The 71,204-nt window shown below is 40.8% G+C and overlaps 5 protein-coding genes across 9 annotated transcripts in view; 2 read left to right on the top strand and 3 right to left on the bottom strand.

Moving 5' to 3' along the window:
* The window catches only part of gna13b (guanine nucleotide binding protein (G protein), alpha 13b), a 19,492-nt gene extending 9,964 nt beyond the window's left edge, over positions 1 to 9,528 (bottom strand). The window contains exon 1 of the mRNA XM_068596103.1: positions 9,239 to 9,528. Coding sequence (XP_068452204.1) covers positions 9,239 to 9,521 — 283 coding nt within the window. The 5' untranslated portion in view covers positions 9,522 to 9,528. The remainder of the gene's footprint in view (positions 1 to 9,238) is intronic.
* Positions 9,529 to 14,116: 4,588 nt separating this feature from the next.
* On the top strand, positions 14,117 to 41,045 carry rgs9a (regulator of G protein signaling 9a). Of its 3 annotated transcripts, none has more exons than XM_068596101.1 (20): positions 14,117 to 14,587; positions 18,765 to 18,976; positions 19,058 to 19,250; positions 22,235 to 22,305; positions 25,278 to 25,374; positions 27,801 to 27,851; positions 27,934 to 28,040; positions 29,730 to 29,781; positions 30,244 to 30,302; positions 31,507 to 31,583; positions 33,313 to 33,394; positions 33,531 to 33,593; positions 35,604 to 35,633; positions 36,099 to 36,160; positions 36,432 to 36,545; positions 37,276 to 37,391; positions 37,880 to 37,967; positions 38,489 to 38,627; positions 39,003 to 39,085; positions 39,841 to 41,045. In XM_068596101.1, the coding sequence occupies exons 4-20, from the start codon at positions 22,237 to 22,239 to the stop codon at positions 39,995 to 39,997; spliced, it is 1,446 nt and encodes a 481-aa protein (XP_068452202.1). In that variant the 5' UTR covers positions 14,117 to 14,587; positions 18,765 to 18,976; positions 19,058 to 19,250; positions 22,235 to 22,236; the 3' UTR covers positions 39,998 to 41,045. The 3 variants fall into 3 exon arrangements, with proteins under 3 accessions (XP_068452202.1, XP_068452201.1, XP_068452203.1); XM_068596100.1 differs by having other exon boundaries at positions 18,759 to 18,976; XM_068596102.1 differs by having other exon boundaries at positions 18,759 to 18,976; positions 19,058 to 19,294.
* Positions 41,046 to 43,903: 2,858 nt separating this feature from the next.
* cog1 (component of oligomeric golgi complex 1) lies at positions 43,904 to 54,853 on the bottom strand. The gene is made up of 15 exons (XM_068596158.1): positions 54,508 to 54,853; positions 53,798 to 54,045; positions 53,492 to 53,673; positions 53,091 to 53,267; positions 52,605 to 52,761; positions 51,184 to 51,394; positions 50,647 to 51,010; positions 49,686 to 50,140; positions 48,903 to 49,049; positions 48,660 to 48,821; positions 47,771 to 47,895; positions 47,395 to 47,503; positions 46,129 to 46,238; positions 45,178 to 45,259; positions 43,904 to 44,114 (listed from the first exon to the last, which is right to left on the bottom strand). Exons 1-15 carry the CDS (start codon positions 54,811 to 54,813, stop codon positions 43,977 to 43,979), a joined length of 2,973 nt encoding a protein of 990 aa, XP_068452259.1. The 5' UTR covers positions 54,814 to 54,853; the 3' UTR covers positions 43,904 to 43,976.
* A 2,959-nt stretch (positions 54,854 to 57,812) lies between these two features.
* smim22 (small integral membrane protein 22) lies at positions 57,813 to 62,391 on the top strand. 3 transcript variants are annotated; one of them, XM_068596156.1, is made up of 4 exons: positions 57,813 to 57,878; positions 59,663 to 59,798; positions 61,073 to 61,146; positions 62,002 to 62,391. In XM_068596156.1, the coding sequence occupies exons 2-4, from the start codon at positions 59,678 to 59,680 to the stop codon at positions 62,083 to 62,085; spliced, it is 279 nt and encodes a 92-aa protein (XP_068452257.1). In that variant the 5' UTR covers positions 57,813 to 57,878; positions 59,663 to 59,677; the 3' UTR covers positions 62,086 to 62,391. The 3 variants fall into 3 exon arrangements, with proteins under 3 accessions (XP_068452257.1, XP_068452258.1, XP_068452256.1); XM_068596157.1 differs by having other exon boundaries at positions 57,831 to 57,926; positions 61,073 to 61,140; XM_068596155.1 differs by having other exon boundaries at positions 57,831 to 57,926.
* Positions 62,392 to 62,899: 508 nt separating this feature from the next.
* rogdi (rogdi atypical leucine zipper) lies at positions 62,900 to 71,197 on the bottom strand. The gene is made up of 11 exons (XM_068596152.1): positions 71,017 to 71,197; positions 69,899 to 69,970; positions 69,499 to 69,581; positions 69,212 to 69,266; positions 69,026 to 69,106; positions 68,418 to 68,513; positions 68,213 to 68,311; positions 66,764 to 66,877; positions 66,628 to 66,677; positions 66,277 to 66,403; positions 62,900 to 65,585 (listed from the first exon to the last, which is right to left on the bottom strand). The coding sequence occupies exons 1-11, from the start codon at positions 71,089 to 71,091 to the stop codon at positions 65,544 to 65,546; spliced, it is 894 nt and encodes a 297-aa protein (XP_068452253.1). The 5' UTR covers positions 71,092 to 71,197; the 3' UTR covers positions 62,900 to 65,543.
* Between the last annotated feature and the right edge of the window lie 7 nt (positions 71,198 to 71,204).

Below are 71,204 nucleotides of genomic sequence, written 5' to 3'. Positions count from 1 at the left end.
AGTCTTCCAATGAAAAAAAAAAAAGAAATGCAGTTAACGCCATGATAAAATAATTAATGCTTTAATGGATTGCTGCGTTAACGCATTTATAATGAGTTAACATCCATCCATTTTCCGCCGCTTATCCGGGGTCGGGTCGCGGTGGCAGCACACCCAGCAGACCGACCCAGGCTTCCCTCTCACCCGCAACATGTTCCAGCTCGTTCTGGGGGACCCCGAGACGTTCCCAGGCCAGCTGGGAGATATAATCCCTCCAGCGTGTCCTGGGTCTTCCCCGGGGCCTCTTCCCAGTTGAACGTGCCTGGAAAACCTCTAATGTGAGGCGTCCAGGAGGCATCCGGATTAGATGCCGAACCACCTCAGCTGACTCGTTTCGATACGAAGGAGCAGTGGCTCGACTCCAAGCTCCCTCCTGATGTCCGAGCTCCTTACCCTATCTCTAAGGCTGAGCCCGGCCACCCTTCGGAGGAAGCTCATTTCGGCCGCTTGTATCCGCGACCTCGTTCTTTCGGTCACGACCCAGAGTTCGTGACCATAGGTGAGGGTTGGAACGTAGACCGACCAGTAAATGGAGAGCTTCGCCTTCCGACTCAGCTCCCTCTTCATCCAAGACGGACCGGTACAGCGCCTGTTTCACTGCTGCAGCCGCACCGATCCGCCTGTCGATCTCTCGCTCCACCTTACCCTCACTCGTGAACAAGACCCCGAGGTACTTGAACTGCTTCGCTTGGGGCAGGCATGTTGTCCCCACCTGAAGGGAGCAATCCACCGGTTTCCGGCAGAGAACCATGGCCTCAGATTTGGCGGCGCTAACCCTCATCCCTGCCGCTTCACACTCGGCTGCAAAACGCCCCAGCGAATGCTGGAGGTCACGGCTGGGCATGAGTTAACATGCCCAGCCCTAATTTTCTTTTGTAAATGTAATTATTTTAGTTTGATTCTGATGGCTAAATGAGAAAAAAGGAAAATAAATAACCCACTTGTCTTTTATTTTATGGACAAAATGATCAATTATTGAAGAAAATTTACTGATCGGGGAAATAACTTTTAATCTGATTAGACCTATTCTCTTAAAGAATTTTGAGCCCTGTCATGTTACTCACTATCTCATAAAGGCATGGTATCTCTGAGAAAAGCCCAGTGAGCAGCAGCCACCAGGGAAATACATCGAGGGGATTTTTCGACGCTGATCTCCATGACGTCATCATAAAACCACTGTGGGTTACAATAAAGAGGCATAATAGGAAGTGGGCTCTCCTATGCACCTCAGTTCACATCCTGGTCATACAGTTATGGTTTGACATCAGTGAGTGCTGAGGATGTAAATACTCCAGTTTTGAACCAAAACTAATCAACGACCTGAAACACTGAGTTCACACACAAATCAACACAGCTAACAAAAAGCTACAGGTCAGGTAAACCTAAAACTTGAAATTCCCTGAAGGGGCGTGATCTGTGATTGACTGTTGCCCTCTGGCCATGAAAAGCTGTTGTCTCGTCCTTTCAAAGAAGCATTCGTTGCTTCTGGCTACTTTACATTAAACTGATTATCTTATTGGTTGTGCTTTTAAAGGTCAGCAACCAACCAAAAGCATCAATGCCACAAGATTTTATCCCTACTTTTAGTGGGGGTTTTCATTGAATGGTAATTGGGCCTGTACTTGTATAGTGCTTTTCTCATCTTACGACTACTTAAAGAGCTTTAACACCACTTGTCATCATTCACCCATTAATAAACTGTTGATGGCACTGGCAGTGCCACCTGCCCATCAAGAGTAACTCATATTCACGCACACATACGCCGTAGGCACAGCTACTGGAGCAATTATGAGGTTAAGCGCAAGGACACATCGACATGAGCTCGTGGGGATCAAAAAACAATCCTTTGATTGAAGGACAACCCTGCTCACCACTGAACCACGGTTGCCCACACAACATGAACCTTTTTTCTTTTTTCTTTTACTCAGCTGCAACACAATAATCCATGTGTAACTTGTATGTCAATAGTGTGTTACACAGAGACTCCAGTGCTGCTTCCCCTGACTGTTAACACAACCACCCGATGGATATAGGTAACATTTATCCTGAAATGGCACTGGCTGCGTTTCCCAGATTCGATTGTTTTTAAGGACTTAAGAAGGCTCGAAAGAAGGTTTCGCTAAAAAGGAGAGCTAAGATACGAGTGTTTCCCAGATGCGTTCCTAACTGCCTTCTTAAGATCTCGTCAAAGAAGCTTCCTCAGATGCTCTTTGTGGGAGCTGTCCACCGCCGTGTTGCTGAAACTAAATCAATCGATGCCAAGTTAATCGATCACCCACCACTTTATCATCGCATAAATCACACACAACACGCCGTGGTCCCCACACACAGGTGCAAACATGCTACACGCGCACATGTGCGTGTGCCATCCACGACACCAATCACCCGGTTATTCCAGCCATGGCATGAAATTCACGGTGGACCTGGCGGACCTCGTCCCGTGTGGTGGGCATTCTGATGTGTGTCCGCATGGCGCAGGAAGATCGGTGTCACGACTGCCACACTCCGTGAAACCGATGCCTTGCTGAGGCCGGTGCCGTCCCCCACCACCTCCAGGAAGCTCCCCACTGCGTAAAATCGCAGGCTGAGGGCAACACTGCAGCGGGTTGGCCTCTGGATGTGTGGTGACACTAGTGTGACGAGGCGTTGGATCTCCACACGGGGAAGCCGGCGGACTTCAGCAACACCTTTAGACGTGGAGCCTCTCTTGATGAGGTTCCAGCCGAGTTCAGTTACACCTGTCAGTTTCCCTGATATCTGTGAAATACCACAGGGTTGTTGATGTTTTTATAGCTAACGTATATGCAGATGCCGAATGTGTGTAAAAACGTAATGAGTGATAGTAATGCGGATTCATTTTATTTATGTAGCTACAGGAACACAGGGAAAATTCTTTATTTTTATATCGTTATTTTTCTTTTCATGCTATTATTTTTCTTGCGTCAATGTCCGGCAGCTGTGGGCGCACATTCCTCATGACGCATGGTTTTAGTATTCCTTTGAATGTCAGATATAACTTTCCCTGACGCGGCTGCAGTGAGCGTTTAGTCGCTAAGAAGGCTGTTAAGAGTGGGTCAGACCGATCTTACGTTTGCTTCTTAGTAAAAGAGCGTCTTAAGCTAAGAACGACTCTGGGAAACACGTTGTTCTTTCACAGCGCTCCTAAGACGCTCCTAAGACGCTCTAAGACACTTCTAGCGCTTAAGAGCGTCTTAACGAATCTGGGAAACGCGGCCACTAACCGTTTCCTTTAGTTTAACCACGTCAAGCATCAGTCACTTCCCCCTGACTTCAGCTGAGCAAGCCTTTCCAGCCTTCCACTTCCCTGCCACCACCACAACCCCTCTGACATCATGGAAGCACAATAGAAGCATATTGGTATTGACACTCCGCAGAGCAAATCACCTCAGATTGGCACTGATGGACCCAATCACCCCTGGCGATTCTGCACAGCCGGAAAAATACAATTTGATGTATCTGATCGCCCGACACAGTGTCTTGCCAAGTGATGTCACATTGGGATTGCACTGTGGCAGAAATCAAGCTGGGTGCAACTGATTTCGACACCTGATTCTGCATTGTTGACTGATGAGACAAGAAAAAGCAGGTTACTAAGAGAAATTAGGTCATGGAGGATATGAAATACGTAATGGTTCTCATGCACTCCAGTAACTTAGATACCTTAAATCTACATTTACGTGTTCACTTCAACTGACCTTATTCTAAAATCTTATTCTATGTGTTTGACTGGAGTAGGATGCCGTCACAAGAGGCTCTGTGGTGAGAGCACACTTTACAAACAGACAAATGTTTAACTTATTTAGTATACTTAAGAGATATAAGAGTATATGCATGTTGTACTCAAACTTTGGAGTAATCCTTTTAACACAAGGATGCACCTAGGGCCGCAACAAATCGCTTTTTTAAAAAGTTGCCAATGAATTTCATTATTAATTCATTGTGTCGCGCGATTATTACGCCACTTAATAGGTCGCGGAGATGTTTGAGTATTGAACAAAACAATTGAGTGGAGCGGAGCGCAGCAGACAGGAGGTCCAGGAGCTTCTGCAGCCCGTTGTATCCTCGTATGTCACTGCATAGTCGCGTTGCGTGTACAATAACTTAACAGCTACGCTAACCGTTGTCGTTCGGTTAGCTCGCTAGCTAGTTGTTCATTCCCCGTGTTTGAGCCGTGCTGTTGGGTTGGATAACGTCTTCGTTTTAAAATACCGCGGAGGCTTCAAGAGAAGCAACGCGTAAACATCTCCTCTGAGGTGCAGAACACAGACCTGCGTTCAACAGTCTGATATAATGAGGCTTCATGCAGAGGAAGTGTTGCTGGGATTAGTAGTTCCATATCTAATTAATAACCTTTGTTTAGGTAAAGTGCAGTCCGTAAGTTATCTGTTGATACATTGAGTGGTTATTCCAAGAATTCTCATCTCTTGTTCTCTGAGTGTGTACGTCTGTGAGTGTGACTTTGTGTGTTTGTGAGTGTGCATCTCTGTGAATGTGTCTGTGAGTGTGCATCTCTGTGAATGTGTCTGTGAGTGTGCATGTGTGTAAGTGTGCATGTGTGAGTGAAGAGAACAAGTTCTGACGTTCAAACAAATCCTGTTAAGTTTTCGGATTTGTATTTCTTTATTTTTTATAAATTCTTTATTGTTAAGATTTATTGCACTGTACATTTGCGCTGTCATTTCTGTTTTTGTAATAAAAGGTTGCAAATTATGCTTTTAAAGTTTTATTTTTTTATCCGATTAATCGGAAAAAAAAATTGACCGATTAATCGATTATTAAAATAATTGTTAGTTGCAGCCCTCGATGCACCCGTTTCACGTCCACACACTAGCTCCATGCAACCTATAATTTATGAATAAAATGACTACCGTAATGATAATACATAGTAAAGACTACCTACAATGTTGTGTAAATAACATTTAAATGGACTGGTAATGTTCATATTGTTGCCTGTCCACAAGTTACACATACAACTATAACTGTAAGCCAGACAAAGTCAAACCAGAACCGCAGTCCTGTTTCCAGGTGGACTCACTGATTAGTCGCGTGTTATCACCCTGTGTGATCATTAACTACAATAAATAAGCTAATTCTGTTTTTTGTTTAAGTGGTCCCGTATGTGGTCTATAAACCATGGTGAAGGGAAATGTGATGGATGACACTGTTTCCAGATGAGCATCAAACTCTTTATGATGACTCAATATGTTCACACCAACAGACTTCCAGCTTGCAACTGACTCAAAGTACATTTCTAGGAGGAAATCATGTTGAATATGAATGTGCAATGTAAATATAGACATTTATGTATCAAACGCACCAAGATGAGCAACCATCAGAAGTCATCTGTCACTATCAAGTTCCTCACAGACATAATTAACTCAAATATAGGTCACCGACAGCAGCTGTGCAGTGCGATCAGCTATATTGACATTTTAAACCATTCAAAGATAAAGTCAAAAGCAAAACAAGGTTGCCATGTTTAAGTATTAAAGCCACAAATCAGTTACAATATATAAATCAGGTGCAAAAACACAAACTGTGACATCGAAACAGTTTTCCTTTTTAAATGTTCTTAGTAGGTTTGCAAAATTCCGGGAATGTTCAAAGTTGGAAACTTTCCACGGGAATTAACGGGAATAAACGGAAATATACGGGAATTAACTGGAAATTTTGGGGTAATTTAACTGTATTTACCTTGTCATAAGCAGACATGCATGCAAACATTTGTATACAACTTTTAAAAGTGACTTTTTTGACATTCCAAAAGCCGCGAATAATCAAGGTGATGGTGTACTTTTGTTTGGACATACATACGTCCGACTCTCACTGCTGTAAAAACTTTACTGTTTACAAATAATCGTGGTATTAAAATGATCATGGCTTCAGTTTACCAAGTAATCAATATGCTAATGACAAACCGTGTTGGAAAGTTCAATTTCTACATGAACTAGTTCAGTTCATAGTCCATAATTCAAAACTTTGGACTAATTTCACAGCTCCAAAAAATGAACTAGTTCAGTTATTTTTTTCAATATGTTGCGAGCTATAATTGAAATCTCTATTTGTCTGCAACACCACTCTTGGCCTCTACGCAACTCGGCGCTCTCTCACTTGCCAGGTATTGGGCTGAAACATTCAGACCGATGACTCTAATGACAAAACGTCAAAAACAACAGAATGTTTTATGTTTACGTTTATGTTTCTGCAGACGATGTTCCCAACCAGCTGCATTCAGGGTCGAGCTGAGCGAGGCGTGCAAACTCTTGTTCTCAACTACATTTAAGTTTCTTGTTATATGCTTTTGCAAAAAACTTAGGCACATTTCTTTTTTTCAAAATTCCCGGGCAAAAATTCCTGTGGAAACTTTCCGGAAATTTACTGGAAACTTTCCGCCCCTTTGCAACCCTAGTTCTTAAACAATTTGGATTTCTGATTTATTAAAAGCCTGTTAATTCCGAATCCCGATTGTAAATTCTGATATTCTTTCTAAGAACTATAATTTACACCAAGGCTAACATTTTTTTCACCACGTCCTGGAACTGTACCAAAAAATTATTTCAAAACATTATACTTTTACCTTGTAAATTGGCATCTATAGTGATTATTTGCATAAAACCCAGTTAAAATGTTCAGGAAAGAAATTAATTTAAATAAAATACTTGCTTTGATTATAACAAATCTCACCATTGGTAGTTTGAATGATGCATTATAAACTGCTTTGAGCAAGATTTAGGAAGTAAGACCAGTCATAATTCTCTAATATTTATTTCATATTGCCGGAAATAAATTAATCAAGTGAAAAAACAGCTAATTCATCGGTGCATCTGTATTCTAAACAGAAACAAATGTGTCTAAACTATATTACAAATGTGGCTGCTAAAGAAAATAATGATTGGCATCTCAACTGGACACTGGACCACTGGACATTGGAACTGCAGCTGAGCAGAGTCAAATTTTGTGTAAATTTGGTGTGTAAAAGACTAGTGTCACGGAACTTGTTATTACGTGATACATGCCCCAGGTCCAGTCACGCAGATAGCAACTGCTACTTTAACAACAATTGCATCTATGTTTCTTCAATCAATCTGGACTTTTAGACTTTACAACGACAGAGTTAATTTAATTGTTTGAATCAAGAGACAGAAACGATCCTTAGCAGCCACCTCTGGAATCTAAAACTACAAATAGGAATACTATTCACTCGACAGTTGTAGCTGCGATCGGCAATGTTGTCTTCACTTTATCGTCTCTCCTGTGTCTGTATGTATGTGTGGAGAGGGCCTACTCAGTAAAACACAAATGCAGAGGACATTAATGATGGTGTGAGATGTTAGCAGCAACGCTCATGACTCTGCAGCAGCTGTGTGCAGAATTGATTTAGAGTTGGAATGTCAATATTATGAATGAAGCTTCAACTGTATCCCAAACATTAAGTCAAGCAGAGATTTAAGTTTTAAAGCAGAACTATACATTAAATTATTTCTTGCACTGTACAGATAATTAATTACAGTGGTTGTTATTGGCATATTATTAATATTTTTTTTTTTAAATACGTGTGTAAAACCTTATTTTTTTTGCTTGTCTGTTTGGATTTGTAAGTTCAGAGAGTTGTCTTTACCCTTTCTAACCATGACCAATGGGCAAGACGCTGCACTAAAGAGTTCACAACTGCATAAAATGACAAATTTACTTGTTAGTAAGTTTTTATTGCAAACTAACACTTTCTAAAGTTACATTTTCACAATAAAAACTTTACTGGGATATATACCGTCTAAGCTGGGTGCGAGTATACATTTTGAACCACTTTCATGAGTTTTACACCGTTATGAGGATAGGAGAACAGCAGCAGGCCCTTACTTACACATAAAAAAGGTAAGCGATGGTGTTGGCTAGGAGCAGTGGGAAACTGTGACAGACAGGCCACTCATGCTCTCAAAGTCAATGTCTTAAGACAAACAATTATCACATCATACGTTTAGTCATTTCTAGGATTCCGCTCAATATTGGAAAAGCCAGCCACAACAATGTTGCAACGGCTGCATAACCACCAGATTTCCCCAGCCGAGCAAATTCATATCTGAAACATGACAACTAATCAGGGGAATCCTACTTTAAGTGTTCTCTGTCACAATCTAGGTTTACTTTGATAGTTTTCAGTTACTCTGACTCACTTGAAGGCAGCAGCTATAGTGTCTGTGTGTGGTTTCCAGCCACAATAACCCAGGTTGATAACAAAAGTGAACTGTCCCATAATGGAACATTTGTGTTACTGCAGAAAGCATTGCAAAACTTCCTTGGCTCATTAATGAAGCCAGTTAGAGTGTTGATGTAGTCGAGTTACAACATAGCTACACGTTTAGTGAAGTGATTCTGGAACTTTGAGAAGACAGCTGAAATGACTGTCTATCTGCACTGAACCACAACAGTCACAAAATGGCACATTCTTCATACTGTGCCCAAATAGGTTGATTTTTAACTATTTAGAGTAACCGCGAGACTTCGTTCTAGAAAAAGCAATGTTTACTAGGTCAGCACTAATCCGCAAAAACATATAACGTTGTATATCTTAAGAAAGATGACTTGCAAATGTCATATCAGACGTATTGATTGCTGTTGTCAGTGAGTCAACTTTGAGATGTGCAGTGGTTCAGTCCTGTTGTGGGTCAGTCAGACAGGCCTGTCCATTTCGTATTTGACGATAGGCAGGCGTTCAGTACCCATGCTCATTAGTCAAATGATGTTTGGGCCATGTTCCGCCATTTACGACAGCGATATATTTCGGTGACAACAGCAGCCACGAGAAAAAACACTCGGACAATGTCAGACTATCTTGTACATTCTGTGTGACACGAAAATAACCTCAAGAGAAAATTGATAGGCGTCAGGCTCTGAACAAACTCAAACAATGACCTCCACACCCTTACAGCACATCTCCTTCAGACCCACCGTGTGGACCAACACAAATAGCATGGGCGTTTCTTGGTGGCTGAGCCAGCTAACCACACTAGCTCCGCCGAACACCGAGAAGTGTCTCTCCACTCGGTTCAGCTGCAGCTAGCATGGCGACCAACTTCCCACTCTCTGTACTCTCCCCACTTTAACGTATGAGGCCGATACAAAGGTCAAAACGAGCCCACTTCTACAAGTGGAATACAATGACGTCTCCGTGTAAACTTACCTTTTATAACATTACTAAAAATCGTGGCTCTGAAGTCTTCTTTGGCCTTCTGATCGAAGTCCTGCCCATGGATAATGCGCATCTGCTTGAGGAAAGTAGACTTGCCGCTCTCGCCTGCCCCAAGTAATAATATCTTTACTAACCTCTTAACATAAGTTTTATCTCGATGGATACACTTATCTATCTCTTTAGATTTCCGCAACTGTTCTGCCTCGCTGCTTGTAAGGAGACAGTTAGGGAAACATACAGATAAAACGGAGCGGGACGGCAGGAAATCCGCCATCTTTGAAACAACTTCATCGATACAGACAGCAAGGAGGGTTGAGCCCGCAGCTCGCCACAGTCCGCTGCTGCATTCATGTGTCGTAGGAATCGACTCAACCTCAACTTCAACAGTGTAGTTTAACCACCACTGATACTGAACTGACAACAAGCTCCGTTTAATTTATTGTTGATCTCGGGAAATATGACCCGTGCAATGTTTCTAAACAAAATTAATGAATTTCTCCGGTGAACTGAATTCTTGCAGCACATATTGACAAACAGTGTAAAATAGTTAAGCGCCTTTACTCTAACAATAGGATTTAACAAATTACAGGTCTACATCTCCTGGAAAAATTATATTTTGTCGGTTATTTATATAATATAAAAACGATGTTACGCTTATCAAACAGTAGCCGAGTGAGATCCTTTGCTTCTGTCACGTTCATATTTGTTATCACATAACAGCATGCAAGTCTATGGTTGAAAGCATAAACTGTAAATAACAATGTTGTAAGGCGTGCCTTAAAAAATATTTCCGATATACTTGAACGCAGCAAAAGTGAGAGGTACAGTGCATTGACAGTGGTACAGTCGCGGGTGAGGCGCGACCAAGGTCCGTGTACGTTTTGTTCGTTTGTTTTATCGTTCATTCCAAAATACGGAAATACGGAAAAAACGGCCGTTTCTTCGTTTTCCGTTTCAAACCAAAAACGGGAAAACGGAAAACTACTTCCGTTTTCTCGTTTTTGGCGTCTGAAACCAAAAACGAGAAAAGAGAGACGATTATTTTCATGTCAAAATAAAAGCCAGTAATATGTATTATTATTTACGGTCTTTTAATTCTCATTTACAGTCTTATATGATGCAAACACATCGCAGAGTAATGTTAGAAGAAGATTAATTATTAAATATGAATAAATACACCTGGTTAAGTTAGCAACAGTAGAGACTACAGGCAGATTAATACATGTATATATGTGCACAGCAAGAATCAACTGTTCAATTAATCGCTGCATTTTTTTAATGCAACACAGTTCGTAATATAGTTTAATCAAGTAATTTGTGTGTGTAGAGTTGATCATATTTAATTGTTTTATCGTATTGTGCCGTTTCTTGAGTGAACACAGAGCAGAGCCTGTATGAGACCACAGTAACGGTTTACCTTTCTACCAGCAGGTGGCGCTATTTCATGTATTTACTTGTTATATGCGATCTTCTCTGTAGCTACTTGATGAGAAACCTTCAACTGAAAGTTGTTCTCTGAATACTACTGTTGTTGAGTCACACAATGTCATTTTAGGGCTTTTTCAGGCGGGAAGGTAGTTGTTTAAGCAGCAAATCTGTGGTCGGTTTGTCAAGAATCATCCGATTTAACCTTTTTAGTACGGAGCTTGTCGCCAGCGACATAAAGTCAAACGCAAAGTGGATGCAAAGCTAATTTGACCTTAACTCCTTATTACGCCATCGACGTAAATACAACTGATTCTGAACGCTAAGAAGGTCCATTACGGTAATGGTGAAAAAAAAACAAAAAAAACAGCGGCAAACTTGTCTGTGGGGGAGGGGTGGAAGTGAGCAGCTGTAGAATCAGGGGAGACACTTTGACTGGCGTTTCACTTCTTTGGAAATAATATGATGGCATTGTAAATAATAGTGTTATAGTTTATGAGAGTTCTGCCACTTGCTGGCCCACCTACACCCCTTAATAAAGGCCACTTTCATGTCCCCACAAACACACAGAAAGACAGTTGAAATGGACAGAAAGAAAGTTATTCTGGGAGGAAACAGTGCCTTTCTGGATGTGTGAGGAGTACAATAATGGGTCCTGTCTTCAGCTGGATGAAAACTGCTTCATGGAGATAAACAAATCTCAAAACGTTTGGACATGAACACATATGAAAGCCTATATAACATGGACACTCAATGTTTTGGGGAAACAAAACTGTTTGAGAAGATGTAAAATAGGTTAAATTTCATTCCGGTAATCTCAAAAGCTTCGCTCATGTTCATTTTCAATTGTTCAAAAGAGAAATATTATGGAAAGTCAACTACGTTTATTCTTATTAAACACGCATATAATTTACCTACCTGGTTGATTAATTTATTACAAATAAAAATCCTGCATTGAATGGTACAGAAGAGGTCAAAGGGCCAAGGTGAGAAGATATATAGTGTTGGTCAAAGGCTTTGGTCCAAATGCCATTGAGATACAACAAGTTTGACAAAATCTTACAAGAACACAAACGAGATGAATTGTCTCTCTGTACTTCTACCATGTTACCTGTCTTGTGACCCCTCAGAGTGACCTCTGGAGCTGTAGGGATGCAGACCATCATGTTGTTACTGTTACTGTCATCACCAACATATAACTTGATCTGTTTTGACTCTGCTGTCAGTGTCTCAGCACCTCTGACTAAATCACATCATCTTAACGTAGCACTTTGGTCTCCAGAAGGATTCAGCTCTGTGTTGTGTGTGAACACTGTTTGAAGAGTTGACTGTATGACTTATGTTATCAAACTGAAACATGGAGAGCACAGCTACTCTCACACTTCTAAGATGTCTCACATAGTTTATAGTAGTCAAATGATTCTTAGACGTTGTTGCCTGTTTACAGCCCTATGTCTATATTTCTGCATGTACATTTAGATAAGTCATATTCATTGAATGTGTCCACACCTAAAGCTGATTCTGATTATATAAATAATAATATATTAATTAAGGTAGTTTGCTGTTCCTGTGAAACTGAGCAACAAGGCCGTTGGGTTCCCCAGGTTACATGTCGGTTACTAAAACATTTACATCAGCCGGTCATATGACCTTGTTTAGCTCAGAGCAGCAGGTCATGACCGCAGAGCCACAGGTCATGACTTTGTTTAGCTGAGAACAGCAGGTCACAACCTCAGAGCAGGTCCTCACATTTTTATCTGAACCAATGACATCTGCACACTTCTAGATCAGCAAAGAAAGACAATCTTTGATATTTTTCTAATTCTGTATGTAAAAAACACAAGTTAAATACAGTACTCCCCAAAAAGCTCAGAAACCTTCAGAATTAGTGGTGGCTTTACGATTACATTCCTGTATTTGACTTGTGTTGCTGTATCTCAATTCTTCTGATTCTTCTGTCCAGTGTTATTGGATGGGAAATTCATTTTTATGAGACAGTGCCATGCTGGTTGGTCCAAAATGCAAAAGAGGAATGTTGCATTGTGTTCTGCCTCACATTTCCTTGTGTTGCATTCCAGACGCCAAGTGGTGCAGAGTGTAATTGCATCTTTGTTTAGCCCTCCTCTCTTGCCGTAGTTTGTTCCGATTCAGCTGAGAAGACATGCTGCAGCTATTTGTCTCACTTATTGTCTGGTAGACCTAAGTCTGTAAGTACGTCTGTATATGCATGTAAATATATTTTCCGATATATTCTCTGTCTGTTTACCGTTTCAGTTGTGTTGTGTGGATGCTAATCGCGATGCTAACTGTGATGCTAACCGCGATGCTAATCGCGATTAGCATTTTTATATTGACATGTCCCTTCTGCATTAATATGTTGACAACGTTAAAGTTAGCTTAAACTCTAATTAGTCCAGGAAGTCTGGTGTTAATGAATACTTGGCTTTTCCAGCATATTGATTGTATGTTTATTCTGAGCTTGGTATTCTTCTGTGCGTTTATGACACATCTGTAAGCTAATGTCATGTTCTGTTTCTACAGTTTTACAAAAACAAAGATTCAAGTAAAAACCCTAAATGCCAGCCTGGATTTCTGGTTCTTTATTTCCTGGATCTACTGTTAGCTATCTGCTAAGCCAACCTACAGAAGCAAGGGCAGAATACATTGGTTCCCAACCCAAGTCCAGCCTGACGGTCTGCATCCCTACAGCTGTCAATTCCAACTGTCCTGTATATTTGTGGGGACATGAAAATGGCCTTTATTAAGGGGTTTAGGTGGGCCGGCAAGTGGCAGAACTCTCATAAACTATAATACTATTATTTACAATGCCAACATATTATTTCCAAAGAAGTGAAATGCCAGTCAAAGTGTCTCCCCTGATTCTCTACAGCTGCTCACTTCCACCCCCACAGACATGTTTGTTGCTGTTTTTTTCCACCATTACCGTAATGGACCTTCTTAGCGTTCAGAATCAGTTGGATTTACGTCGATGGCGTAAGTAAATAGGGAGTTACGGTCAAATTAGCTTTGCGTCGAGTTTGCGTTTGACTTTATGTCGCTGGCGACAAGCTACGTATTGAAAAGGTTAAATCGGCTGATTCTTGACAAACAGTCCACAGATTTGCTGCTTAAACAACTAACTTCCCGCCTGAAAAAGTCCTAAAATGACATTGTGTGACTCAACAACAGTAGTATTCAGAGAACAACTTTCAGTTGAGTTTTCTCATCAAGTAGCTACAGAGAAGATCGCATATAACAAGTAAATACATGAAATAGCGCCACCTGCTGGTAGAAAGGTAAACCTTTACTGTGGTCTCATACAGGCTCTGCTCTGTGTTCACTCAAGAAACGGCACAATACGATAAAACAATTAAATATGATCAACTCTAAACACACAAGTTACTTGATTAAACTATATTACGAACTGTGTTGCATTAAAAAAAATGCAGCGATTAATTGAACAGTTGATTCTTGCTGTGTACGTATATACATGCATATTAAACTGCCTGTAGTCTCTACTGTTGCTAACTTAACCAGGTGTATTTATTCATATTTATTACTTTATGTTCTTCTAACGTTACTCTGCGATGTGTTTGCATCATATAAGACTGTAAATGAGAATTAAAAGACCATAAATAATAATACATATTACTGGCTTTTATTTTGACATGAAAATAATCGTCTCTCTTTTCTCGTTTTTGGTTTCAGACGCCAAAAACGAGAAAACGGAAGTAGTTTTCCGTTTTCCCGTTTTTGGTTTGAAACGGAAAACGAAGAAACGGCCGTTTTTCCGTATTTCCGTATTCTCGAATGAACGATAAAACAAATGAACAAAACGTACACGGACCGGAAACGAAGAGCTTTCCTCTCTCTGCTCCGTGGATAGAAAGGATTTCAGCTGGAGGACTTGTTCAGGTAAGAAGGACACGCACAGGAAGGACGTTTATCATTTTATAATGCTAATTTATTAGTCCGAATACTAATATTAATGTATTCTCGATAACCGTAATAATATTCAAATGAGAATGTAATAGTAATAATTAAAAAACACATTCAAATGTGTATATATATATATATATATATATATATATATATATATATATATATATATATATATATATATATATACATACATACATACATACATACATACATACATACACAGTTTCCTCTGCTTTGGACGCCATCTTGTTTTTTTGTGATTATTGTTTCCATGGGGATGGAATGCCCCGCCCACTTTGGCTTCAAAGGCACAACTCTTTCCTAAACTCCTTTGTACAACTGCTCCAAGCAATTCCTGACTCTTCGCTCATGCTTGCATGCAGTACGACAGGATCTACGTCTGAGAACACAAAAAGCAGATTTATTTTACTTTTCAAGACCAGCAAAGTGTTTCACTGCGAAGTCATTATTAATAGACCACGATCATCTTCATAAAGACGCCCCACAATCGTCTTTAAGAGGCGCGCCACAAGTATCTTTACGACATTTATATTGATATTTCCCCATCTTTGCTTCAAATGTATCAAGGGGATACCCAGAGACACGAGGCTCAGCCTCAAGATGGTCCAAAAAAAGAGGCACAGGTTGAAGTAAAAGAAATTTCTGCTCAAAATGAGATGAAGGATCTCAGGGCGCCGATCCCGGAGAAGGAAAAAGCAATCCTGGATCTTACCGAGAAGCTCAATCTTGAGATCAAGCTGCGGTCCGAGAGCGAGTCCAACGCAAAGGTTCTTTATTCAGAGAGGGAACATCTAAAGAACAAGGTTGAGGGCCTCGCCATCAACCTGGAAACTCAGACCAAGCTGGTCCGCGACAGCGGCGAGGCCTGGCACCTCCGATTCTCCGCTCTGGAGGAGAGCAACGAGAAAGAAAAGGCGTCTGGATGGAATCTCAGGGCGACGATCCAGGAGAAGGAAGAAGCAATACTGGATCTTACCGAGAAGCTAAATCTTGAGATCAAGCTGCGGTCCAAGAGCGAGTCCAACGCAAAGGTTCTTTATTCAGAGAGGGAATATCTAAAGAACAAGGTTGAGGGCCTCGCTATCAACCTGGAAGCTCAGACCAAGCTGGGCTGCGACAGCGGCGAGGCGTGGCAGTCCCGATTTTCCGCTCTGGAGGAGGAGAGCTACAATAAAGAAAAGGCGTCTGAATCGCATTTCAGGGCGACGATCCAGGAGAAGGAAGAAGCAATCCTGGATCTTACCGAGAAGCTAAATCTTGAGATCAAGCTGCGGTCCGAGAGCGAGTCCAACGCAAAGGCTCTTTATTCAGAGAGAGAATATCTAGAGGACGAGGTCAAGAGCCTCACCAACAACCTGGAAGTTCAGACCAATCTGGCCCGCTACTACGACAACGCCTGGCAGTCCCGATTTTCCGCTCTGGAGGAGGAGAGCCACAGTAAAGAAAAGGCATCTGAATTGAGCTTAAAGGCTCTTCTTACAGAGTGTCAAGATATGGAAAATAAGATCCAGAGCCTCTCCGAGGACTTAAAGGCTCAGACCAAGCTGGTCAGCGACAACGACAAGGCCTGGAAGGATAAAATTAGTACTCTGAAGCGGGAGCACGTGCTGAAAGAAAAGACTATCCGAACGGCTGCTCACGTGGAGCGCGAAGTTCTTTTGCAAAAGTTGAAGGAGCAGTCCTGCAAGATGCACTCGTTGCAAGTCAAATATCAGGGTGAACAAAATGACAATGAGGAAGAGTTCTGGAGGCTGAGGCGCCAGATAGTGAACCTGGAGGACATCTGCCTCAGGCAGAAGAAGAAAAACCTGGGCTTCTTTGGCCGGCGGATGGAGGACAGGGAGGTCGAGTTGGAGAGGATGAAGCGCAAGGTGCCGGCCAGGGAACCTTTCGACCCTCCTGCACCTGTCCACTGTCCTCCACCTGTCTACTGTCCTTCACCTGTCTACTGTCCTTCACCTGTCCAGTGTCCTCCGCCAGTCCAGTGTCCTCCGCCTGTCCAGTGTCCTTCACCTGTCGACCCTACTCCACCTGTCCAGTGTCCTCCGCCTGTCCAGTGTCCTTCACCTGTCGACCCTACTCCACCTGTCCACTGTCCTTCACCTGTCGACCCTACTCCACCTGTCCAGTGTCCTTCACCTGTCGACCCTACTCCACCTGTCCACTGTCCTTCACCTGTCGACCCTACTCCACCTGTCCAGTGTCCTTCACCTGTCGACCCTACTCCACCTGTCCACTGTCCTTCACCTGTCGACCCTACTCCACCTGTCCACTGTCCTTCACCTGTCGACCCTACTCCACCTGTCCAGTGTCCTTCACCTGTCGACCCTACTCCACCTGTCCAGTGTCCTTCACCTGTCGACCCTACTCCACCTGTCCAGTGTCCTCCGCCTGTCCAGTGTCCTTCACCTGTCGACCCTACTCCACCTGTCCGACCCTCCTACCTCTAGCTCCACCCCTAGTATCGCCAAGGCGCTCTGTCTTGTCCGGCTGCCGTAGCTGAGCCTGTTGCAGTAATGTGGTCCTGATGGGAGGAGCCTCCGTGATGGGAGCTCCTCCCATTAGGACCTGTGTTCATGTGTGTTCATTTGTGTGAACGTGTGTTCATATGTGTGTGTTCATGTGTGTGAACGTGTGTTCATATGTATGTGTAATTGTGTGTTCATGTGTGTGAACGTGTGTTCATGTATGTGAACGTGTGTTCATATGCGTGTTCATGTGTGTGAACGTGTGTTCATATGCGTGTTCATGTGTGTGAACGTGTGTTCATATGCGTGTTCATGTGTGTGTGTAAATGTGTGTTCATGTGTGTGAACGTGTGTTCATATGCGTGTTCATGTGTGTGTGTAAATGTGTGTTCATGTGTGTGAACGTGTGTTCATATGCGTGTTCATGTGTGTAAATGTGTGTTCATGTGTGTGAACGTGTGTTCATATGCGTGTTCATGTGTGTGTTTAAATGTGTGTTCATGTGTGTGAACGTGTGTTCATATGCGTGTTCATGTGTGTGTGTAAATGTGTGTTCATGTGTGTGAACGTGTGTTCATATGCGTGTTCATGTGTGTGTGTAAATGTGTGTTCATGTGTGTGAACGTGTGTTCATATGTGTGTTCATGTGTGTGTGTAAATGTGTGTTCATGTGTGTGAACGTGTGTTCATGTGTGTGTTCATGTGTGTGTGTAAATGTGTGTTCATGTGTGTGAACGTGTGTTCATATGTGTGTTCATATGTGTGTGTAAATGTGTGAACGTGTGTTCATATGTGTGTAAATGTGTGTTTATATGCGTGTTTGTGTGTGTTCATGTGTGTGTGTCTGTGTGTGTCTGTAAATAAACAAAAAAATCAAAACTCAATATGCTGTTTCCCGTGTGGTTTATTATTATTTAGCATTAAACAATAGTTGACATGACGATGACTATGAAGAAGAAGTTGTGTTTAAGTTGTGACTTTAACAACAAAACAATGTTCAAATGGTGTTTTAGCTTAACGAACGTTATTCTGTAATATTTATATTCTATAATACAAACAATATTGATAATTATTTCATTCTTAATAATTCTAATATTTAAATATTAGTAAACATGTTGTATATATACATATATTATATTATATATAATGTATAATATATATACATATATAATGTATAATATATACATACATATATACATGTATATATATACAAATATAATAATAATATATATATAATGAATAATATATATACATATATAATATAATATATATATATAATGTATAAATATATATATATACATATATTTATAAATATATATACATATATATACATAAATATACATATATATATATATAAATATATATACATACATATATATACATACATACATATATATATATATATAAATATATATATATATATATATACATATATACACATTTATATATATATATACATATATAATAATATATATAATGTATAATTATATATATATTATTATACATTTATATATATACGTACATACATATAAATATATATATAAATATATATATACATATATACATATGTATAAATCGATAGATACTGTCGATCTATCTCCCCCTCCCTCCCTCCCTCCCTCCCTCCCTCCATCGGTGATCACGTGCTCGTGGAGGTTTAGGCGTCGCTGCCGAAGTTCAAACTGACGCTGGTGCGACTGGAGCCGGAGCCCGGGCGGCAGCCGGAGCCGGTCTCTGCCGCGACCCGGCAGCCGTGGGGTCAAAGGAGGCCCGACGGCCTGGTGTACGTGCTGCACACATCGGAAACGACCGGGTTCCCGAAGATCGTGAGGGTGCCGCACAAGTGCATCCTCCCCAACATCCTGCACCTGAGGTGAGCGCCGCCGCCATCGGCCTCCGAGACGTCTCGCGCTCGTTTGTGTCGATGTGTGTTAGTGAACCGCTCGGCGCTCAGGTCTCTGTTCCAGATGAGCGAGGACGACGTGGTCCTCCTGGCCTCGCCCCTGACCTTCGACCCCTCGGTGGTGGACGTGTTCCTGGCCCTGTCCTCCGGCGCTCAGCTCCTTGTCATCCCGACCGCCGTCGAGAAGACGCCGAGCCGGCTGGCTGGGCTTCTGTTCAGGGTCAACCGGACCGCCGTCCTGCAGGCGAGTGACCTAGGACTAGGAACCTAGGACTAGGACTAGGATAAGTAAGATTGGACTAGTAATAGTAACATATGACGAGTAACCTTTGACTAGGAACCTATGACTAGGATTAGTAACCTAGGACTAGTAACAGTAACCTATAACGAGTAACCTATGACTTGGAACATAGGACTAGGATTAGTAACCTAAGGCAAATGAAAAAAAAGGTTAATTCATTAAATGTTGCAGCTCTAACATATAAATATAATAGAGAGTTTAAATCAATAAAAGAGTTTGGAAACTGGAAATATAGATTTAAGATTTTTTTGATCAAGTGTTTAAAAAGTGTATAAAGTTAATTGCATTTCCTCTTTTTTTTTTAAAAAAAAAAAAGCAAAACGTTTCTCTTGGCGTCAATTTTATTTATTTATTTATCAAATTTATTTATCTGGGTTTGTTTTTTCAACTTTATTTCACTTTCATGGGATGTTTATTAATGAGGAGACATTCAGACATGTTCCAGACTAAGATCTTCTTTGTTGTAAAGAGTTGTTTTAAACAATAAAAGCTCATGTTCCAGTCAGACATGATGATCCAGTGTTGTGTAATATAACGAGTCCGTTACAGAGCCACCAACTCTCACGCTTTCACCGCGTGACACTAGCTTTTTCATGTTTTCACACGCTCACACGCCACACAACCAATATCTCACAGCAAAAACCAAATCAGAGGCGCGGTCGTTACTTTTCAAACTCCCCGACGATAGATGGCGCTCTAGTTCTAGTCTTTGTCTGTTATAACCCAGCCTTACTTACGGCAAGTAAGAATTCTGATATCTCACAATCATGCTTTTGAAAGCTATAGTTAACCTACTTACTATGCCATAGTTAACTTACTATGCCATAATTGTGTGTTATAACTATGACTGCTATAATTATTATCTATTCGATTCAGTTCATATATATAACCCCAAATTACCCTTAGTGGGCTATATAATCTGTACACATACGACATCCACTATCCCGGGGCCTCACATCGGATCAGGAAAAACACAGTAAGTTGCATTGAAGAGAAATTAATTTGTCCAGAAGGAGAGAGAGAAGAGGAAAAATGAGCTCCGTGTATCCTTTGTCCCAGAGCACACTGAAAGTGGAAGCTGGTTCCATAGAAGAGGAGCTATAACTGAAGGCTCTGGCTCCCATCTTACTTTTTAAGACTCTAGAAATCACAAGTAGCTCTGCCTTCAATGAACACAGCTCTCTAGTGGGGTAATATGGTACTATAAGGTCTCTAGTGGGGTAATATGGTACTATAATCTCTCTAGTGAGGTATTATGGTATACTATAAGCTCTCTAGTGGGGTAATATGGTACTATGAGCACTCTAGTGGGGTAATATGGTAGTATAAGCTCTTTAGTGGGCTAGTTTGGTACAAACTCACTAGTGGGGTAATATTGTACTACAAACTCTATAGTGGGGTAATATTGTACTACAAACTCTATAGTGGGGTAATTTGGTACTATAAGATCTCTAGTGGGGTAATTTGATACTATAAGATATCTAGTGGGGTAATGTGGTACAGGCTCTCTTGTGGGGTAATAGTACTATAAGATGCATCACCAATTAAGGCTCTGTAGGTGAGGTGAAGGATTTAAAATGTGATTCTGGATTTTCGAGAAGCTAATATAATGTGATCTCTTTTCTTAGTTTTTGTTAAGCTGCAGCATTCTACCAATCAAATGAAGACATTTAAGAGACATATTAGAGCAGCCTGATAATAAGGAATTGCAGAAGTAACAAATGCATGAACTCTTGTGGGAGTTAAAGGAAAAGAGAACTCACAGATTATTTATGGTGCTGGATGCCAGGTCATACAGAAACTATATCATTAGATAATTGATTTCTAATCGTTTCTGGGCCTATTAAAATAATATCATAACATAAATAAAATAACTTCAGTTTGACATCAGATTCTAATACAAACCAGATTCTAAACAGTATCAAATACTTAGTTTTGTAACAGAATTATAGATTTAATTATGGAATTTTGTAAAGGAATACAATAACAAAAATGTTTTCATAATTTAAAGACAAAACATAATTATATAGGAATTGAATAGATCAACGTTTTCTAAATGAATAACATAATGAAATAATGACCATTTTACTTTTTTAATCAATTGTCTTTTTATATTGTATCCATTATGTGCAAAATAAGGTGCAGACTGAGCAAATTTTGAAGACCTTGCCCAAATTTTTTCTGTACTAAACCCTATATAACTATATTGTGGTTCACTTTATCAACGTCAGCCTTTGCAGAGAGAATGTTCACATATTGTCCTATGATTTTGATTAGAGTTGGACCTTAACAGCTGCATTTTTTTTAAAAATAATTAATTATTTTGAAAGTGCTTTTTTTAGGTGGACCTGAAACCGTTTTGTTTTTGCAGTATGTCATCTTCATTTATTTGTAACCAGTAACACATGTACTGATATTTACACATCTGAACAAAATCTCACATGCGTAGTCATTTATTATAACACCAAAATAATTCAAATAGCCCTGGTAGCAGAGATATACACTTTTTAGTTTGGGTATACAATTTTTGAGCAGAGGCCTTTAGGCCTCTGCTCAAAAATTCAAAAGGTTTTCAAAAGGTTTAATAAAACCAACCCTAATTCTTTGGTGATTGTATCACTCTTTATCTTCCATTCAGAGCTATTTGAACTACATGTTCAAGCTCTGACAAGAAGACTCTCTTTTCGCTGAAGGTAATTTAAGAACCACCCAGACAGGCTTTTCTCTCTAACTGTTGGGGATAGAGGCGTTCTCAGCTGATTAGATAAGTCCATCCTTCCCGTCTTACAATCCACACACAGGAGGAGTGTGTTCAAGTGAACTACATGCACACACTTCTTTGTCAGCAACTATAGATATTATAACTGGAATATTTCACATCAGGATTTTCTTTTTAAACATCTGATTTGGTCTTCATCCGTCTGCAGATATGACAATCAGAACAGTCCGTCCGAACCGAGGGCAACATTTCCATCCTCGCACACACTGCTTAAAAAAGGTGGGTGGATATCATCATCATCATGACCATCATCATCATTATCATGCTCATTATTGGTTTTATTTAGTATTTCATTTGTACGATTGTGTCCTCATTGTAATCAGAAATGTATCACTTTTATACATTACAGATATTGTATTTGTTTAAGATATTCTTGAAGTTGAGTTCAACTTAACATTTCTGGATTAAACTGAAGTTTGTTTTTATTGCATCTATATATATATATATATATATATATATATATATATATATATATATATATATATATATATATATATATATATATATATATATATATATATGTGTAGCACAGACACCAGACACTCTGGAAAAAACAAGCAAGAACAAAAAACATTTGCATGAGAATTAAACATGATTTGTTGGCCTACAGCAGAGCTGTGGCTTTTCTAGATCATCTATAATTCCATGTTAAAGCCAATTAGCTGCTCTGCTGCCAGGTGTCACTGCAGTTGACTATAATGTACAGTTCAACACCTGACTCACATGGTATGCTCCCTAATTTTAACTTCAAACTCACTGAGGCAAAAGAAGTATATTTGATTACAATAAGAAAGGGAGAAGACAAATGCAGAGCACTGCAAATTACATGTAAAATAAAAGATGAAAATTGTATTTTGTCCATTCCCTATACTGATTGAACCGCATTAAATTTGAGATGGTAAAATCTTAATCTTCAAAGTAGCTTGTAATCATTTGTGTTAAATAAATAAACTAGACGTATAAAAGTATAGAAGTATAGAAGTATAAATAAGCTAACATGTAAATACTTAATAAAGTGCCTCAGAGTGCCTCTTGGAGTTTTGGAATGATGTTTTACAATATGAAAGCATCCTTCTTCATAAATAAAAACTGCTCCACAAACCCAATCATTCACATGCAAGTACTTTGCATTAGCAATTTACGTTCACTGACAACATTGCCAGTAGTACTGTACAGGCACAGGTGTGGCGGATGAGGTGGTGGACGGATGTGTGTACAATAGTAAGTGTCTGCAAGTGTCTGACAAACTTTCAACTAAAAGAGAGAGCTCAGATGCACACAGTTTAACTCAGTTGAACTTAGATGCACACAGTTTGAACCTGGGCATTTTATTGGCTCTCTCAGTCCAGCCCTCGTGGGGTCAATCAAAAAAGAAAAAGAAATAAATAAGATGCACGGCATGAATGCAATTCAACGGTACTGCTTTTACTTTAAAGGCGTTTGACAGGCAGTGTTGCTAATGATGTGCTAGTGATAGCACGTATTGTTAGGCAGTTTCTGTCCTCAACAAGCAGCGGGTGCTGCCGCGAGCCCCTGTGCCTCACAAAGCGCTCACAGGCGGTCAGTCTTACATCAGCTTCATGCTGCAGTCCCCGCGTCCAGATTCAAAATTAATGATGATACTGATGTTAGTTCTCTTTGGATCTACCTACAGATGAGAACAAAAATTCTCAGTGATAAAGTTCAACAGATCTAGATCAGCTGTCCTTCACATCTCCACCTCATTCAACCAGACTTCAGTGCACTTGTTCAAGACAACACAGACTGTACTTATCTCACTAAATAAGAAAAACTGGACAACATCAAAAGCGCTTATTGCTTTTGTATAAAGTTAATCAATTGTTGGTCTTTAACGTACATCTTTAAGGTAAGCAACAAACTGAACATGGACAAAAGAAGGAGTGGCTTGTCCCTAACAGGGACCCTTACTACTGAACAAACTATTTATGTTGTTGCCTGATAAAAGACAAATGTTTCTTCTGTTAGCTGTTCAAAAAAAAGAAAACTGATTCATATACTGTTGTTAACTTGCTGTTGCTCTGAGAGAGCCTGTTATATTGTTCTCATGATATTAAAATAAAAGCGCACAATATACTAGTTTTTACTTCATTATTTAATTTGGCACATAATGCGATTGATCAGTTCAATTTGTTCAACTTTGCCCAGCCCTAGTAAAAAGTAATTACAAATAAGGCAATGGTAAACGTTTTATGTCTTGATTTAAAAGACACATATTTGGGGCAAACTTACAGTGTTCTTAAAGTGCATAAAAACCTCAGCTTCTGGTTCAGATCCTGGGGACGGGGAGCAAACCTGTTTCAGGTAATCAGTGTTCTTTGGCTTGAAACGCACAGCCCTCAAACCATCCTGGGCTTTGTAAATCAATTCTTTGATGTGCAGGAAGCCATTGCTTCCTGCACAAAGCTCTAAGATTTGGGATGATGTTATACTTCCTTATTTTTTAGTGCTGGATTTGGGGAGCAGTGATTAGTTTAGTTAGATACATTTCTGACCAATCGCTGATTTGTTCATTGCTCTTATTCAGTGACAGCGATGGTCCATAATCATCTAGGTTTATTGGTATGTAAATCTGCGTGCCGTCCACATAATTAAGGATTAGGAATAAGGATGTATTGTTAATTTGCAAGATGCGAGCTAGTTGGAGTATATCAATGTTGAATATAAGCGTCTTTGTGTATCGTGAAAAGAGCTGTATAAGTTGAAACTATTATTATTATTCTTATCATTATTATTATTATTAATATTATCATTATTATTATTATAAGTGGACCAAAAATGGAACCTTGGGGAACTCCATATATCATTGCTGTCGTTCAGGTTTGAAATCACCAATAGTAACAGTAATTGAGCAGCTTGCCCTTCAATCAGATGACCCGGGGTTCAATACCAGGCTCCGCTCGTCCATGTCGATGTGTCCTTGGCAAGATACTAAACCCCAAATTGATCCTGCAGGTGTGGAAATGTGTTTGTAAATGTTGGTTAGTTCTGAACAGGTGCCACCTTGCATGTATAGCTCTGTGTGAACAAGTGAATAATGAGCACTGTTGAAGCACTTTCAGTTGGCAGAAGACTAGAAAAGCGCTATACAAATACAGTCCATTTACCGTGTTTGTCTGGTAGCTCATGCTAATCATTTCCTGAATGGACCATGGACATCTTTTTACTTTCAGCTAGAGGCCATTGTGGTGGAGATGCAGGATCCAAAAAGTGGGGTCAAGGTCTCGGAGCAGAAACTCAACGTCACCACCATCCCACATGTCATCACTGGTGAGATAAGTTACAAACATTCACAAAGCTTGAGCAGGTTCCTAAGGCTCTGAAAATATAAAATAGTTTGAAGTTAATTTCTAATATATTTTTAAATAAAAATATTTGTCAAGTAATGATAGAATATATAGTATTACAATTTGCACGCCATATAGGGCGTTACAGCAAAATCCTGGCATGTATCTCAAAAGCAAGCTGTTGTTAAATATTTGTAATAATAATATTGATGATGCGGAGAAGAGTATTACCTGTCTGTACAGAGCTTCTTTAGCCTCCTTTAGTGTATAGTTTTGGTTTTCCAGCACCTAAACTCAAATAGCCGACACCAGCAAACAGTCTAATCAAGTCAATTGAATTCATACACTCCAGCCAAATATCACACATTTGCCTTAGGGGTCTGAGTATAGCATGCCTCACAATCCGTCTAAGACACTCTTCTTTAGTCTTGAAAATGCAACCAAAAGAAAAAGGTCAACAGGGGAAGGAAATGGATGAAGGGTTTATGTTTTAGAATGTTAGGCACAATAGTGATTAATTCCTGCATTACAAATATATATTCTTTGTTCTTTTGTTTTTTAATGTCAAAATGTTATGTTTTGATACATATTTGAATTACAGAATACTTTTATTCTATGCTTATTTACTATGGTCTTTTTTTTTATCAAGCTGTATTTGCTTGGAAGTTTACTTGTGACTTCACCTGATTCAAAATGCCACAAGAATAAAAAAGAACAAATAATGAATGAAAAAAAGAAGATAAATCTTCCAATGTTGCGTCCCTGGTCCCATTGGATTGGATGGTTTGTTATTTTTGAACTTCAATGGCCTAATTTACTGAACCCTTCTTTCTATCATTTCCTTGAAAGAAGACTGAAGATGGTTGAGCAGAACTGCAATAGATTCACAACACTTTGTCATCATTTTAAGCACATACCGGTAATGGCAGGCTGCTTTGCTGTCTAAGCTGCTAACACAGGCTAAATAAGGCGGCCCACAATTGGATGAGATCTGAACAGTGCTTTCGGGCCAAAGTGGCTTTTTAATCCATTCAAAGAAGAGCGAGGGAATGGACAGCTTGAATACATGTGATAAACCCCCCAGGTGAACGGAAGTAGTGTTGAAGTGCAAGCACCTGCTGTGAATAACAGTTGACACAATTAATGGCTGGTGCAGAAGCCACGGAGTGTGATTCCTCTCAAATGATTGTTACATTAATTTGTGTTGTCATCATGTGTCCTGGCTGATGCTGCCTGTTATTTTGTCCATCATCCCTACAGTTTTCTGTGGATGTTATGTCATGATAGTCACTTTGTTTGGAAACACATTATTGAGCTTAAATGACTCAGAGTCTCACATCATTATTGAATCATTTCACACACAACAAATACAATAATATTGCATGTAAAGTTTTTAGAAAATACAAAGTAACCCCCAAAAGGTTTTTTTGTTATTTTATTTTTTTTAATTGCAAAAGAAGAAGAAAATCTTTAGAGAGAGAAAGAGATCTTTTCAAACTTATATCATTCGATATTACCAAACCTAAATTATTCAGCACATTAATCATTAATTCCATTCCCCATGTTGTAGTCAATGGAACATGGCTGTGTACGCTGTGGGCAGCTGTCATGTTTTCTGAATTAGCTTTGTCCTTCTCATGCTCAAAATGCATATCTGAATATTTTTTTAATTTCAAGCACATGTTAATTAATTGTCAGAGTTACTATCATTAGAAGAACCATCTCATATCAAATGTTCTGGAACATAACATGGAATCTTTAGGGTGTCACACATTTTTAGCTGGTATATCTCATCAACATATTCAATTGATCGCCAAAAACGTTCCTCAGACAATTTATTGTAATGTCGGTGATCCTCTTTCTTTTCATCTAGCACCAGGTCAACATTTTAATGTGTCCAATATTGTGGTTTTTGAGCACATAGGACACATTCCTATCAGTCTCAGCTTGAGCTTTAGTTTAGTGCTAATTAGCTAATGTTAGCATGCTAACATGCTAAGGGCAGGTGGTTAGTGTTAGTGTTGTGAGCATGAAAGCGTACTTATTAGCATTTATTAAGTACATCTTAATAGCGTTAAAATACTGTCAATGTCAATTCAACAGTATGTTGTGAGATAGCATAAAATATGCACAACAGTTGCATATTATAATTGCAATTATAAGAATAATTTCAATAATTTCATATTGATATTATTTTTAATTAAAATATAAAGACACAACCAGGAAACAGAATAGTTACTTATAGTCAGATGGCTCTCCCTGGTAGCATTTTGTAGTTTTGACTGTATTAAAAAAAATTGTACTCACGGATAAATGCATTTATTGAAAGTCAATTTTGATAAAAGCGTCAGCTAAATGATATGTAATGTAGTTACTGTGCAGTGTTTCAGCTCTTTTCTGTTTCCACAGGGAAGGACATCTTTGCATGGATCACCAACAAGATGAAGACCACTCCAGAAGGTACAACATGGTACAAATCACAGATTTATTGCTAACATAAAACAAAACATATTCCCATCTTTTTTACCCGTCTGTGTTCCAGAGGTTCAGGCCTTTGGCACCATGTTAGTGGCCTACGGCTACATCTACCCCTTGCAGAACCACAAGAAGCTGGTGATGTGCAACGATACCAGCCTCTACCGCTTCCAGGTAAAACAAAATCCTTGTTACTTCTTTGCTGCCCATTGAATCATTGTTGCACTTTAACATCACAGGAAAACAGGATTTATTTAGATTTTTCTTCACTAAAAACAAAGACTCACTAATTGTGTCAAACAACCAAAATCACTTGTTCCTGCACACATCAACATAGTGAGCTCATAGAAGATATAGACTAGAAGGAGATTTTGGAGCGTGTGTGTGACGTGTTTCCTGTAAAAACATGTTTAGACAGAAAATAATCCTAAATAACATAACTAAGAAGACGCAGGATTCAAATGTTTAAACCTATATGATATTGTTAGTGAAAGGATCAGCCTATTTGAGTGGATTTTTAACTTGATTTTATGGCAATTATTTGTAAGTACTTTGTACACAACATTATGACAGTGTTTTAGTCGAACAAGAGCAGGAGGCAGGGAATTTGCTGGATATTAGTTTTAATTTATAACTTTATATCCCATCTATCAGGACTTCACATCATCAGCTCTTATCCTTTATTCAACCAACAAATCAGTTTGAGGGTGTTGAGAGATTAACCGGCAGGAGACGGTCCTAAGCAAGTTAGTAGATAGAGATGTTTTAATTGATCTCTGATTTTTCATAAAACTGTGTGAACTGACAATTTGAAAAGACAGTGTAGAATCCCTCAGTTTCACATAAAAGTAATAATTTAGAAAAATAATTTGGACATGGATTATTCTGAAATGGCCAATTCTGCATAATGAGTTGTATTATTGATTGTAATGCATTATGTGTAAACATCACTTGGTTAAGTCTGGGACTGATTTCTTCACTGTTGGATTGTTGAATCCGTGATAATACACCACAATGTATAACTTAATTACATTTTGGTTGAATAATAATAAGAAAGTTACAAAAGCTGTCAGACGAATGTAGTGAAGTGACAAATACAATGTAGAATAGAGTAGCATGAAATGTAAAGAATCAAGTACAAACCTTCAAATACTGGCTGGGATTATTACCATAATCAGAATAAAACCATAGAATAAAAGTGTAAACTGATTATTAGGGCTAGCAGAGACTTACAATAGAGCACTTTCAACATGAGTATGTTCAGTTTAAGCTTGGAAGGTAACTAACTACAAGACTAAACTTTAGCTACCGTGAGGTAGATAGCTAGCGTGAGCGGATCATAGGTGTATCAAGAAAAGAGGAAGACCCCTACTACTCTAGTTTTAGTTTGCATTAAAAAGCTAATGTCCATCAACAGCTGACAACAGGTGCGTCAACATGGTTGATTCAAGGCACCCTTCAGCATAAATAAAAAAATTGGGTCCAGTATTAGTCAGTCATCATAGTAAAGAAAAGATACGGGCGCTGGTATACTGTCGAAGTAAAGTGAACGCACCCACAACAAGGCAAGGATAATTTCATTGGTTAATATAACACCTGGAATTCCATTGGTTGGGGAATTTTGAAGGTTGCTGATCTGCTCCACTCTAGTATTGACCATAGGAGACAGCTGGTGATTAAGCCATCATTGGTACTCATCTACTAAGCATCGGTGATATTTGTGACTAGTGGTGCCTCCAATGAGCTTCCAAAGGATATTAGACAAAACTGACCCAAAAGAGATAAAAAGCCATCAGCAGTCATGTGGAAGAATGAGAGGCTGCTGATAGACTGATACTGTCTTTGTGATCCAAACCTTTTCAGACCCCGTACTTCTGGCCAACACAGAAATGGGTTGCAGAGGACTCTGACTATGGTGGGTACAGTATGTCATTGGGTGGGGCTTCTGATTAGAATGAGGAAATCAGGAGCTTCAGTGATTTCTTAGGTTGGAGGTTAGTGTGGAGTCACAATGCACATGGCTAAGACCTACTGGCATTGATGTAGAAGTAGCAACTTTTTTAATTAAAATTCAAAAGAATACTCAACATATGTGGATGTGGAGTATCCTTCAGCTCAACAAGACAAGTGTGAGGTGCTGAAATAAGAAGTCTAAGCTAGTCTTTCAGATAACAAAGTCTATTTTAACAGATCTAGGTTGTTTCTTATTTCTGCAGCCATGCTTAACATAACCTATTTGTGTCCTGAAACTGATACCGGTATTCTCTGAGTATTGGTATGATATTGCAAACAAGCCAATCTCCTCACTTTATACAACTGTTTATACTTTTGTAAGATGAGTGATTAGTAATGACTTAGTTTTTTTTTTTGACTGCAGCCATTTACCTGGCAAAGAGGAACATCCGCAAGAAAGGCATGCTAGAACCCTACGAACAGGTTTGTGTTAAGGCTCTAATGGTTGTGTCTGTCTCAAATGTGCTGCTTTCCGTCTATATAAAGCCAAAGGAAGTAAAGCCAAAGGCTTTGTGCTAAAGAGTTGATTTGTTTTCTACTGACACATAGTGGCTCTGGATGCGGCAACAAGCATTTAGCCATTAATTCTCTGATTTTTGAATTTCCTCCCAGCTCTGTGTTTATAGTTTAATAATCTGCAGAGAAATGTGGGACATTATGAGCATTATTGGACCTCTAGTCTTTAGTCTTTACTGTTATTTTGGGTGTATGCTATTATGTTTGCTCAGATGAGTTCATGAGTTGTGTTTTATCCTCAGCACAATGGAAATGTGGTCTTAAAAGAGGAAGTTATCTTATCTTTTTATTTTTTTATTTGATTATAGAAAATGCAGAACAGACCAAATCAAAATTCTTATCTCTTTATTATTTTATTCAATGTCATGATTTCAAGTATTTTAAAAGTTATTGGTTCATTGTAAATTATACATTTTGGACAATTAAAAAACATCTCATTGTCCCTAGTAGACTATAGTAAGCCAAATGACTCAATGTAATTAAGTCCAGTGATTGGGGAGAGCTGAGAGAGACAGATTCAAAGCATCAGAGGTTGAGATATGCTGCATGAGTCAGTCTCCATGTTAGATTCTGCATTTCCCATAATGCAAATATTAATTATATACCTCCCTCAACACCCAACTCTGTGGTCTGTTTTGTACACTCCTTGTTACATTTGCAATTGTTTTATACAAACAATTTAATTTAGAGTTCAATTAATCTAAGCTGCATGTCTTTGGACTGTGGGAGGAAGTCGGGGAACGAGTATAAATATATATATATATATATATATATATATATATATATATATATATATATATATATAATTAAATATATATATATATGTATATATATATATATATATATATATATATATATATATGTATATATATATATATATATAAATGGATTATCTGTGCAGACTGCTTATCTTCATGTGTAAAGTTGTTGATGCAATTCACATCAATATTTATTTCATGTTGACTCAACATAACATTTAAAGGATCCTTGTTTCTACTGGAACCTAGTCTCACTCATCTCCTTTAGTCCTTATTCTTACTGTCACATTATGTCAGTCTCCATGTACAGATGATCAGTAATTGATTCTACTCCATGTTTGTGTTTTAAACAGGCACGTTACAACCACTTCCATGATTGGCTGAACCACAAGTGGGACTTCATCGTGATGCAGGCCACTGAGCAGTACAAGTAGGTGAAACCATTACAGCTTCGACTCTTTCTGGGGGGACTTTCAATTTACTTGACAGTGAAGTAGGACACTGTCCGGCAGTTCAACTTTTAAATGAAAGATATTTGTGTATTCAATGATTCTGTATCAATGAGGATCAAGATTTATTTTTTCTATAACATGTTCGAGAGACTCTTTCAGCTGAATGTGCATAGATACCTGCAGGTTTTGGCATTTCACTGGTTAATAACACCACCACAACTCCAGACAGATGTATACGGGATCAGGTGTCGTATCAGGCTTGTTTTAAAAAAAATAATAATCTTTTCTTGATATTGGGATGTACACATACACATATGGACTTGTATCCAGGTCATTTCTTGAATACCTTGTCTCATTCACTGAGCAGAGGGTTTGCAGTGGAGATGTCTATGTGCGTTAGTAAAAAGTAGAAGATCACTGAGATCTCTTCTACCTGTTCCATGTCGTCTTCACTAATAAAAGCTTCAGCAGCACTACAGACAGTCCATGCTGACCAGTCAGAGTTCTTATCTCATATCCACCGAAGCCCTACGTGGCATTACATTTTGAGGAGGCCCACGTTAGCCAGTGTTGCCGACATGTGTAGCTCATCAGTATCTTCTAAGTACAAGACCAAAAAGGTTCAGAGATATTCTAAAACATTTTCAATACCAGTACCACTGCAGCAATAGTTCATACTATTACCTCATTTACTGAACACACACAAGAGAACAGAATTAAACTGGCAAAGTCAATATGTTAAAAAACAATATTATAAATCTGACAAAACATTTGTTGCAAACTTTCAGGACTTTGGGGTTTTTGAAACTCTGTGCTGTGTACACATATATGTACAACCCAGTGGCGGGCCGTCAGAGCCCGCTCAGCCTTCTCTGCTGGCCTGAACAGAATTACAAAGTTATAGCTATTTTATAATTGTATTTCAAAAATACACTACATGTATTGTAATATTTTTTCCCTATTAGCTAGTTTCCTCATTGCACAGCTGCTGTGTTCCTCAGTTGCTCTGCTTCCAGCCTGCTGGGCGGCGCGGCTACTGGTTAAGACGGCTCATCAAAGCACATTTCACCTCTGTTTCTCTATGGAATCGAGAGTGGGTTAAACTATATGGCAAGGCCTTCTAGCATTATGGCCCTGTGTTTTGGCAAAGGGCCGAGCGTGACCATTCACGTGTGCTGTGATTGGTCAGTGGTGTTGCAGCAGTAGGTGGCGGTAATGCACCTTTTGTTGAATTCCATCCACCCCAAAAAGAAAAAGAAGCTTCAAGCTAGAAGCTACAACCTATAACCTAGAATGTACCTAACTAACTGACTTGCTGGTGAATTTACTGATAACAGCTTTCCCACAGAGTGTTACTGGCATGTGGTGAGTGAGTGAACTGCTGGTTGTGTTACGGTTTTTATACGTGGCTCTGCACTGTTGTGGGGGGGCAAAGAGACCAGCTGATCGACTCCTCTGACGGTGATCTCATGTATAGAAGAGGCCTACGAGCCCACCACTGGTACCACCTAGCCTGATATGGAGACGAGTAGAGTCAGTTCAACTGACAAACAACACATTTTTACATCTCAATAAATGAGTTCCTCTTGACACTTTCCACTTCTCTTTCTTTGTGTTTGTGTGTGTGTGTGTGTGTGTGTGTGTGGGGGTGTGTGGGTGTGGGTGTGTGTGTGTGTGTGGGTGTGGGTGTGTGTGGGTGTGTGTTAGGGCTGGTAAGGAGAGGAAGAAGCCGGATCGTGTGGTTTTTGACTGCCAGGAGAGGGCATATTGGATAGTCAACAGGCCCCCGGTCAGTGAGAGTGTCTCTGTGTGAATATTTCATAATCCAAATAAATGAACAATAACTACATCTACTGTAGCAGCAGAAATATCTTATTATCATATGTCCTGTACATTCCTCATGAACCTGTCCTGTGCATGTCCAGTCTCGTACTCACAGCGCTATGGAGTGTGGTCCAGAACGTCTTATTGATCCCTCCGCAGATGAGGTAACAGGTCAGTACACTCACACACGCACAGACACACACACACACACACACACACGAGTACGCACGCATGCACGCACACACACACAAACACACACACACACACACACACACACACACACACACGCACACACAGTGACAGAGGGATTGAGGTCAGCTGGTCTTTTAAGAAACTTACTGGAGCTTAACATGGAGAGTGATGCTGCTGGAAGATCTCTCGACATACACTTAGGGTCCTCTCATAATCCTCCTTCTATTCCTTTCCTTTCACACTGATTCATACATGTTTTACCACATGCACACAAAACAGGTAACACAAAAAAAGCTATGCTTTGTTATTAATGGTGGGTGAAATTAGAAGTTGATTAATTAATTGATTTGATTCACATTTAGTAGGATACATTTCTGATGAATGTGTTTTGGTTGTCATGGCAACAAGCCCTGCTCTGGTCATCATCAGCTCCATAACGAGAGGTCATTCACCCTGCAGTGTCTCGGAGAAAGAAAACCCAAACCCGATGTATTGTCAAAGTGTCAAGGCATTTCTGTATTGCTGTTTTTGTGTTGCTAAGTTGACTTAAGGTTCTTATCAAATTCTTAGAAGCTGATGTTGAAGCTTCCCCTTTCTTTCCAAGGACTTCACTTGTAACGTGCCAGGACACAGAGTAGATTGTCGATCTGTTATCTGGATGTGACACACATTGTTATCAGCTGGGCCACTAATACCTCCTCGTAGACTGCAGTGCTGTGGCAGTATTGCTACCAGTACACAAGCTCATATTTGTTTTGATTGGTTTGTACAATAAAACAGAAAAACAACATCAGGCAGAAACATGAAATAATCTATTGAGTGTTCACACTCTTGTCCTTACGAGAGAGAATAGTCAGTTCTTGTCAGACATGATCAAGAGGAATAGTTTGGCTCATCTGACAGGACCTAAACCTATGTTTGACATTCTCCTGTAAAGAGAAACTAATTCATTCGTTGCATTTCTCTCTCTCTCTCTCTCTCTCTCTCTCTCTCTCTCTCTCTCTCTCTCTCCCGCGCTCTCTCTCCCGCTCTTCCTCTCTTTTCACAGATATCCTTACAATGATGAAGATAAGAGAGTAAAGGGTTAAAAAACTGAAATAGTAAACAGTTATTTCTCAGATTGTCATTATCATGTGTAAATGACAATCTCAAACTTGTGTCCATGTAGTTTTTAGTCAGTCTTCTCTCTGCAAGAAAAAGTATTGTTGTGACTGTATTGATTAATGGCAAATCAACCAAGCTGTCATTTGGTCTAAGTCCTGCAATAATTCACATATATATTGGTAATATGGGAGAAAATGCTTAGCATTTTGACTTCCAGCCTAAAACAGGCTTTAACAAAATAAAATAAATTCAAATGCAATCCTACATTTGTTTCGACCAGGTTTTAGTTTTACTGGAATTTGTATTCCAGTACAGCCAAGATCTTACAAATACCGAGTATATTTTCTGTGAAGCTGCTGCAAATTAATTGATCTTTGCTGCAATTCACACAGAAAACTCTGCAGTATCAAGTATCTTTTATCTTGGAGGGACTGTGTTTTCTTCTTTTCCACCTATAACAGTGATGGCTGTACTTTAGTGCAGTGGTTCTCAAATGGGAGTACGTGGACCCCTGGGGCTACGTAAAGGTATTCCAGGGGGTATGTAATTTAAAATGAGCATCTCTTCAAAAATCCTTTAAAGTAGTTATTTCATAAATATTCAATACAATATAAGTTTAAATTCATAAACTGAATTTGATATATTCTATATATCAGACACTGATGGCTCATCTTTTTAACCAAAAAATGCTTTCACAGGGGGTACATCATGGAAAAAAGATTGAGAACCACTGCTTTAGTGTAACAGCATGGACACCATTAGGATGTTACCCAGTGCTTAATCCTTTATTATAGCTACCTTTAAACATTGTGCTTCTCACAGTAATATTAGCCCAACAAACGGTTCCCATGGTAATATTATTTCTTCTTGTCTCTTAGAAAATCTCCTTTGACACATACAGACGCATGGTAAGTCATCGTAATAATTAATAAGCAATGCTGTTCAAATAATATGTCCATGATAAAATGGCGAATAGATAGCACACACATTTCCTCTAAGTAATGTTGATGTTTTTGTAGCTGTAAAGTCAGCTTAGTTTCAGTGAGCTAGACCTTTTCAGAGGGTTTTTCTTTTTTGCATTATACACTGCAATCACAAAATGTGTTTTTGCTAATAAGCTAAGTTTGTCAGTAAAAAATTATTATTGTGAATCCAAAGGTTTGGCAGCATGAATGTAGATCAAGCAAAACTTTTGGACTCACAAATATAACTTTTGCTCGGAAATCTATTTTTTGGTTAATTTCCACAGCTGTGACCCCAAAGATTGTCTAATGTCTAACTGCAGATTAGAAAGTGAATAGTTGGATATTATTTGATTTAAAATCACAATTTTATGAAAAAAATAATGTATTTGTTTTTCTCTGTCATTTTAGAACATCTTCTACCAACAAGCTATCATGAGGTCAAAGGTCAAATCGAGCGTGTCCCTTGGAGCGTAAGTTATTCTGGTTTCGTATTTGGCAACCTTTCAACAGGTTAAAATCCATTTGAAAGATTTTCTTCCTCCTAAAACTCATTTTGAAATAAGATGCAGCATTTCTCATAACTTTGTGTGCTCATTATATGATTATGATATATAATATGAGTATCTTGCCGGTCTATTTACAAGAACAGGATCTTGAGATTACTCGTTAAAACTTTAGCTAAACCAGTTTGGAAACACTGACATGGATTCTATTGGTCTCATGATAGTTCTGTTTCTGCAGACTGGCCAAGTACGTCACAACCTACAAGAACCACGACCCATTCCTGGCTCCCTGTCTACCCAGCAACCCCTGGCAAACAGACAATGATGCATACTGGACTTACAACATGAGACGGTGAGGGCTGCTGCAGATACTTAACGGTATCTCAATAATAAAAAAACCTCTTCAGACAATGAGAAAGACTTTAAAATTGTGAACCTCTATTTTAGTGGGGAACCTGATTTAGCAGCTCATTTTGTTCCCTCGCAATATCTCTCCTTACCTAGTAACCACCATCACCAAGAACATCGCCATCACTATGAACTCTCTCCGCTCCAACCATGACATGTACACTTAACGCTACACAAACAGGACTGTCAGAATCATAAAAACCCCTCCACTGGGCTTTTACCCCGGCTGCTATTTAGGAAAAGGTACCGGAGCAGACTTTAGCAACGGCTTCTTCCCTTAAATTCCTTAATACCCTGCTGCCCAAAGCTCAACATAACAAGCAAAGGGCCATAGATCCGGAACTCCTTGCAACAACATATCGGTCGTATCTTGCAGAAGCCACCTGACTACTGTTCATATCAATAGCATCATAGATCCAACCACGAATGCAACTGTAGCCCGACAAATTTCTCCTTGGAGATTAAGTACTTTTCATTTCATTCAACCATGTCCAACCATGTACAGCTGTATCAATTTGTGAAAGTTTGATTGTGTAAATTACACTTCTTTTCATTTTTATTATGCTCCATAGAGATGGGTCTGAATAGTGACTGTATCATATTCCAAACATGTTATGTCTGTAAAAGTGTAATGTGGATGCGTTCTAAAGGCACAGTCCCCTGTTTGTGTCCAGAGTTGACGTTCCCACTAAGATGCGAGTCGAGCGCTGGTCATTCAGCTTGTTCGAGCTGCTGAGCGACCTGCGAGGCCGAGACGACTTCAAGGTCTTCCTCAAGAAAGAGTTCAGCGGTATGTTACAAGTCTTTACCTGAAAGTAAAGCTAAGGCAGGTAATGGCCTGCAATGTAAAGTCATCATTGTGATATTTTTGCACATCCCATGTCAGAGATGTGATATTTTTTATTTCCTGTATGCAGAATACATGAATTTGAGGTATAAAAACAAGATCTCAAGACATGAAGCTCACACATGACATGTATTTGAATGCGCCACTTTCCACTTATTTCCTATGAGACAATAAGCAAAGTACATGGACAATCTGTTGGATATGCCATCCACAACTCCAAAAAATCAGATATGAGCAGTTGTTCAGCAGTACGTACCTTAAATTCCTTGAGCAATGTTGTTAAACAAAATTATTTAACAACTCAATCTTTTTGTGGCACATCTTGGGTTTAAAAAAACAGTAATAATATAATAAATCACTGGTCAAATGTACTTGTGTGTGTGTGTGTGTGTGTGTGTGTGTGTGTGTGTGTGTGTGTGTGTGTATCCTAGGGGAGAACTTGGCTTTTTGGGAGGCAGCTGAAGAACTGAAGTGGGGCACAGCATCTTCCATGTCATCAAAGGCTGAGACCATTTTCAAGTAAGAAAAGAAAAAAAAACTCTTTATCTGTATGTGCGTGTGTGTGCGTAACATCCTGTGTCAGATACTAAGAGAATGTATTGACTGCTTTACATTATCATTGACTGCTGGCTCCTTACTCTTCTTAGAAAGCTGGTAGCAAGTGACAATAGCAGCCTCAGTATCAAAAGGTGACCTGCAAGGCTAAAAACAGGTGATATTGGTGAGAAGAGGAGTCTGCAATGAGACTAAAAGACAAAACCCACTCAGCCATAGACTGCTGCCATCTGGCAGAGATACAGAGCCAAAGACTTTAAACTTTTATCTGGCTGTGAGATTCCTTAATTCATCTTCAACCCTCTACAAAGGACATACTTGTGTTTCCTTTTCTATTATCTATAGTAGCTGATTAATAAAATAACTTTTTTAGGGCCCTTAGTACTTCCATGTTTAAGCCGTTTTATATTTCAAAACGTAGTTAGAAGACTACCCCCAATCCCAATGTCAACCAAGATGTTGAACTGGAATGTGTGTGTGTTCAGGACCTTCCTAGCCCCCGGTGCCCCCCGCTGGATCAACATTGATGGCAGGACAATGGGTCTGACAGTGAAAGGCCTGGATCATCCTCACCGCTACGTGCTGGAAGCAGCCCAGACCCACGTGTTCCTGCTCATGAAGAAGGTGTGTTCTGGGTTTCTTACCAAGTACCTAATAATGTCTATAATGAATCTTTACCAATACAGGATGAATAGCTAATGTGGGGATCTACTGAGATCTCTTGTGTAAATACATTCCAAAAAATATATTTAGGTCACTTCGAAAGCGTTTGTCCACCTACAGAACAGCATAGTTGGAGGGAACAGGGATTATATTTGGACTGGGTCTACAGAAGTTACGAGATCAGACATTGTTCCTTTAAGTCGAGGCTATGACATTTAATACATTATTCATACCTTAATCTGTGATCCAAATGGAAACGTTTCAGATGGAATGCACTCTTGTGTTGTGAAGCTGAGGTCACCCTCAGTCTTGTGTTCCCTTTTTTTATTGTTACAGGATACTTTCTTCCGTTACCTCAAGTCACCAGTGTACAAAGACAGCCAGAAAAAGGCAATCAGCCCTGATCCTCACAACTTCAGGTTGGTAGGGTTCTCTTCTATACTTCTATTGACCACACACATTCAATATGTTCCTTTTGCACCATTTTTGCAATATATGGACAAAAGGGAATTAAAAATATGTGTATGAGTGTCCTTGTTGTGTCCCCAGCTAGATAATCACTGATACAAACCTAAGGTTTCATGCCAGATTAAAACACATTATAACCTAACAGCAGTGCCGTAACAGCAGACTAACAAGGTCAGACAGGTTGATTAGAAAATGCTGACAGGTTAAACAAGAATAGTTGCAGCTGGAACTAGAGAGCTAGCTTTATAATAACATGCATGTCAATAGAATTTGCCGCTTAGAAAGACATAAATCTCCAAACAGTTGAGCTCTGTGGAGCATCAAGAATAATGTGCACGGTGCTTGTTGAAAGAAAGGTTGCTGTTGAATTTGTCATCTTTCAAAGCTTTGAGCACCACAAATGAAATTCTATTTACCTCTATTTAATTGGTGTGGAGTCAAAATGTTTACCTGTAAACCCGGACACCTGATATAAACTGTACGTCTAGATATCAGAAAATACCTTCCATAGTTTGGAGGAACTAAACCTTTAACACTTTAAGGCTGCACAGTGAACATCAGGCATTATGGCCAGGTCTAGCCCGAAAATGAATCAGAACTTGTAAATGTCTGCCCACTAACTGAAAGCTACTGAAAAACTATCCTTCCCCACATAGAAGTGTTTTTTAATCATCTTGACTACATCATGGTTCTGTTTCCACCATAGTCCCGTCCAGCTGGAGCAAAATGCTCAGAACCGAAGCCTCGGCATCCATCCCATCATCCTCTGGCAGCAGGAGGAGGAGGAGAACGCCAAGGCGGCTGCTGCCTCCGCTCCTGTCGACGTCAAGGCCATGATGAGCAAAATAGACAGGAAGAAGTAGATATGTACATGTGGTTGTGTGCTCTACATGTAATGTCTTACGCAGTACTAGGGATGAAACCATATAGAAATGCAATTAAAAATGCTCCCAATAATAAGAATGACAATGATAAGAATTTCCAATATCGGCATAATGATGAATATCGCCACGAGTTAAGCTGATAAGTGAAAAATAGAGTCTGATTTAAACAATACAGGAAGTCACAATATGGCAATTGTACTTATTTATCCATCCTTTATTGATCCACGGGGACCTTATGATTTATAATTACCTTATTTACGATTGTTTGGTTGCTTTTCACAAAAAGAAACTCATACCTTTGATGCACTTGTTTCTTAACAAAGTGGAGGTAAAGAAAGTGATTCTAGTATGTTTTATTGCCATTTTAATTTTCATGATTATTGAGATAATGTTATGAATCAAAATGTTTTTCCTGGATAATTGTGACGCGATATGTTTCAAATTGTCTCATGCTTACAAACACAGGAACCCGTTCTCCTGTTAGAAGGTATACACTCTACAGAAGAATTAGCTTTGATCTTTAGTGTTATACCAATAAATGTTGTTCTGTTTTAGCAAATTATCAAATATGAAAAATGCAGAATTCTTTATGGAAGGCTTGCTAAACAGGCCTAGGGCCCCTGCGGCCCTATGTTTGAAATGACTCTTTACTTGTTTTGTTAGAAAGTCAATCAAATGACAAAAATATACAAAACAATTACAAATATACACATTAACAACAAACACGCAGAAGCAGAAAAAACTACAGACAAAAAAAGACCTCAAATGTAATGTGTGCATTACTTCAATACAATAAATACTAACATCAGCTGTTAAAAGAAAAAACTGATGAAACTTTTACGGTAGTTATATTTTTCCATACATACTACCCGTTCTCGTAGCGTGAGGAGATGCTGAATTGGAACCAGTAAGTCAAAATGCACCCTAAATGACGACAGTACATTGACGTAAAAGAGAGCTAAATTGTCTATGGAGGCGCTGCACACAATGCAAAAATGGTTACTTTCATGGTATACAATAAATGAGATCAAGCTAAACAGACTTTGTGTTGCTGTTTTGTGTGTGTGTGTGTGTGTGTGTGTGTGTGTGTGTGTGTGTGTGTGTGTGTGTGTGTGTGTGTCACAAACAAGGGACTTAAAACTAATTTTCTAATGTAGTTAAAAAAAACTGTACTGAGGCTGTTCATTGCAAGACATGATGATGGCCTCTAATCAACTGATTACTACCACCGGTGGAGGATGCATTGTAACAAAGGATACTAAATAATTTGGTAAAATAATTCAAATATTAAACTATGTGTGTCAAATAAAGCTGAAAAAAAGATTACAGTGAACTGTATCAGAACCACTGCAGCTAATGAAATCCATAAACTATGTGGGACTGTAGTGAGACTTCACCAATAACTTCCCATTAACTTTCAACAGAGCCTGCTTTACAGACTGGGGAACTGTAGTTTGGAAGATGTACCAAGCAGGAAGTGTCTGAACAAGATGCCATTGGTTGCATTATGGAAAGTATGGGATTGAACATTTTTGGAACTTAACGGGAAAAACACGACAATTAGGGTTTATACCTTTGCTGCTTTGACTTTAACCATTCTATGTTCTCTGTTGCTATACCACGTGAAGGTCAAAGGTTCTTTAACACATTCATGTGTTGCTACCTCATGTATACTTTGTTCCTCAGGACAATTGGTTGTGCACATCTCTAGAGATCAATGCTACATTTTGCAAGATAAGCCTATGAACAGCATATTGGATAATAAATCAGATATGTAGCATATACTGAACAAGCTAGCAGTGCAAGCAGCTCTGTGAGGCTGTACTGAGGCATAGCAGCTAGCTCTTCGAGCTAATGCTAACATATTAAGGTCTCGGGATAACACGACCCGGATAGGTCTACTGGTGGAAATCTCTTTGCTCCACGTCCAAATCCACAGTACGCAAACTAGTATGAGAACAACGCTTGTAGGAGACAAATGGGATCAAACTATATTACTTAATATGTACACTGGGTGGCGCTGTTCTATGTTCCTGGAATTATCTATATATTGTTGAATGATCGAGGAAATTATGAAAGTAAAAAAGTGTAATCATTAAAAACGTATAACTATTTTATTGTACAACCATTTAGATTTTTTATGTATAAACATTTAGATTTTGTATGTATAACCATTCTATTTTTATATATAACCATTATCTTTTTAACCATTGAAGGAATATATGTACTGTTTGGTCTTTATTTCAAGTAAAGTTTGTGATTAGACCATATAAAATGCATAGGATGCTGTAAGTTGCTATGTTTTATAATATTTTCTATATTATTGGTAATTGTAAAAAGCTCTCCTGTGTAATAATAGCAGCCAGTGTGACCATATTAGGCAATACACCCTCAGTTGACCTTAGAGGCAAGAACTAGGACTGGCCCTTGAAGAAAAGGAGGAGGGGTTAAGTGTGTCTGTGAGGTACAAGAGGTGATGCACAGAGGACAAAGACAACTTTCACCAGACCACAGTCTGGAGGAACTTTCAGCAGATCTCAGGCTGATTAGAAATTTTACCAGATTCAAAGAAAACTAGACTTAATATGCAACTTTACTAGAAGAGGAGAAAAATCAGCTATCAGGAGAAGAGAGCCTAGCAGTCTACAGCAGGACCACAAAAGAGAGAAATAGTGTTTTTACCAGCTCTGAACTTAGTTTTTTTTTCTTATTATTATTTTTATGTTGTTCTTATTACTTTAGACACCAAGCACTGTTTCAATGAGTTGAAATTGTTCTAGGTGATTAAAGCTGAAATAAAAAATCTCAGCCTTACGATTGAGTAAGTGACTGACACCAAACAAAGTTCTGGTTCTTTAGAACAATTAAAGCTCTTTCCCTGTCCACCAACTGTGAGATACAGAAGTGACGACTGAATCTACCAAAGAGACTTAAGGTAAGTATCTTTGGGTAAAAACTGTGCAGTGTTAGTATAATGATGAGATGGTGTCAAACAGGCAAAGAGAAGGTGTAGACGATGTACACACTCGCTATACGGGTTAAGACAAGTTACAGCCCACTGTGGGGACTTGACAGCATAGAACTGTAAAACACCCTCGCCAAAACCTATAACTTAACTCGAAATAATCAAAAATCCTAACACTTTAGCACGGGGTGAGATAAAAGACCGAAGACATTATACTCATATCGGATGATGAAAGTGAAATTTAAAAAATTTCTCCTTTTCATTTCATGAGGATTGTTATTTCCTCTGGGATCACTGAGATAATAGTTAACGGAGTGCCACCGTGTTATGAGATGAGGTCTTGCCTTCCTTCCTCCCCTCCAGCCCCCAACCTCTCCTCTTCCCCTGGCAAGATCTCCGATCACGCTACAATATGCAATTAGAACATGATTGAGGGCAGGTGTTGGCCCCCGGAAAGGGAACAGGGTTTTGACCGGGTTTGACCGCTTGCACGGTACAGTTATGCTTCGAGCAACAAAATGTTAATTATCGTCATCCAGGGGCCATGTTAATGTTCCGCCACTGCATAAGAGAATAAACTCATCTTATTCATTACAACATGTCCGTCGATCATTGAACTGAGTCAACGGAACGCAAGGGAATTGAGGCAGAGCAGGAGCATGTCAGCCAGATCAATCCAGAGGGAAAAGCACCGCCGTAGCCCAGGTATTGGACGGGGCTCCTTTAACAACACTGTTCGCCTTACTGCTGCTTGTTTAAGTATATCATGAACCTAAGAGCACAAGCATTGAAAACACTCCGGACTAGTTAAGTGCTTGCTTGTTGGCATTTATGAATTACACTTCCCTAATTTCCATAAATGCACGATTTGCATCAGTTGATCAAGTTAATTAATTCACTCAAGGAACGGAAAGGCAAAGTTATTTTTACGGTACATTTTAATTTTTACAAAGTTTCTACAAGGTCAAATAAAAAGTTGTGAGCAAAAAAGGGTTATTTGGCCATGCTAGACAGCCAGCTGAGTTTGAATAAAGACGGAGCAGCTGTGTCTTCGTCCTGATCAGCCAGCTGTCTGAACAGGCTGCCCGGCCGGAAGCTGTCCTCACTGCCTGCTACGGAGGATGGAGGTGCCTGTAGGAGGAAGGAGAAGATGTCATGTTGTCCTGTTGAGAACTTACAACTCCATTGTCCCCAGGTTTACCATGGTCAATGACAAATAGTCCTGATCCAAGACTATCGAGGTCTCCTGGGATGTGGACATTTTGGTCACTCTAAGACCCATATAATTCTTTAGGGATTAGTAAAGACAGTGATAGAAATATTTGGAGCATTTGACAGGAAAACAGTATACCAGAATGGCATAGGTAGTTCCTGCTATGGTGTTCGATGCTAACACGTCAGTATTTCAGGTGTCGACTGACATTAGTGGATCCAAAAGATCCGATAGCCAAAGGTTAAATAAAATGAAATGATCCAGGCATACATAAAAAGCTATCACTCAGACATGATAAATATTTGTTCCCATCTGTGAACCCCGTACAGAGATTAGACGTGGTTAGCCTAGCTTAGCATAAAGAATGAAAGCATCTGACATTGGTGGCCAATCAGCTTCTACTAGCTCCAAAGCCAACTGATGTTATCATGTGACTGTTGGTAAGACAGCAAGTGACGAATAAAGACTTTCCCAAAATGTTAGTGTGTTGTGTCCGGGTGTTTAGTAAGAAAGCTTCAAAAGACAGTTTTGAACAAATCCCAACTTTAGCTGCAAAGAGACATCTGCTTTTTCTATTTCTGCTGACACAAACTTCACTAAATTTATGCATGAATCTGAAGATGGGATTGGTCCATTTAAAAACACATAAGAATACGTCTCTGCTGCCCCATGACATTATGCAGTATATAGTCTGATCCTGAGCTACATTATGAGCCAAAACAGAGAGTAGGAGATTAGTGAGAAACATCTTAATCCCGTCACACTGCAAATGCACCAAAGGTAAACCAAGGCACTACTGAAAATACAACACACACAACGAACTTGCCTGGGTGTCTTGGACTCAAAAACTCTGGGTGGGCAGAAGGTGTAACAGAACAAAACAAGAAACACAGAAATGAAGACAAACTGTGGAATCAGCATATGAAACAACACTGAGCTCAGTCCGAGCTTGAGGTATCTGATCCCAGCTCTGTTACTCACCAGCTGGTGAGCAGCATCAGAACTCCGGGTGACTGTCTTGGACTTACGCACATTGGACATGCTGAGAGGCAGCAACCCGAACCTGCAGAGGGCAGAACATTGAACAACAATTATTCAACTACAGATATACATAACTGTTAGACAGAGGGAAGAACAGTGTCCTCTTCCCGGTTAACACTAGTAAAACTGGGTATTAGATTTTTCGTAAAGTCGAAGCTGGAAACAGAGCTGGTTTTCTGACAGAGTATACATGATATGCGGGTAACATTTGAGGAGTTTTTGTTATGTATAAATGTTTCAGTAGAAAAGTTAAGTGGGAACTGAAAAATGTATTTTGGTGTACGAGCTGACGTCCACATATCACCCAGCCCTCGAGTGATTCATGGCTCTCACCAACAGTCATACAACTCTTGGATATATTGGTATATTCACCTGTATGTATGGAGTTTTAGAAATAAATATGAAATTTACACACATTATGAACAAATATGCACTTCGCTCGTGCTTAATAATTTGTATGTATTTATACGTTTTTGCGATGTTCCACATATCATTGTATCGGAAGTGAAATTAGCCACAGAATATGAAGACAATGTTATTTGAATCTCAGCTACATCCAGACACATTTGTACTAAAAACTAGTAAAAAAAAAGGTGCTTATGGATCTGTTAGGTTTCTCTCATTAAGCTCTGGTACTGTATCAGTAATGGCCGAGGCCTTCATGGTGGTACACTAAGATCAGCTGTGAATAACTCCGGCTAATTCTGGTTGCAGTTACAGGTTGGGAACATTAGGCAGACATTCAAAACTAGAATGTGTAGAGCTGGTCCAGAGGACACTATCCCAATTTGTCCAGGTACATTTTCTGGTCGTCTTCTCAGTGACAGCGTGGTTGTTAATGCTAAGGATGTCCCTATGATATGTTCTACAGAGAACTTCGGATTCACTGACCTGATCTGGCTGTTGGCCAGTGGCAGGATGTTGTAAGGCTCCTGGGAGTTCACACTGCTGCTACGCAAGGCAAACTGCTTCTCTGAGCCCGTCAGCAGCCCCAGCAGCACCTGAGACACAGCGACACATGAACCTTTGGACAACGTTGGTCCGCAAAGCAGCCCCATTTATGATGTTTGCTGTTACATCTAGACAATGTGGACAACAGAGGCATTATGTCCCTCATCTCTGGGGTCAAAGCTGGTTCTATCTATCCATCCATCCATCCATCCATCCATCCATCTATCTATAAAAAACTTTATTAATCCCCAGAGGGAAAACTAATTTGTCACCATGGACAACAGACTCATACAGACAAGGTTCACAGTGCACAACAGACAAAGAACACATTACAAGAACAAACACCAGGAAATTTCGTATGAAACAAGACAACAAGACACACAACCGACATAAAAGATGCTAAATTTAAATCTAAAAACCACAACTAAATGTGTTCGTTAAAGAAAATCGAACTGCTGCCGGGACAAAGACCTTCTGAGTCGTTCAGTCGAACACTTTGGCATCCTGAATCGCTCACAAAATGAATTTCTGAGTTCTTTAAAAACACAGTGTAGTGGATGGCTTTCAGAGGAAACAATTGATTTTAACTTGACCTTTGATCTCTTTTCTAGAGTGACCGCTAGTGAGTCCAGGGGAAGGCCAATCACTGAGCCAGCCTTTGTGATCATCTTATTGATCCTGTTTTTATCATCCACAGTCATGCCCCCCTCTAGCAGAGCACAACATAGAAGAGGACATGAGCTAAGATACGCTGGTAAAACACATAAATAAGCTTTCTGCTGATGTCAACGGATCTGAGCTTCCTCAAGAAGAAAAGTCTTGACTAAGCCTTTTTAAATACAGCATCAGTGTTCTTTTTCCAGTTAAATTTACTGTCCAGATGGACCCGAGGTATTTATATGACTGAACAATTTCTATTTGTTGACCTGTAATTATCACTGGGGAGACCTCCTCCTTCTTCTTCTTTCTGAAGTCGAGGACCAACTCTTCGGTCTTTCCTTTATTTAGTTTTAAGAAATTTTCATCACACTAGCTGACAAAAGATTCAACATCCCGTTTATAGGCCAGGTCATTGCCTCGGGTCAGAAGACCAACCAATGCAGTGTCATCTGAGAACTTTTAAATGTTACAGGACACACAGCTCTGCCTGTAGTCAGTATACATCATCAAGCTACAACTACACTGTGTTGTTGGGGCAGAAAGTACCGAGGTCCGCTGGGACAGGCGGTTCAGGTTAGTGGTGAGCGGAGGTGTGAACACGTCCAGGTCAAACGGGTCGATGTAGCCCTCTAGCCAATCACAGACCTCGTGGAATCTGGAAAACACACAACAAAATGCTTACAGCTTTCAGAGTCTTTTTTTTTTTTTTTATACATTTCATGGAAATGTTTTTTGAATTGCTTTTGTCCTCCAACTAACTTGAGTTCTTACTAGGGAGAGCACAAATATCTCTGGAATTCAAGCCAAAGTTATATCGATCATATATTGAGAGAATTACCAGCTGGAACCTCAGATTCTTTGCATGTGTGGAAACTGACTGAAGACTCCAGAAATACACCGCCCTTCTCCAAACTTCAATTACCTAGGGTCTTGGTGGGATCGGGAGCTCTTTCCTTCTTCCACTCGGCTGCCCAGTGTGGTGTTGAGGTAACGAAGGTCAAACAACAGCTGTAAGGCCCTGTTCTGAGTCATGGGAAATGCACCCTCCTGGATGGAGGAACAGAAACAAACAGAGCAGAGCGACTCAGTGAATGATAAGAACATGCACTTCCCTCCACAATCCTCTTTCAATCAGGAGCCATATTGGACCAGAACCCCTCCTTTAGACACATAAATTCTGAAAACAATTTACACAACAGTATGGTTCTCTGATCACCTGAAAAGGTAAACAACAAGGTTATCCACTATTTCACACCATTTTTTTTTAGTTTATGTTACTGGGTAGACACTTGTTTACATGTCCGAGATATTTTATGTTGAGCCCGCTATCCATTGAGCAGCAGCAAACTTTAGTAGCATAGTCGGTGTAACACAGGAATCTGAAAGCTACTGCGAGGAACTTTCCTTTTCTGGACTGTCAGACACCAAATGAAAGTTCCTTGTTGTAATTCTTACTAAATAACTTAATGTGTGTCCTCATGTATCCTTATTTCAATGGTATGTACAATGAAAATGTAACATGCATGAGGTCAACAAACTCTAGGAGGACTAAATAAACAAGTAAACTGTTATTTCCAACAGTTAGCGAGGACGATTGTGTGATACGATCATAACCTTATTATTTAGTCAACTGCTGGTCTGGTCGTGAACAAACATGCTTACTCCTACCCAGAGGTTATAGAAGACCAAATCATCTCATTACACCCAAAAGCAGCCATCTAAAAGGTAACGAGACAAAAGTTACACCTGTCTGTGTGTGTGTGTGTGTGTGTGTGTGTGTGTGTGTGTGTGTGTGTGTGTGTGTGTATTACCCTGCTGGGGGACTGCTGCGTGAGGCTGTGGTAGTGGTGCAGGACCTGAGCCAAACAGGTCTGCAGCAGCTCCTGCAGGGTGGGCCGGGGCACAGCGTGGCCCCCCACCCTGTTCACCGCCACACACAGCTGGAATAGCAGCGACTGCACGAACCACGATGGCTGTGGAGGAGGCAAGCTTCACATCAGGCCACTGAAAATTAATCGGAAATTATTGGGCTCCCGAAGGTCCCGCTGGCTGACCTGGACTGGAAGACGGATTTTGGATGTGACACTGCTCCCCGACTCTGCTTCTTCTTGAATCTCCAGGTCCTCCCAGTTTGTTGCTGTTGTAAGGATGGCACCGGCAGAATCAGCATGCAGCGCTGTTGCGAACTTATCCAGCAGATCCTGTAAGAATAGCACACAGTCATTCTCCTGTTTGCTCTGGTTTGGTCACAGACTCCTCTGAACATCTGTCACTCAACAGCATTGTGTCCTGTCAAATCAAAACTGTGAGCTAAAGACTCCACAAGCCTCTGGACAGCTGAGTTTGTCACGACAGGAAACCCCTTTCACATTAAACATTTGATCCAATGTTAATATATTTATGTTGATCAGTGCAGCTGTAACTTTTACTCAATTCCCCAAATTCCATTTTTACAGTCGCATTACAGTCACATAATCACACCAGCGACATGACTATTGGTGAAATAAAGGCTAAGAGAAAATGTTGAGAGCTCCTGAAGTGGGTAGCCAAAATGTTATATAGTGATTTAAGTAGACGTCAGACATTTTTTTAGTTCTGCTGCCAAGTGACTAAAATAATCAAAGGGGAAGAAAACACCTGTTTCTGTTTGAAGATGGTATCTGGTGATGGATGACAAAGATGCCATTATCCTTCGCTGTAAGATACAGTTACTACAAAAAGCTCGTAAATGAGTCATTTGGAACGGTTCCAAATCATTTCACCTACTGTTTACAAACCCGGCTAACAAAAAAAAACACACACACATAAATACATCTAAATGTCTGACAGTGTCTAACTTTGGAGAGGGCGGAGCTCCAGATGCGGTACGCCTCCATGCTGCAAACCAGGAGCTCCTCCTTCAGACCTGCCCACTTGGCCTGGACCGGGCTGACTTCCGTAGTTGTCCTGGATTTGCCCAACTTCTTGCCCTGTCTGGGGATCCCTTTTGCTGTGGCCTCAGAACGCCTCTGTTTTCCCAAGATGCAATGCTTCAGGTTAGGGCAGAGTTCACCAATGGACTGGCACAGCCTGGCCATGAAAAGGACTGAACTGAGGCAGGCGGGGCTGGGGTCAGGTGAGGTTGATGCCAGTTCAGAGCGGATGGAAGACAGGATATGGCGGACACAGGCCATGCAGCCTCCACGTAAAGCGTCCTCCACTGCTGGCGAGTCCGTGAAGCGGTTAAAAGAGGATGCTGATGAACTCTCACTGGGATCAGTGGAGGGGACTGGGACTGAGCTGGAGTCAGGCCCTACAGCGCACAGCATAAAAGATGAATATTAGCCCTATTTAGTATGTGATAACACTGGCTGTGTCTGTGTACTGTATGCTACATGGCTGGACACGAACGAGAGTCTAAAGCCCTGCTAGCAGCTTTGTTAGGCCACACAAACACACACACACACACACACACACACACACACACACACACACACAGTTAGGCTTTGAGCTAAATGTTAACATGCTGATGTTTATGTGTATAATGTTACTATCTTTAGTTTGTTGTACTAACTAGCACTAAACACAAAGTCCAGCTGAGGCTTATGGCAATGTGATTGATTTTGTAAAAATCTTGTGAAATCAAGTATTGGAAAAATAAATGTTTTGATTTGAGGATTACCAAAATTATTAGAATTAAGTAGTCAAGTATGATCCTAGATTGGGACTGTCAACTCAATCCCTGTCCTAATATCTGTCTGAACAAAACACTGACCTAAACAGACTAGCACACAGTGGCTAAGTTTGAACTTGCATCACCTGTGTCTTGGGAGGGAAGGTAGTACTGCAGGTCATCCAGTCTGGCCTTGAGCTTAGCATCCAGAGAGGCGCAGAAGTTTTGAACGCAGGGTGTCAGGGCCTGGGTTTTCATGGCCAGGCTACTTCTCTGGTGCTGCTGCCCCCGCTGCGTCACGCTGACCCAGCCTGCATCGCTCAGCAGGTCCCCCGGAGATTCCGACCACAGGAAGGATGCTACATCTACCTCGTACTGGGACCCGCGGCCTGAGCCGTGGTTGGTAGCTGAAGAAGTATGGATGGTCTGACCCTCAAGATCCCTTACAGCTGAGGTGAGGAGCTGGACAGAGCTCGTTGAGATGGCTTCAGTTTCTTCTTTAGTGATGGCCTTGGGAAATGGGAGGATGGAGTCATTGAAATTTTACCATGTCAAATTTGATTGCATCAGCTGTCACTACTGCAAGATTCAACATGACACAACATTTCAAGGAATGATGAATCCACACAGATGCTGAAAACCACTAACAGCTTTAAAAATTGTGAAGCTAGAAAAGCACTAACCTGCAGGCGCTGAAGGAAGAGTTGTTGCAGGAAGTCATCCCAAACAGCCAGTGGGCGCTCCAGCAGCCGCTGACACACAGTGCTCCAGTGCTGACTGATGGACTCGGTAGACAGGAGGTCCCATACAGAGTCTCTAATGGCTGCCAACCCCTTCAGGCTCTTCACATAGACCAGAAGGCTGCTCACGCCACGACAGATGTCCTCCTTACACCTGAGAGTCCAGGAAACATTCAAAAGTTATTGATTGGATATCAATACATAATCAATTATAGTTTGACTGATTAAAGGCTATAGTCATTTTGCAGCGGACATAGGTCTGTATTATATTTGAATTTTGCTTGAGTTTAGCTTAGCCTTTGACACAGTGGACCATAATATCTTAATCAGCATGTTAGCATCTGGATTGGTTCACCTCTCATTTGTCAAACAGGTCCTTCACTGTAATGGTCAGCAATGCCTTGTCGTCTTATACTCCTTTATTCTGTGGGGTGCCCCAAGGTTCCATCTTAGGTCCCCTCATAATCCCATAAACTTGGGAAATCATGCGTGTGTTAATGAGAATCGTAAATAGGCATAGTCAACGACTTCACAATACCATATAAGGCTAAGCATCTCGCCCCTTATGTCCGGAAGTGGTTATTCATAACAAGGGTACTAAAGAATTAAAACTTTGGAGATTTTAGTCCTGCTTTCTGAAATACACATCTCCATCACCATTAAAGGAACTACAGCGCAGTAAATCAGCAGCTTCAGGTTCCTAAGGGTTCACATCAATGAGGACCAGGCCTGGACCCACGACAGCGACACTATCACAAAGACAGCGAGGCAATGGCCCTTCCTCTGCAGGTTGAGGTGGATCAACATGGACTGCGGGACACTGTATCACCGCCCGGCACTGTAGGGAAATAAATCTGTGACAAATACCAAATTTACGACAAGATCGGCCCGAAACTGACCCGCAAACTGACCTGCAAGTTAGATAAAATAAAACGCTTGTTTAAACATTATGATTTTTATGCAGGACCCTCAGAAACTTATGGGTTTCTGTCCGGGTGGCGTAATTCCCGAGCCACATGCTGAAGCACAGCATGCGACAAACTTTGACGGAAAGAAACACTGAACTCAACCAGATCTGACAAAAGCCGCCACTACTCACTTTACCACAGCCAAATGGGAATGAGCAAAGATGTTACCATCCTGCTGCCTGCTGAGAGACACAGACCGGCTCAAGCCAAGCAATCATGTCAATCTGCACCACTATTTTATGGATACATTTTAAACCTTGAAAATCCACAAGCAGTCACTGTGTTTGTGTATTATAACAGTTAGACGTGCATGTCAAACTTTAAAAAACACCAGCCAAAAGGAAACAAAACAAATGTGATGGAAGATGAGCAGTGTCTCGATTGGTTGGAGCTTACGTATCGATCCACTGCTGCAGGGTGTCTCGGAGCTGCTCTCTCTGGATTGGCTGAGCCAGGGTGCGAAGGGCGGGCTGGAACTCAGTGATGGAGGGAGGCAGGTATTTGAACCAGCTGCCTGTACTTGTCTCTTCCTGCAACACCCTCCTGTCTTTAGCTGAGGAGAGATGGGATAGATGGCATCACATTTTCTTAATCATGGATATTTGTGCTTCAAGCCATACATTGACGAATCCTGAGTCTGACTTTGGACTTTCTTACTTGACGCTTAATGCTTTGAAGATATACTGTATCTAAACCCTTTTTTCTCAGTCAAAATGGAACATACATTTGTCATATACGCAACCAAATGGGTTTAGCCTTTCTACAGACGTATAGATAAATATCCACACACCTGCTTTGAAATCAAACAATTTTTTGTAGCTTATGAATAATAATTCTCAGGAGAGAAATCACTCAAAGTGTCCTGACATCCCAGATGTTTACCTGCGTATGTGGTAGAGGTGACATTCTCCAGTGTAGAAAAGAGCATGCCACAGCTCAGGGCTCCCTCCCCCGGCCTGGGGCCTCCCTCTGGGGGCAGGTAGAAGACGGCATAGGCCTGGAACAGAGTGGTGACCAGCAGCTCCACCAGACTGCACACCTGGGCCTTGATCCCTGCACCTGGACAAAATACACATTTATATGACCGTACACACGCTTCTGACATGTCACTTTTGCTTTACTTATCATCTTTACAAAATAATCATACCACAAACAACAGTTCCTGCTCTGCTTCACAGTAAAATCATTTAAGCAATACTTGCTTCATGTCTTGTGAATGTGTTATGAAACACTGAGATATTAAAATACATATAAGTTGGCATGTGTTACAAATGGTAGCATACCATGCTGTGGTTGGTTGAGCAACTGATGGATAGAGGCCTTCCGGGCCAGCAAGAAGTCAGCCAGGGCCTGGCGTGGTGAGCTGTCCTCTAGCAGCATGGTGGACACCAGGGCCTCAGCGATGGCCTGGTCCGACACGGCGCGGCCCCGCAGCAAAGACCTGCTGTCCAGGAGAATGGTGGACCTGCAGGAGGACAGACTAGTTACTGACCTATGACCTAACTAGTGCATGTGGATCTAACACTAATTACTTTAAATCTGAGGCCTTGGATTGTTTCATTAGAATCTCAAACTAAAACATCCAGTACCTGAAGTGTCCCGTGGTGGCTACCTGCCGGACTAAAATGGGAAAGCGGGCCAGGACTGGGCTGTAAAGGCCCCCTGAAGCAGCCTCCAGCTGCAGCAGACTGTGCAGGTGGCAACAAAGCAGGTAGAGCTGGGTGGCCTGGAGGTACTGCGATGCCTCCATGGCGCTCCAGATGCGCTCTGGGATCTCTAAGAGGAGCTTGATCTGGGAGGCCATGGTGTAAAACTTCTCCTGCCACTGCCTCTGATCCTACGACAGGATGACACAGACAAGCATTGCATATTAGACTTTGGATATGTGTATGTAGATATTTTATTTGAGAAAATCCAGAAAGCCAGTATTGTGATTAGTGCTTTAGATGTGTAAGGTCACATAGTCAAGAACCATCCTAAACTTCCATTACATCCTTTATAGAGACACATTTCAGCAAACATATTATCGTGTAATGATCACTGTGTCAGCAATAATACACATAGAAGATGTGTTTGGGCTGATCAGATAATTCCAGCAACACCTTATTTGAATCTTCTCGTGTGTTCTGTCGAAGAGAAAGGGTTTTCAGAGAGGGTTTTCAGAGTTTTCAGGGGGGTTTTCGCCCCCACCACATGGTTTTGGGAGGGGGGGGGGTGTTTGCATACAACGCATATGATATTGAATGACCACATTTTGAAATGCAGTTTGGCGTTCATCGCGCTGACGCAGCTACATCACCTCCTGTCTGCAGCTGCCGGCGCTGGGTCTGCCTTGCTTCAGCTTGTGGCAGTACTGGTGCATGTCCTGGATTGACAGGACGACGCTCTCGGAGCACTGCCTCATCTCTCCGATGGTGTCGGCGGCATCGATCAGGTCCCGGTAGCGCTCCCCCACCATCTGCCTCAGCTCCTCTTTCTTCTGCTCGATCTCCCCGCGGACTTTGCGCTCGACCCGGCGGATCTCCGCGGTGTTGTAGCGCTCGAAGAGAGCTGCCGGGTCCTTAATCTCCGAGACCCGGAGAGTTAGTGCTGGATCCTCGGCCATCGCACCTCCAAAACAACTTCAGCTGCTCCAGGAAGTGTCTCCCGGAAGACCGGGGGAAGTACCCTTCCTGCCTCCACGTAGGCGAAAAAATGTGACGCCAACTTATTGGTCAATGAAGCTGTCCGTCAGAGAACATTTCCGTTTAGGGGAGGGCCGCTGGGCCAATAGGCCCGTTCGTTACCCAGGCGGCCCTGCGCGAGGCGGTGACAAAAAACTGCGATCAAGTCGGACAGGTTTCAGCTGCCTTCAAAGGATACACAGGAAGTCACAGAATAATATATATAAATATATATATATATATATATATATATATATATATATATATATATATATATATATATATATATATATATATATATATATATATATAATTTTAAATATATATTTATGGAGAAATGTGCATGTAGCTGCATCCCTTGTTATTTTTTTTATGTCTGCCTGTGAAATATTCAATTCAGTTTATTTTGTACAGCCCCAAATCACAAATACAAGATTTTGCTTTACAATCTCTACACATAACATCCCTGTCCCAGGACCTCACATCGGATCAGGAAAAACTCCCCAAATAAAGATAGTAAAAACCCTTTAACAGGAAAATGTGGAAAAAAAAACCTGAGGGAGAGCAACAGAGGAGGATCCCTCTCTCCGGGTGGACAGAAGCAATAGATGTCATGTGACCACAATAAACAACGTAACAGAGTTACAGCACATTACATAAGAAAAAAAATATATTATTCATATAATAAATAGTAGTCATGGACCACAGTCCATGTCAAGAAGAGGTAGAGAGGAGGAGCATCAGCAGGGCCAAGGTGACCGAGGCAGGACCAGTTCCAGACAGCCACGGTCCATGGAAACTTGAGACAAGGAAGCAGCCAACCAGTCACATTTAGTTATAACAAAACCGCTGCAGTGCACAAACAAGACATTGCAGCACAGCAGCGACAGCGACAGCAGTGCACATTGGCGCGGGGAGAGGTCGTGGGTAGAGGCTGCAGGTAGAGCTACCAGCACCCCCAGGTGCAGCAGCAACAACAGCGCTGTGGCTTGTTTATGATTAAATATGACTGTAAATGTATAAAACAGTAACATAATCAGCATTTCACTTACCAGGCGCACATAACCCCCTATGCGGAAGAGGTCATCAGTAAATCCTGAGATTCTAGGTTCTCGGTTTGAGACGGTAGCTTCACTGACCAATCACAGCGCATGTTAATGGTCACACGGGCCTTGTGACCAATCACACGTCTAGGGTCTCGAGAAGGCGGTTTCATGTATTTTAATCAGGCTAATCTTACATATCTCAGAGAAGTGAAATGTGATTGTAACATTATTGCTGTTAACCAGGTCTTAAGAAGCCATAACAGAGGCCTGAAGGGGCAGAGGAACAGATGAAGGCAGCTGTGCAATGAGAAAATAAGCTAATAGAGAAAAATATTTATATTACATAGTGTATTTGTTAAAAACAATTACATTATAAAATAGTTATAACTTTTTTTTCAATTATAACATAGCTATACATTTCCTGCCTCCTGAGATTGCCCTTCTCTCTCTCCTTCTGGATGAATTAATGTCTCTTCAATACACATTAATCTACTTCTTCATGGAGTCTTTGTGCTTTCTTTCCATCTTCTTTATCATTGTTATTGTTTGTTGCATTGCAATTAGTATTTACAATACCATTACTATCATTACTTTACTATCATTATCATTCTTTTATATCTACTGTTGCTGTTATTTTTGGTAGCTGCAACATTTTCATCACTACTACTACTGCTCTCATTATATAAATCATTCCTGTCATATTCATTGAATGTGCTGTAACGCACGTTTAAAGAGTGAACAAAGTTACCCAACAATACATAATGTTTATAATTGCTTTCACCTGCACAGCGTGCTACATTTAAATACACCTTACATGTTGATGAATGAGTATTACTAATCCAATCATATAAAATGTTTTAAATGAGCCAATCTGCATGATAAGTACTTATTTTACAGTTACCGTACTCAACCTGAGTTTCTTTACACTATTCAATAATTCTTTGAGGTAAACAATTTGCAAATTCACAGACCAGAGGAAACATATTTCCACTTATGGCGACACGTAATTAGTTATGAGATATGTTTATTATTATCACCGGTTATGAAATGGGTAACTGATACATGTTTGTAATATTAGGTCATGCATGAAGTGCAATATTATATTACAAAATACATTTATAAGTCACAACCAAAGCTATTTGAGACTTTTTCCGTTACATAATTATGACTGATGAAATTCAGAGGATGTGTCAGTAAATCTAAAAGCATAACTTACTCTGAGTGAATCAAAAATAAACCAAAATCAAAAAGCCACTGATGCACCGTAGGTGTGTAATTTACGCAGCTAAGAAGAATGCAGGGTCCATGCGGGAGTTCCGGTTTTACTGATGTTTTATTGTAACTTAAAACAATAAAACAAAAGAACAAAATAACCCCCCATGCTGCCTACCCCGTCCTGATCTCTCGTTGTTGCTGTTACTGCTGTCTTTGCTGCTGCTATCGCGGCTGCTATTGCTGTTGTCTTTGCTGTTACTGCTGACTTTGCTGCTGCTGTCGCTGCTCGTAAAAAAAATCATAGGCCTGCCCAGGTGCATGACGGTCCTGTACCTGTCTACTCCTTTTTATACACTAGCGGGCCACAGCATCACCCAATTAACACATTGAAAGACAAGTAAACTATCAAAGAAAAAACTATCATAATACATCAACTAAATCTAACCTAAACAAACAAGCAATTACACAATATTACTTGTGAATGAAAATAAACGTATAATATGAGTAAATAGCTCCTACAATGAGTATTTATATTTGTAACAGAACCTCTCCTTTTTTTGATTACGTTAAGTGGCTAAATGATCTTTTACACAGCGTGAAGGATCACGGCTCGCCTGTTGGAATGGAGCTGCGCGCTGTGCGGGCTCTTCATCACCTTCAGTTCCATGAGGAGGAGGAAGCACACACACACTGCTGGACGGAGGCGGTCTGACTCCAGCCACGCGCTGCGTCAGCGGGACTGACAGGTGAGTAGACTTTCGGACCGGGAAGAAAATAAACGAGTCACGCGACAGGTAAGAAAGCAGCTGTATATTTGCATCTAAATAACTCACGAATGCTTTTAGACTCATTGTACTGGGAAATATTGTTCGTTTTGTCAAATTTCATCTTTAAAAGCTTCCGTAGAATGAAGTACTAAACTATAACGTCTAGTGAGTCCGCCTAGCAACATAATGCAGTGATGTATTGGAGTGATTGGAGCATCAGACTGTTGGACATCCAGCTGTCTTCTATGTTGATACTGCCCTCATTACTGATCTCTGGGCCCTATTCCTCGTACCTGGCATACTGAGTTAGCGGGCTAATTTTCAGGATAAGATGACGTAGGTCAGGCTTTTCGGTTCCTCGAAGCAAGTTTAGAAAAATCACCATAGCAACAAAGACAAAAAATGTAAAGCTACACCCGCGCAGGCTAACTGAAATTCACGAGATAAGCTGGCCACCCCAGCCGACAAAAACGTCATGTCCCTTCCTTAGAGATCCAATTGAGGAAGGAGCAATAATAATTAGAGTAGCGATTCATTGGGAGAGAGTTCTTCCAGATAGTTGAGATCCGTTCTAACATTGTGATGACTTCCAGTACGAACGCGATTCTGCCGACAGAACTAATTTATTTACAGTGATGAGGCACTTCAACTTAGCCATTTTCCCAACACTGACACATTTACTTATATATTACATACATTTTGCAATGCTTATGTGACTCTCTAGCTCAGGGGTGTCAAACTCATTTTAGTGAAGGGGCCACATGCTGCCCATTTTGATCTCAAGTGGGCCAGACCCGTAAAATCACAGCATAATAAGCATAAATAACGACAATAGTTCTCCATGTTTGAATCATTGGTGAAGGTTTTTGGCTAATAAACCCTATTTTTAATGTATTTCAACAATTAACTAGAAACATAAAGACCAAAAATTCAGACATCGGCCCTCTGTTTATCTGTCTGGCTCTGCTCTGCAGATTCCCTCCCTTTGTGACACGTTTGTGACGCCACGTTTGTGACGCCACTTTCATGATGTGATCCATGTTCAACGACTTCCAACACAATAATATCAATACTCACATCAATTGTGACTGTGGATCAATGGTTTGCATGTCTATCTTATAATAAGAGGATCAGAGGTTTGAATCCCAGCTCTGCTAAGTTTGATTTAAAAAAAAAAAACTGGACCCCCCTGGCGTGCCGGATCTGGCCCGTGATCCGTATGTTTGACACCCTGCTCTAGCCCGACCAGCTGAGGCGGCGTTATGCTCCATTCACAACAGGAAGTGTTGTGAATATTCGCTACTGTTTGAATGTGAACACACCATTAGACTTTGCCACGATTATGGGCTTGAATGCATCAGATGTAGTCACGATCATCTCCTGCTCCTCCATGGAGAAAAGATACGCTCTTTCTCTCAGTTTATTTGCCATTGTCGTGTTTGAAGATCATAAAATCTGTGCTTGACTCCTCCCCCTTTTGAAGACGAGCGTGCACACGCAATTATCCAGATGACTAAAGTCTGGCTCGAACAAACTAGACCGTCTTACTGCTGATCACCCTTTGAGAAACGGAGTTAGCCAATCATCGCGGTAATTTAAGCTGGATAACAGGACATTTGCGCAACTTTGTTGAACGACGTACGAGAAATAGGGCCCTGTTCTGAAGGTTCAATCCACTATCAAGTTGTATTGTTCTCACAACTCTCAGTACCTATTCCCATATGATTTTATATTGGATTTATTGTTTTTTTTTTATGCTGCAGTGACATCAGAGAGCGATGGAGAACAAACACCTTCAGCAGGAGTTAGAGAATCAGTTCACCCATGTGGTTTCCAGAGATGACTTATTCCAGTCTGACTGGGACATCGTCTCTTTTACAGTCTTCTTCATCTTCATCGGTAAGTGAAGGTGAAAGAAACCGATGTAAGACGTTCTGATGACTTCTAGAAAACAGCATCAGAGTCCATTTTTATATTTATTTATTTGTACTGAACCCAAATATGAAATATAAAATGAACAGAAAGCCACAGGAAGTGTACATTGAATCCCTGGATCATCTCCTCACCACCTGTCCAAGATGCAAACAGAAGTCTGAGCTGACTTCTCAGGGACTTCCTCACAGCGTCACAGTTGTGCCACAGTCTGCCTACAGCAGTTAGTTATCCACCACTGGAAAGTTTAAAGGTTTTTGTACTACATTCAGTGTGAAAGCATCAAGAGACGACTGATTTTCATCTGAGGGAAACGGCAACAAAAGGCCGTGCACGTTTTTAAAAATGTCATGTTTCACATGTAACCAAATGGTAACATGGTTCAATTTGCGTTGTTTGCATATTCATGTTCAAATCAATCTAAAATTACACTATCATGAAAATTCCTCTTCTGCATTCTCTGTGACGACAACCAGCTTTAGTGCTTTCCAAAATGAGCAGAACAGAACAGGAGAAGATGCAGTTTTGCACCAGGGGAAGAGACTGTGTACTTGTCTGCAGAGTATAAAACATTCGCTTCTCTCTGTCCTTTGCTCATCTCGTTCATTTGACTGTGCTGTGAGTCCAGCTGCAGGGCTTGAGTTAAACTTACAGAAAGACATTAGCTGTGCTTTATTCAGTAGAAACCACGAAAATATATCAGCTTGAGCATTTCTTCTTTTTCCAAGTTGTATGCTCATGATGACATCAGCTACCTACACCTTTGCTCCCTGCTCATAAAAATCAGCATATGTCAAATCCTATGAAATTGACAGTGTCATTATTTCTTCAAACATCTTTTTTTTTAACATTTCTTTAAGTTATGACAAACTTTCAATACTTGTATTTATTATTTTTTTGTTCACTGACTTACTATTTTAGTTTTGGTTGTTCAGGTTTTGGAGATATGAAGCATTTATTTTTTGTGAAAATCTTTGGCTTAGGGTTTCCACTATTGTCGCCATCATTGCTATTTATATCTATAATACTAGCTGCCTACAGCTTGTACAATAAACACAGCATGCTGAAGCACTGCACGCTAGACACAGCCGTCTACCGTAGACACTTATTAGATGTAGGAACCAATCAAACCCCTTAAATTCTATGAATGTGGGTTTCACTGCAGATGGAGCATGATGTGATGGTCCGGCTGTGATCGCTGAACCCTGATGACGTGCTGTCTGCTCACTGTGTGCTTTCAGGTGTGATTCTGCTGCTGGTCCTCCTGGTCCTCATCCACTGCTGCTGCTGGGATGACGGGAAGGTGAAGGTGAAGGTGAAGGTAAACGCACGCACGCACGCACGCACGCACGCACGCACGCACGCACGCACGCACGCACGCACGCACGCACGCACGCACGCACGCACGCACGCACGCACGCACGCACGCACGCACGCACGCACGCACGCACGCACGCACGCACGCACGCACGCACGCACGCACGCACGCACGCACGCACGCACGCACGCACGCACGCACGCACGCACGCACGCACGCACGCACGCACGCACGCACGCACGCACGCACGCACGCACGCACGCACGCACGCACGCACGCACGCACGCACGCACGCACGCACGCACGCACGCACGCACGCACGCACGCACGCACGCACGCACGCACGCACGCACGCACGCACGCACGCACGCACGCACGCACGCACGCACGCACGCACGCACGCACGCACGCACGCACGCACGCACGCACGCACGCACGCACGCACGCACGCACGCACGCACGCACGCACGCACGCACGCACGCACGCGCATACAGGAGATAACTGAAGGAAAGTCCACACACACAACAGTTGAAGTCCATGGCATGCACTGCTTTTTGCTAACAACCCCTCAATGCAATGTGATGCTTTTTATAGATTCCAGTTGTACAATTGCTCACTAAAGAGTGAGCCACTGAGTTTGCGACTTTTGAATAGGGAGTAGGGCATGAGGGTGTGATAGAAGAATCAGTATTTTAGACATTTCGACTGTAATGAGCTGTTGAGTTTACCTTGAACATTCAGACTCATCCTTCTCATTCCAACTGTGTGGAGGATACTGGACGTGTTCCTGGTATCCTGAATGCAGACCAATAGCCGAAATGGTAAAGACAGAGCTTTGTGTTTCCTCACAGCGCCACAGACGGAAGGTCGGCGTAGAGAACATGGCTCTGGAGCCCTGCAACCGGCACTGCAATCCAGGTCGTGAAGGTCGATGACGCTGGAAGCAGAACCTTTATTTTGACTTTTGTGCCAAAGCTTTGATTTTACTCTCACCAGTCAGCAGATTTAGTCCACTTACACACAGAATTAATCATTGTTCACGAGTCCTTTGCTCCCTGTTTATGGAACTCTAACACATGTGATCCTTTTTACTGCCACTGTGTGTGTTGCTAGGATACCACAGAGGAGCTGGAAACACTCTGTTGATGTGAATTTCACTTCCTGCTATTTTGTTTGTAGAAGGTTTTTATTTAGACATAAACATGAAAGTAATAAAGTTTGTAACTATTATGTAATAACTATTTGATGTATTATTTATTGTTCCACGTTCATTTATGGAGTGCTAGTCAACGCAAACAGACACAAAGACACGACCCAGGGCTGTAATCATCCTCTCCTTCAGTAAAACATACAGATCACCACTTTAAAACGTGATCACTCACTGTTCTGTTCACTCCCCAGACAAAACCTCCATGCCAAGCCAGCAGCATGTTGGTGTGCACAGAGGTGGCAGTGGTGTCACTACCGCTCGCACACTGACCTGAAGAAATGCATCCTTTTGGAGTTTTCAGCTTGTCCAGCTGCTTTACTTATGTGTTAATGCATTATTTTTTTTTACCCTATAATAATAAGAGAGATACTATACGGGTCACAGGAGCACTTCTTCTGCATAATAAGGACTTACTAGGTTTAAACATCTGCATGTTCTTGAATATGTGAGAAACCATATTGCTCTTCGGACACTGAAAAAGTCTCATGGCACATTGTTACATGGAGTTTCCTTCGGCAAAGGTCAACAGAGACGGCCTATTGTTGAGAATTTCTTTATTGCACAGATATCAGATAAATAATTTCCACATTTATATATGAGAGGCAGCTTTTCTAAATAGGTTAACACTTACTGGAATTAAGTAATTTGTTCATGATCGGAGAAGTGTTTGGTTCACAGGGAATCAACAACATATGTGCAAAACGTGTCACATAAATATAAACATAGAGCAGACAAATATGAATTCAGTAGACATGACAAGAAGATTATTATTTAGTCACATCCATTCAGCAATGGACAGGGAATGTGAGCTAAGTCATTTACACCTAATGGAGCAATAAACAATAACAAAATAGCAGTAGCAGCCCAGCTCCAACATCCACACTCATGCCCCTGAAGGTCCTGTCAGAGTTCCCAACTTGGAAGTAGCTTTCACATCAACATCCAAGTTGTAATTACGACTGGGATACAGCCAACTTGGCACTTAAAGGGCCAGTGTGTAGGATCTTTGTGAATATATGAGCAGAAGTAGAATACAATCTGCAAAAATATGTTTTCATTAGTGTATAATTATCTGAAACTAAGAATCGCTGTGTTTCTACTTGCTTAGAATAAGTCCTTCACAGTGTCCACCATGTTTCTATGGTAGCCCTGAACAGACACACCAAACACTGGCTTTAAAAAGACTTTCATGTTTTTATGTTTCTTCAAGGCCACCAAAGTTCTTCTACACATTAGGAAAGGGAGGAGTGAGCGCAATGAATATTTAGTTGAATGCTATTTGAAATGTTATTCACACCCTCCACGCACAATCCCACACACTGGCCCTTTAAATAACAGACGCTGGCCCTTTAAATAACATACAGGCCTAAAAACACTGTTCAATATCATAAAACCAAAATTGAATGTATATATTGTGTTTTACTGAAAATTCACAAAATTAGTATTTTCTAACGCGACCGTGCAGTAATACATCCATCTTGGATCTCTGTACCCATGTCATGTGACGAAAACATGGCGTAAGGTCTGAACCCTCACATACTTTAATGGATTTCCCCCGTGTTAAGTGTCGAATGAGAACTCTAACGCTGGTCCACATAAAAGTGTCTCTGGAAAGTTGAATATAGGAATGGTCCACAAACACTGTTGGGTCGGAGAATAAACGAACACAACAGTGTCGTCTGTCATCAACCAGTTTGTGTTAAATGATCACAGTCTTTTGCGCCCCTTCATAAAACTTTTTGCCCTCTCTTCGCAACACTGAGGCTATGGTTGAACCAGCTGCTAGCCGCTAACGGTGCTACCAACAACGGCAACATTGCCGAACACAGAGGCTCTACTCAGGTTGACATTACTCCGCTAGATCTTAACAGAGATGATAGTTGTTGATGAGATGTTAAAGTTCTGAACATTGTACAAAAGAAGGGCCCATCCAGTGTTGGACAGCTTCACTAGAACAGCTGGATGAACTGGAAATGCACATGTTACAAAATAATTCTTAAAGTTGGTTTAATTTACAAAAGACTGATTACCATGGTGGTCAAATCCAGATCTTTAGTTCCTAGTATAGGCCCCAAAACACTTACACATTCCGTAATGCAACTCAAATGGAAACCTCTTTTCTAGCAAATGTCCACTTCTTTCAAAGGCTTTACTTCCCGTTTCTAACAGACATTATATTTTAAAGGAGTGGGCTCCAAACCCAAGCCTATGTAGTTTAGTCCAGACTCCACGTTCCCCTCTTGGTGAGACGGAACAGTGGCCGATCTGAATAAAGCTGTTGTTGTCCGGTCACACATTTATTTGTCAAGCACTTCCTCTATGGTAGGAATGTGAACCGACCTCAAATCTGACTCAACTTCAAGATGTGCTCTGCAGGTTTGACCGAAAGGGCTCCCGTAGCCAGGAAAGCTCTGCATTCTGGGATTAGTCAAACCAACTGTTGTTAGAAGTTGCTTGTTGGAGAACAAATGAAAGTCTTTTGGGCCGATAAGAGCTTCTTGGACCTTCCTCCCATGTTTACTTTCCAACGTACCTAACCAACGAGCAGTAGGAGGGTTCTCAAGTGACTTGGCAAACTTGACTTTGACATGTAAAGATAAAAGAGTGCTCTTTTGAAAAAAGTACCATTATATTGTAAGGGACTGTAAAAAGAGGAAGAAACATTGAAACTGGTGAGGGAACTCATAAAAAAAAAAAAAAAAATCCGACTACTGTGACCTCTTAGTGCTGCTTAGTCTTCCAGCCCTGAGTGCACCACTTAGTGTTCCACACAACACAGATGATAACACAAATAATCCAAAAATAAATTCATAGAACAAATCAGCAACAATCACATTAATTCATGGAGGAGTTCAAGTCAGTGCTGTGAGATGCAACACGCGCGCGCGCGCACACACACACACACACACACACACACACACACACACACACACACACACACACACACACACACACACACACACACACACACACACACACACACACACACACACACACACCTGGGAATATTCATGTATCTGTTAGGGTTGGATTGGCTCCTTCAGCTAATCATGCAACACTTGAAACTGATTGACGAGGTGATAATTACATGTGTAAAACAAATGAAAACCTTCCCAGGATGTCCCTTACACTTGTGTGGTTAATTTGCGTCTGCCGGTCTCTGGAGCAGGGACAGGAAGAGGATCAGAAAGGCCTGTAGTTCCAGAAACTGGAGAAGACTGATATCTGCATGGATGGGAGGACAAAGGTGCTGAGCAAGCTATATTTGGAGTTAATCAACTAGTCAAATCTTTAATTTCGCAATGTACTCTATTGCAGGCCAACAGTAGCCTTTACATAGTCACTCTATCGGCAGCCATTTCTAGGCGTTGGCCAGTAGCAGACACCTGGACACCTGCAGCAGAATCCCACGTCTCAACTGTGATTGACAGCAACAGTGAGCTGAGGTAGTTCATTCGTTTTGGCTATTCAGCAGCTGACGAGCTGAAATAATATTATCTTATGAAGTCATATATGTGTGGATTTGTTTGGTCTCCACCTAGTCAGAAAAATATTTGGCCAGGAATCTTTGAGAGTATCACAATTTGCGATAATTTTGATTTTTGGTGTCACAATTGACTTCTCTATTCAATAAATTGAAGGAGGCATTATTTTCACTCACTCCAGTGCACAAGCATAGAGGAACAAAAAAGTCGGTCAATCCTTATGAGGATTTGGTCCGGAGTGTGTGTATGAAAATATTGATAATTCAATCAAATGTATTTTGTATAGCGCAAAATCACAAATTTGCTTTAGAGGGCTTTACAATCTGTACACATACAATTTCCTATAAGTGCAGCTTTAAGAAGTCGTGTCACTTTAAGATTCATCAGGTGAGAATGCATGCTCAGAGTCATCTTGCAGGACCTACACCCACCTTGTCCTTGAGCTGCTGACAGAGCTGCAGCGAGATGGTGAAGAAAACCAGCGTATCATTGAGCCACGGCACCACACACTCCACCTTGTGAACATGGCTCACCTCGAACCGGTTGTTGTTGAGCTCGCTGTGGAGGAAAGTGTTCCCAGCAAAAACAGATTAAAGGGACCTCCGAGATACACATGGGGTCCCACATGGACTATCCCTGGAAAGGCAGCAGAGCATTTCTTAATTTAAGTATTATAAGTAATTATATTCTTATCTTTCCATTAACTATATATAAATATTTTGATTTATTATTTCCTTACATTTGTTCATGTATAGATCTAAAAGAAGGAAGGAAGGACTTACAACATTGCTCCTGGGTTGTGCAGCACTGAGCTTCCAGCTGGCTTGTAATTCTACCACGATGAGACAAAACATGGAAACATCAGTCACATGCTGCCGAGTCAGGCTTTAGAAAGTGTTGCAAAACCAAAGGTCTGACCTTCATGGTGTTGGAGGGCAGCACATGAAGCTGGTAGACGGTCAGGCACAGTTTGCTTAAGTTAATGTAGAAGTTCACCATCACATCCCCAGGCATGGGAGGAGTGAACATTTTCTGGAGATGGAAGGCGACGGACAGAAAGGGTCAACAGAGGAATATGGAGCCACAGTACGAGACCAGAAGGTAAACAGAGAGCACTGATGGGTTTATTTTTCAACAGTTAAATGTCAGTACTATGTGGATGCACCCATATGTGATGGTTGAACATGTGACTGTGGCCCAAAAGGCAACTATAATATTATCAGTATTCTAGTTGATTCTAGATACCAGTGGCTGTAGGATTGTTTCTGAGTCCTGTGTGACGTTTTCAACTCAATAACAGAACGTTGTAAAGTCCAAAAGTAAAATCCATCAAGGCACCATCACTTTATTTATGGCGATAAAACTGATAAGTTTCTTAAAGAAAGTTGATTAATAAAAAAAATTGAGTACACCAAATCACATTTTTTAATTGAGGATGTGTAATGTCTGTAGGTCGATGACATTAACAGCTTTTGTTAGATACAAGTAGGGGGGTCTTCACGGAAAAAAGGTTGGGAACCACCTGGTCGTGCACTACAGAAGGATTCATGTTTAGTTTTTGTAATGTGAATGTACGTACTAACGTTGCTCACACAGATTTTGGTCTGCTGCAGATGTAGTTTTTTAAATGACAGCGTTTGAGAGAAAAAAAAGGCAGTTCAGATCTGTCTGACTTTCTTTAATAATAGATGAAAAAATAAGCCATGTGCAGTAATATAGAACATTATTGAGTATGTAATACATTGAGACGCATTGAGAGTTCTTGATAGAGGCCATTTTGTTTGATTAATAACAACTTATTTTAATGTGAAATATTAATAAAAGAGGCCAAATAAAAGCATTTAGGTGGACTTAAACTCATTTCTCTTCTCCTCTGTAAAACATTCAGAATGTATTTTAGCCTTCCGTATTATGTTTAATGTTAGAAGTAGGTTTCAATTATCAGAAGTATACAAACATTCAGGATCCCTCATGTGACTCAAAGGTGAGCTGCAGATATAAATGTCAAATAAGAGATTTTAAGACTCTGTTAATTCACCCGTGACTCACCTGTAGGTGTTGACCCAGTGATTTGGATGACTGCTCTCCAATAGCATTATAATATTATCAAGATGTTCTCTTCATTGGAAGTATGGGGTCCACATACGTTTAGCCACACAGTGAATGTCGGCAGCATTGTTCACGAACAGAAATTTTCATCAAATATGTTCGTTAAAAATATATATATATTGGCAGATTATATCAGAACAGTCATACTCTAGACACTGCTCTTGCCCTAAATGTGTTAAAACAGTGTGAGTGTGAGTCTGTGTGTGTGTGTGTGTGTGTGTGTGTGTGTGTGTGTGTTTGTGTTTGTGTTTCCTTTACCATTAGACCACTAGTGGCCAGCTCAGGCAGCGTCATGGAGGCCGGGGTGGTGAGGCGGTTCCGTGCTCTCGTCAGCTGGAGCATCACAGCATCCATGAGCTACGGCAGTAACAGAAACATGAGGCGAGGTTCACCAACAAAGTTCCAGCCAGCTCAGTACTGGCTGGAACAGGGCATGAGGACACACCTTGCCATGAGGACACACCTTATTAACCTCAGCCCCGGTCTTGAAGTGGTAGCTCTCATCATGGCTTCCAAGCAGCTGGAGGGCCTGGTTCACATGGTTCCTGGCATCTTGAATCTGAAGGATGAATCAGACAATAGATTGTCAGGAGTATTAATACAATTTGCAAAGTCAAGATAAGAAAGTATATTGAGACTGTAGAACACATCCGTTATCAATGTACATGGTGAAAAGTGAAAAAAGTTGGGTTAGCATTCCCAGTTTTCATGTTATATGATGTTTTGCCGAATCATCAGGACCTTCAGTAGGTATCAGGTTATACTGACTCTCTAAGCTGACCTTTAAATGCTGACCTTTAAATGCTGACCTTTAAATCCTGACCTTACCTAAGCTCAGCTTTAATGGGTGGCCCAACTAGCACTTAATGAATCTGATGGTTTACAAATTATTGGATTTTTAAATTAAAAAAGCTTTTTGACCCAGAGAATCAGTTTGCAGCACCTTTTCATCTCACCCTCTGGCAGTGTAAGTAATTAAAGTATGACTTCATATCAGGTCTGAGCCTAAGAAACAGCCCTTGGATTTGTAGGACGAGCGTTCTTTCAGCATTAACCACTAACATACTGTACCTGCTGCAGTTTCCACATCTTGTCCTCTCTGAACTGAAAATGCAACACTTGGCTGCTCTTAGCAACCTTCAGGTTTATGTCCTGTTAAGAAAAGCAAAACATTACCAGCACACACAATTAGCTTGAACCAATGTCTCATTTTCACATTAGGGAAATACAGACGCAATGACAAGTAGACAAACTCACAGCCTGAGTCAGAGCCTCTCCCTGCAGAGTCAGGACTCCCTTCACTTGATCCATGCTGCAAAACAACACACCGCATTTTGAGTTCAACAGCACCAATCAAGAATCAAGACATCCATTCAGTGCCTCAGCATATTTCAAACTATACAGCCACTTCCTCCACAGGAAGAAGAATTTGACAGGACCTATTTATTTCACTTAAGACACGTTATCCAATGTATTTCATTTATGTTATACTAAATGTACACCATGAAGAGTGACACTTGTAATAAAAATGCTCAGAGCTTTACGTTGAGCTGCCGAGGATGAAGTTTTCCTGTTTCTGCTGACTCTCTAGGCCTGGCGCCGGCATGGAGAAGCGTCTAGATGCCTCCTGTTGATGGTAGAGCAGAAGCACAATATAAATCAAATCTCAATCAATTATTTGTCAACTTCCACTAGTTTCATGCTCGGTGACAAGATCAAAGTCATCCCTGCCATCTCTTTGTGAAGTGTGATTTCTGTTATGAATGTAAAGACCCTCCAGACCCACAGATGGCCTCAGACAACTGTTTTCACCGACTAAGTCGTCCTACCCAATACAAGCAAACAGACCTGCATGTGTAGGATTGGTGGAATGGCCTGTGCTCATGATCCCAACCACATCTCCCTGCGCTTTTTACAGTGTTTACATACAAGCTTGACATTTACCTTGAGGACATCCTGGAGCTGCTTTAAAACAGAGTGTACTTCTTCTTTTAGCAGCCAGTTGAATTCCTCCTCCTGAGAAAAGGGGCAAAACAAACATTTACAACATAATAATACAATGGAACTCACACACATTCCTGCGCTGATTGCTGTGTTCATATACACACACATCTATTCATTCCCTTTCCACCCATCAGGTGTTCTTTGCTCAGTCTTTACAAATCTCTCACAGCTGAGCACTGATAACAACAAAGACTTTAGCTTAAACAGTAGAAGCCAAATGGTAGTAGTTTCCATCACCTGAAAGCTGGGAACCTGATGAATGTGAGATGTTGGTCGAGTTGTTCTAGCAATACATCAGAAATACAAATGAATTCATGAAAAGATATTATGTAAGTGGGCGAATAATGTTATAATGGAAGCATAATAAAGCAATGCCCATATGTCTAATATAGGTTGTTGTTGTCTGTCTAGATGACCAGACATTAAGGGAAACATACATGGACGTCATAAAATACTTGGCAGAACGCAAATTCAGACAATTTATCATGACTAATGTCAACCTTTGGTCCCTAATGATCCTATTCCAAGGAATGGAAAAATGCGCTTGATGTCGTCACGTGTTTGACAGCTCTTCCACCAGACCACTGGTTCTTCTTCGGTCCCGTGATCCCAGTAGACACTGTCGTGTTTTTATACCAGTCATCAGAGGTTGAGCTGAGTGTTCACCACAGCTTCTCGTGTTGTTCTGATGACACTGTCGCGTGGGACGGCCATCAATACAGGCCCTTTAGAGCCGGTGGGCTTTAATGAAGCGCTCACTGGCGCACTGAGTTCAGCTGGTGATCGGATACGTGATCATTTGCACCGATCACTACATGCTGCTGCGTTGCCGTACTAATTGTTGACATCCTCACAGAACGACTGTGACAGCGCGAGCCCTGTCCACCTGCGCGGTCCCGCTCAGCAGCCCAGCAGCTCCAGTAGCTGCTGCGTTACTGGCGTGCAGACAGCTACAGCCTTAAACCGTCAACTACTAATGCCGACACACATCAACAATAAGCGGAGCAACTAGCCGCGGAGCCCAAACCGCGCCGTGTCTTCCTCGCAGTGCAGCTTACCAACACGGCTCTTTCCACTTGACTGGCAGCGGACATCTTGGGCAGCTCAGACAGAGACCTCTGCGGGTTGAGCATGTTGCGAGGACACGGACACACATAGACACACGAAGAACGCCTTAATAACACGGTCCTCTCCTTGGGACGAGGGTCTTTTACTACCTGCTGGCTTAGCGGCGGCTATGTTGCCT

Source organism: Clinocottus analis, unplaced genomic scaffold (genome assembly GCF_023055335.1).
Source record: "Clinocottus analis isolate CAN_PGR_092001 unplaced genomic scaffold, fCliAna1.0.p SCAF_34, whole genome shotgun sequence".
Taxonomy (NCBI): Eukaryota; Metazoa; Chordata; class Actinopteri; order Perciformes; family Cottidae; genus Clinocottus; species Clinocottus analis.
Note: the sequence above shows the minus strand (reverse complement) of the source record. Positions and strands in the feature narration are given on the sequence as shown.

Bases quoted from the DNA above. Each gene is read 5' to 3' on its own strand.
- cog1 (XM_068596158.1), bottom strand. From the start codon at position 54,813: ATGGCCGAGGATCCAGCACTAACTCTCCGGGTCTCGGAGATTAAGGAC. The intron at 52,762-53,090 runs GTAAACATCTGG...ATCTCTCCTCAG, and splicing joins CACCTCTACCACATACGCAG to CTAAAGACAGGAGGGTGTTG. The intron at 50,141-50,646 runs GTGATGCAAGTT...TGTGCGCTGTAG, and splicing joins CCTTCCCTCCCAAGACACAG to GGCCTGACTCCAGCTCAGTC.
- smim22 (XM_068596156.1), top strand. From the start codon at position 59,678: ATGGAGAACAAACACCTTCAGCAGGAGTTAGAGAATCAGTTCACCCAT. The intron at 59,799-61,072 runs GTAAGTGAAGGT...GTGTGCTTTCAG, and splicing joins AGTCTTCTTCATCTTCATCG to GTGTGATTCTGCTGCTGGTC. The intron at 61,147-62,001 runs GTGAAGGTAAAC...GTTTCCTCACAG, and splicing joins ACGGGAAGGTGAAGGTGAAG to CGCCACAGACGGAAGGTCGG.
- rogdi (XM_068596152.1), bottom strand. From the start codon at position 71,091: ATGCTCAACCCGCAGAGGTCTCTGTCTGAGCTGCCCAAGATGTCCGCT. The intron at 69,971-71,016 runs GTAAGCTGCACT...CCCTTTTCTCAG, and splicing joins AAGTGGAAAGAGCCGTGTTG to GAGGAGGAATTCAACTGGCT. The intron at 69,267-69,498 runs GTAAAGCTCTGA...GTTGTTTTGCAG, and splicing joins TTCATCCTCGGCAGCTCAAC to CATGGATCAAGTGAAGGGAG.
- rgs9a (XM_068596101.1), top strand. From the start codon at position 22,237: ATGACAATCAGAACAGTCCGTCCGAACCGAGGGCAACATTTCCATCCT. The intron at 25,375-27,800 runs GTGAGATAAGTT...CTGTTTCCACAG, and splicing joins CATCCCACATGTCATCACTG to GGAAGGACATCTTTGCATGG. The intron at 37,968-38,488 runs GTAAGAAAAGAA...GTGTGTGTTCAG, and splicing joins AAGGCTGAGACCATTTTCAA to GACCTTCCTAGCCCCCGGTG.